At 43.0% G+C, this 72,089-nt stretch overlaps 1 protein-coding gene and 1 long non-coding RNA gene across 2 annotated transcripts in view; both read left to right on the forward strand.

Moving 5' to 3' along the window:
• The first annotated feature begins 19,304 nt into the window (after positions 1-19,304).
• On the forward strand, positions 19,305-50,154 carry TCF24 (transcription factor 24). Its single transcript, XM_040433337.1, has 3 exons — positions 19,305-19,463; positions 26,348-26,799; positions 49,930-50,154. Exons 2-3 carry the CDS (start codon positions 26,362-26,364, stop codon positions 50,041-50,043), a joined length of 552 nt encoding a protein of 183 aa, XP_040289271.1. The 5' UTR covers positions 19,305-19,463; positions 26,348-26,361; the 3' UTR covers positions 50,044-50,154.
• Positions 50,155-68,571: 18,417 nt separating this feature from the next.
• The window catches only part of LOC121001615, a 17,305-nt gene continuing 13,787 nt past the window's right edge, over positions 68,572-72,089 (forward strand). The window contains exon 1 of the long non-coding RNA XR_005779100.1: positions 68,572-68,700. This is a non-coding gene — a long non-coding RNA (uncharacterized LOC121001615). The remainder of the gene's footprint in view (positions 68,701-72,089) is intronic.

The following is a 72,089-nucleotide window of genomic DNA, read 5'->3' on the forward strand; positions in this document are numbered from 1 at the left end:
GTTATATTGGTTTCACTGGTAAAAATAAATAATTGAAATGGGTATATATTTGTTTTTTGTTAAGTTGCCTAATAATTATGCACAGTAATAGTCACCTGCACACACAGATATCACCCTAAAATAGCTAAAACTAAAAACAAACTAAAAACTACTTCCAAAAATATTCAGCTTTGATATTAATGAGTTTTTTGGGTTCATTGAGAACATGGTTGTTGTTCAATAATAAAATTAATCCTCAAAAATACAACTTGCCTAATAATTCTGCACTCCCTGTATACCCAAAATCCAGGTGACAGGTTCCCTTTAAAAGGAATTGTCAAGGATTATTATTATTATTATTTTTTAACCTTAGTCATTTTACTAGAAACTACAATTAATTTGGAATTGATCTTTATTATCATCTCACTTTATTATTTTTTCATCTTTCTGACTGGCCATGGCTGAATTTAAACATAGCATCAACACAGAGTCCGCTCATACAGTACAGACCAAAAGTTTGGACACACCTTCTCATTCAAAGAGTTTTCTTTATTTTCATGACTATGAAGGCATCAAAACTATGAATTAACACATGTGGAATTATATACATAACAAACAAGTGTGAAACAACTGAAAATATGTCATATCCTAGGTTCTTCAAAGTAGCCACCTTTTGCTTTGATTACTGCTTTGCACACTCTTGGCATTCTCTTGATGAGCTTCAAGAGGTAGTCCCCTGAAATGGTCTTCCAACAGTCTTGAAGGAGTTCCCAGAGATGCTTAGCACTTGTTGGCCCTTTTGCCTTCACTCTGCGGTCCAGCTCACCCCAAACCATCTCGATTGGGTTCAGGTCCGGTGACTGTGGAGGCCAGGTCATCTGGCGCAGCACCCCATCACTCTCCTTCATGGTCAAATAGCCCTTACTTTCAAAGTTTTCCCAATTTTTCGGCTGACTGACTGACCTTCATTTCTTAAAGTAATGATGGCCACTCGTTTTTCTTTACTTAGCTGCTTTTTTCTTGCCATAATACAAATTCTAACAGTCTATTCAGTAGGACTATCAGCTGTGTATCCACCTGACTTCTCCTCAACGCAACTGATGGTCCCAACCCCATTTATAAGGCAAGAAATCCCACTTATTAAACCTGACAGGGCACACCTGTAAAGTGAAAACCATTTCAGGGGACTACCTCTTGAAGCTCATCAAGAGAATGCCAAGAGTGTGCAAAGCAGTAATCAAAGCAAAAGGTGGCTACTTTGAAGAACCTAGAATATGACATATTTTCAGTTGTTTCACACTTGTTTGTTATGTATATAATTCCACATGTGTTAATTCATAGTTTTGATGCCTTCAGTGTGAATCTATCATTCTCATAGTCATGAAAATAAAGAAAACTCTTTGAATGAGAAGGTGTGTCCAAACTTTTGGTCTGTACTGTACATAGTTTACCCTCTTCAGATACATTATATAACAAGGTCACGTGGCTGATTCATCCATTATTTCTGGTGTTGTTGGATGAAGCATTAACCTGATCAAAAGAATATAGCATATTGGGGAAAGCCATGTTTACAAGTGGCTGTGGGCAATTGAGAGATGGCTTAGAATACATAATACAGTATATAAAGTAATATTTACTATATATATATATATATATATATATATATACACTCACCTAAAGAATTATTAGGAACACCATACTAATACGGTGTTGGACCCCGTTTTGCCTTCAGAACTGCCTTAATTCTACGTGGCATTGATTCAACAAGGTGCTGATAGCATTCTTTAGAAATGTTGGCCCATATTGATAGGATAGCATCTTGCAGTTGATGGAGATTTGAGGGATGCACATCCAGGGCACGAAGCTCCCGTTCCACCACATCCCAAAGATGCTCTATTGGGTGGAGATCTGGTGACTGTGGGGGCCATTTTAGTACAGTGAACTCATTGTCATGTTCAAGAAACCAATTTGAAATGATTCGAGCTTTGTGACATGGTGCATTATCCTGCTGGAAGTAGCCATCAGAGGATGGATACATGTTCTCATACTGTTTACGCCAAATTCGGACTCTACCATTTGAATGTCTCAACAGAAATCGAGACTCATCAGACCTGGCAACATTTTTCCAGTCTTCAACAGTTACATTTTGGTGAGCTCGTGCAAATTGTAGCCTCTTTTTCCTATTTGTAGTGGAGATGAGTGGTACCCGGTGGGGTCTTCTGCTGTTGTAGCCCATCCGCCTCAAGGTTGTGCGTGTTGTGGCTTCACAAATGCTTTGCTGCATACCTCGGTTGTAACGAGTGGTTATTTCAGTCAACGTTGCTCTTCTATCAGCTTGAATCAGTCGGCCCATTCTCCTCTGACCTCTAGCATCCACAAGGCATTTTTGCCCACAGGACTGCCGCATACTGGATGTTTTTCCCTTTTCACACCATTCTTTGTAAACCCTAGAAATGGTTGTGTGTGAAAATCCCAGTAACTGAGCAGATTGTGAAATACTCAGACCGGCCCGTCTGGCACCACCAACCATGCCACGCTCAAAATTGCTTAAATCACCTTTCTTTCCCATTCTGACATTCAGTTTGGAGTTCAGAAGATTGTCTTGACCAGGACCACCCCCCTAAATGCATTGAAGCAACTGTCATGTGATTGGTTGACTAGATAATTGCATTAATGAGAAATAGAACAGGTGTTCCTAATAATTCTTTAGGTGAGTGTATATATATAGATAGATATAAGGTGGCATAATTTATAATAAAGACCAATTACAATTTATTTTTATTTTTTTAATAAAGTGATTATTGCACTTTTAATAGCATGTGTACATGCTGTTTTTATGTTGTGTAAAAATGCAAAGGAGAACTGGGTATAGGCTGGCGTTACCCAGTCACAAATTTGCAGCAAAATCGTATCCCCTATTGGTATTTTTGGGAAGATCACAACAGTAAGGAAATAGATGAAATTGTATTACATCTCGGAGAATGTCATCTTTGGGTGCACATGATGTGGATTACATGTGGTATATAGTGCCATCAAAGTGTACGAGATTATACAAATCTCACGTACGCTTTTCTTTATTCTTAGGTGCGGAAATTGACATGCTGTGCAGATTTTGAAATCTGCAGCATGTCAATTGTCAATTTTATGTCACGACCCGGAGGCTCATATTGCATTCTCAATCTTTACTGAAATCCATAGCAGCAAAGAGAAAAAAACACAAAATGAACCAACAAAACCATCCCCACATGGGGTAACCCCTCCCATAGTCCAGTCCATAAATAGAACCTCCCACCGGAACTCTTCCTCTTTCTTTGCTGCTTTCCATGGCAGATAAGTATATTTTTATGGCTCAGACCTATTCACTACTTTATTGCTTTTGAGGTGTTTTTATTCCCAGTTTTTTCCTATATAGTTCTATTGTATATATATATATATATATATATATATATATACTTCTATTATTATAGGTATATTTTATTTTTTTCATATTTATATTGTTTTGACATTGTCTTTTATCTTATTTGATTGCCGTTCGGTACTTTCTGTTTTTTTCCCCTGTTCCTGTCCCCCCTGGGGCTTCTGTCCGCCGCTTTTGCCGTCTTTTCTGCCCGCCTTGTGCGGGTTACTTATCCGTTTCTCCCTCCTTCCTTGTTTGACTTACCTCAGTGTCTCCGGTGCCATTTCTTCTGTTTCCAGCTCTGTGCGCTTCTTCTTCCCGAAATCTCAGATTTCGGCTGCAGCCCTCCGTCCTCTCGGTGGCTCCGGGATTCTCGGGCGCCATCTTGATCCTCCCTTCTGCCGGCTTCATTTTGCTTGCCGAGTAGTGGGCAGTCTTGAAATTTAGCTCCGGTTCCCGCGATTGCCGGGGGCGGAGTTTTTACATCTGCGCCATTTTACAGCGATACTTGTACTGTGCGGTCAGTTTGTCTTTTTCTCCTGGAGTGACTAACTCCCACCATGTCTCTACCGGCGCAGACCCCCCCCCTCTGCATCCTCCTCTGCCTTGGTTCATACCTCTGCCCCAGCTGATGCCCTTACCAACCCCTCACCTTCCCTGCCCCAATCTTCTGCATTACAGCAGTCAATTGCAGACACTATTAGCAGTGCTATGGGCTCCATGTCCTCTGTTATATCTCAGTCTATAGCCCTGAAGTCTCAGGCCCCTGCCCCTTGTCCTCCTGCCACTAATGCCTCCAGAATTACTGAATCTGATAGCCTAGGTCTATCAAAAGATCGCGTGCTTGGTTCACGCAAAAGAGCCTGCCCGCGCCAGGCGGAAAAAGCGCGCCCCTGGAAATCCGCTCGGGCTCAGCCCGTCCCTAGTTCTGACTCAGAGTTGGAGTCCGAGGAGGAGGCTTTGAGTGACGGCCATAGTGCCTCTGATCTTGACCTTAATGAGGTCCTAGTGGAGGATGAGGATTTCGTTACTGAAATTCCTCTGTCACGCCCTTCGACTAGTACGGCCCCTGAGGCCAATGGGTCATCTCTTAATTCCCTTACGGACCCTTTGGGCGAACCCTTATTTGACCCGGACAGTTTGCATCATCCGCGATCTGCTGAGTGGTTACCCACCCCGCATGTGGCCCGATATTTAGAGGACAGGGTGAGAAAACCCCTATCTAAGGAAACTCGTAACAAATTGGAGGCGGAGTGCCCACGCCCCCTTGTCCCGAACAAGGTGTGTGAAACTCCCAACGTGGACCCTAAGATGGTCAAGTTTTTAGTGCCCACTTCCAGACCCGAGGCAACGGTCGAGGCCCCTTCAATCAGCGCCCAGAGACAACAGTCCTCATTCTTTCCGTCCAGGGGTTCCTCCGGCAGATCCAGATCCTTTAGAGGTTTCTCAGGATCAAGACGTCCTCTCGGTAAGTCACCTAAATCTACTGTCTTTTTCAACCCATTGTATATTTAAATGCTTGGTCCCGCATCACGTCCGACCCGTGGGTCCTCTCCACGGTCCAGGGGTTTCATATAGAGCTAATAGACTCTCCTTTATTCCTCCCAAGTCCACGCCCGAGGTTTCTGTCGAGACAGTCCCAGCATTGCTTAGATACGGAGCTCCAATCTCTCCGATTAAAGGGGGCAGTAGAGCGTGCCCCAGACCCTGATGGGGGAATCATCAGCGATATTTTCTTGGTCGAGAAGAAAGGAGGTCAGTTTCAACCCGTGATAAACCTGAAACACCTCAACCGTTTTGTACGTTACCGCCATTTCAAAATGGAGGGCATCCACCTGCTCAGGGACCTGCTTATCCCAGACGATTGGATGGTGAAGTTGGACTTGAAGGATGCGTACCTTACGGTCCCCATTGCTCCGCCTTCCAGGAATCTCCTTCAACTCCTGTGGGACGGGCAGGTTTGGAGATTCACTTGCCTCCCTTTTGGCCTTTCTTCAGCTCCTTGGTGTTTCACCAAACTGATGAGACCGGTGGTAGCGTGGCTCCGCCTCCAGGGTGTTCGTCTGATAATCTACCTAGACGATATCCTTATCTTGGCCCAGTCCCCCTCCACCCTCCTGGCTCAGCTGCGAATGTCGATTTCCCTGCACACAGACCTGGGGTTTATCAGCAACACCGAGAAATCATCTCTTCGACCTTCCAGATCCATGGAGTTCTTGGGTTTCGTGGTGGATTCTTCCACGCAGGACCGAAGGTCAGGTCCATCCGCAAGGAGTTACGACATACACTGAGGCTTCCCCGAGTCTCCCTGCGTCATTTGGCACGGGTTATCGGCCTATTGTCTTCCTACATCCAGGCGATCTTCCCGGCTCCGCTCCATTATCGGGCACTTCAGCGACTCAAGATCGCCCACCTTCAGACTGGAGCATCTTATGCAGACGTGGTGGTCCTGGATCAGGAAACGAGAGACGAGCTGACGTGGTGGATCTCCAACCTCAAAGCGTGGAACGGCAGGGCCATCATGGGTCCTCAACCGGACCTCATCATAGAGGCGGACGCCAGTCTTCTCGGCTGGGGCACCCATTGCAATGGGATTTCCACTGGAGGTCCGTGGTCGGCGAACGAGTCCCGCCTCCACATAAATGCTCTGGAACTCTTGGCTGGATCTTTCACCATTCGCAGTTTCACCAACGGCACGGTATCGGCATGCATCAAACTCAGGATGGACAACGTCCATACATCCCGGGCCTTCACAATACCTTCGCGGATTGGAGTTCACGTTACACCTCGGACTTCAGCGATTGGAGATTGGATCCGGAGATATTCGCCTCTATCGATTCCATTTGGGGCCCTTTTGCCGTAGACCTCTTCGCTGCACGTTGGAATTCCCAACTACCCAGGTTCTACAGCTGGAGACCGGACCCTCTTTTGGAGGCTGTGGACGCCCTTCTTCAGGACTGGTCGGGTCCGCTCTCATATGCCTTTCCTCCTTTCACGTTGATTCCTCGTGTTCTAAATATATTTAATCAAAGTCCCTTTTAGAGACCCTCGGGATATTTATATAATTGCAACATTGGTCTATTGAGACCTAAGATCCCTGTAGGGGTCCCTAACTAAAGTTAAAATTTTTGTCTTTATTGATTGCTTGACAAAACACACTACAAAGAAAAAACAATTCACTTTAAAATTATCAGTGTACCAGTGTATTGAGGGATTAGTAACGGAGTGGTGTGATAACATTCACAAGGTGTGATTACATTCACAGTAGTTTGATGGGATCCCTTAATAGGGTATACCTCATCCCACCAGTTGGTATAGGATGGTATTATCACTAGCAGTTATTAGGCGGATATACTGACAGTGGATCACATGTAGAGCACTGGTGAAGGTATCTCTCCTGCCAAAATTCTCTGCTAACTGGCTCCTATTTTCAAGGTTACCATGCAGCTAAACCATAACATTGTTGCTGTTTCTCTGTTTGTTGTAGCTATATATCTCAAACGCAGGGCTACCAATGAGTCACCAGTCTCCCTTTCCACTGTCACCCTCCTCTTTCACACTGCTGGGACTGCACTACGTCCTCTATTGCTGTCTCATAGAGGCATCTGTTGGTGCTGTAATCAGAATTCCTACACTCTCACACTCTCCTTATCTGCTCAGGCTGCTGACTGCAGCGTGCTAGTAGCGATTTCCCTAACACTGTGCACTGTTTAAAAAACGTTCCGCTTATACCACCCCTCCCGACATGTTTCGCCACAGGCTGTGGCTTCGTCAGGGGATGCGGGGTATATGAGCGGGCGCGCTTCATAAGACCTTCTTTAGTACTCTCACAGATCCCGCCCACCTGTCAAAGCCATCACCAGCGACCAATCATAGTCGCCCCCTCCATCCACTCCTCCACATGCCGGTCAGGCCATACCGCCGACGCACATCCTGTGCGCCTCCCTCTCCTTCCCTGCAATGCCAGGTAAACACGGCATATGATATGGATGGGAGGACACTTGCGATCTACCTGCATGGATACGATCGTCACGAAGCTCCACCCCCACTGTTTATAAACATTCCCCTATCCTCCTCAGTTGGATTTAAGACCCTATATAGCCTCCCAACTGTATAAATACGTCCATACCGTGTATTAGTATGTATTGTTTGTCTACACATAAAGGAACAATTCAGTCACAATCCCAATTAAGGAGAGATTGTAAAGCCTTATTAGATTAATTTATTATCTTTTGTAGCTTTTGTATCAAGATTGTCAAAGTGTGGTGCATCCACCAGGTTTTATACTGTCCCATATCAGGGACTTATTGTCCTAATGTAGGATTTATCAGGATGTGATGCATCCACCATACTTTATATTATACCATAAAATGGCATGTATCCCAGAAAAGTTGGAACTCAATCACTTAGTTTTATTCATATATTTTATTGTTGATACACATTGTTTATTATTTGTCAGAAGTACCAGGATATATTCCATCCACCACTACTTTGTACTTTTCACTGACAATGACACTACAATCGATTTCTTCTCCGTGGGATTGACAATTTGACAAAATTCCTTTATATATGGAGAGAGATGGGATAGGAGAGGGGGGGGGGGCAGGATAGTTCTATAATTATATGGATGGGGAGGAGAAGGATTGTCTTGGCTATCCTCTGGTTACACGGCGGTAACTTTCTGCAGTCAGACTGAGGTCTATATTGTCATTTCTTCTGGTTTATTGTTTTGGTATATAGTTTGTCTACCTTTAAGTTTCTAATACTTGTCACTATGGGGTTATGTTATGTTTAGATGAAGGCCGTATATGAGAAGCCCTCATTTAGGCCACCTGGACTCAGGGTCTGTAATTTGTATATCCATCTGCCCTTTTCCTGTAGGAGTTTGGTATCTAGATTGCCTCTCCTCGGTCCCAACGTTTTCTTCTCAAGTACCCAAAATTTGAGGACCTCCAAGTTTCCACCATGGGCATAAGTTATATGTCTGTATAATGACGTGTCTTTGCCCGTGTTTATGGCGCTAATGTGACCAGATATTCTGCGCCTCAATTCCTGTGTGGTTTTGCCCACATATAATTTGGGACAATTGCATGAGGCGATGTAGATAATACCACTACTCCGACAGTTAAAGAACTCTCTGATCACATAATCACGTCCATCCATGGGGTTTTTAATTTTTTTTTACTTTGGGTAGGTATTTGCAAAAAGTACAACTTCCGCAGGGGAATGATCCGGTAATGCTGGATTTTAACCAACTCGTATTTGTTATTTGTCTTTCAGGGAGGAAACTATGGACAAGCTTGTCCCTAAGATTTGGTCCTCTCCTATATGTGACGCTGGGATATGATGGCAGCACAGTTCTCAGTTGGTCATCACTGGTAAGTACCTTCCAATGCTTCTTTAGTATCCTCATCACCTGCTGGTTGCCACAGTCATAGGTCCCTATGCACCTAATCCTTTTATCTTTACCTTCTTGACTCAGATTGGCTTTGTAGTTCTGAGATATTAAATCATCCCTATTTGTGTCCTTGACACGGTTAAATGCCTTTTTAAGGCATTTACTTGGGTAACCCCTGCTCCTAAAACGATTATAGAGCTCATCCGCCTCTTTCTTGAAGGTCTCTTCCGTGGCGCAGTTCCTCCTGGCTCTCAAGTACTGCCCCACTGGTATTCCTTTTTTCAACGCCACTGGGTGCCAACTCGTCCAGTGGAGGAGGCTGTTGGTCGAGGTCGGTTTTCGAAATATTTGTGTTAGGATTTGCCCATCCATGTTCTTCTGGATCAAAAGGTCAAGAAAGCATATTTGATTGGCATGAATTTCGGAGGTGAAGTGCATGCCTATTTCGTTCTGATTTAGCCTATCAACAAAGGTGATGAACTCATCTTCCCCCCCTCCCAGAACAATAAAACATCGTCGATGAATCGACCCCAAAATAAAATGTGACTAGTGAACTGTGCCATGTTGTCCGTGAAAACAATAGTGTCTTCCCACCACCCTAAAAACAAATTAGCAAAAGTCGGTGCACACGGAGTCCCCATCGCGGTACCCTTCATCTGTTGATAGAAGGTGCCGTTGCAGAGGAAATAATTGTGAGTTAATATAAATCTAAGTAGTGATAAAATAAATAAACTGTGCTCGTGAAAATTGGTGCTCTTGGTGTCCAAAAAGTGCTTGATGGCCTGGATGCCCAGCTCATGATCTATATTGCTATAGAGAGCTTCCACATCCAAGCTGGCCAGGAATGTAGATAAAGATAAAGAGATTCCCCTAATTCTCGTTAGTACATCAGTTGTATCTTTAATATATGAGGGGAGAGAAGACACAAATGGCCTCAATATCTCATCCACATATTCACTGGCAGGTTGGCTTAGAGAGTCATTACCCGAAACAATCGGGCGCCCGGGTATCGGATGCTTCCTCTTATGCACTTTTGGCAGTGCATAAAAGGTAGGGATTGTGGGGCTTTTGTTGTATAGAAAATCCAATTCATCTTTGGATATAAGATTATTTCTTCTAGCTGTCCCCAAGATATCTTTGAGATCTTCCAGATATCTCTTAGTTGGATTTTCTTGTAAGATCTTATACACTTCTTTATCCCCAAGCAGTCTATTCACCATACCTTCATAGTCATCCCTATCCAGAATAACTATGTTACCCCCCTTGTCACTTGGTTTCACTATTATATCCTTGTTAGCTGCCAATTCATCCAAGGACACTAGTTCTTCCTTGGTTAGGTTCCCAGGGGTGACTTCCCTATTTATTCTGACTTTGTTAATGTCCTGGGATACCAGCTGCACAAAGGTGTCAATCTTTTGGAACTGTGAGAAGGGGGGAGTCCACTTGGACCTCGGTTTAAGACCTGTTAATGGAGGTGTGATTTCTACACTAAAGCCCTCACTTTCCAAATGTAGGCTCTCCAATATATCCATCGCTTGTTGCTCTTTTTGGATAAGTTTTCCAGTCTCTGTGTTTGTACTGGAAAATTGCTTGTGCAGTGCCAATTTTCGTGCAAAAAGGTTGATGTCTTTTATCCAGCTGAATTTATCAAAATTCGGTACTGGCGTGAATGTTAGTCCCTTTGTTAATAAGGTGACTTGTGTTTCTGTGAGAAGCTGTGATGAAAGATTTATAATTTGGGTAGACTCAATACTTCCACTCGGGACTATTTTGTATTGTACCCCCACTTGTCTCTGTCCCTCAATTGGACATTGCTCTGCCCTAAAAAAAGGGGGGCTATGGGTGGTGTACCAAACAAGTTTGGTTGCCCTGATACAGTAGTACCTTGATTTTGTAATGCCACCACATTTGTGCCACTCATGCTTGCATGTGTAGGTACTGATGTTGTTGTTTCCAGAGGGGTCATTGTGTTCTGTCTCAGATTCACGCGCAGTCAGCGGAATTGGTCCTGGTAGTTCCCTTCTGGCGGGCTCAGGTTTGGTTTCCTCAACTCCTGGAGCTCCTGATAGAGGATCCTCGTCTCCTCCCGTTTTCCCAGAGTCTCCTCCGGGGCCCGCTGGACCAACATCATCCTCTCCTGATGGACGGCTCCCTCCGTCTCCTGGTGTGCAGAGTGTCGGGGAGCAGTGGGAAGTCGCTGGAATATCGGGGATGGCTAGATTCCTCTTGGAGAGCGATTGGGCCCCCGGTACTAGACGGGCATATCGATCAGCTTGGGGCATCTGGTCTCGCTGGTGCGTTGGACGGAGTCTGGATCCCCTTTCGGCCCCTGTGACTGAGGTCCTTCAGTTTCTGTCCTCTCTGTTTGATGAAGGTAAGGCTTATAGGACGATGAATGTCTTCAGGTCGGCAATCTCCTCTCGCCACCAGGGTTTTGCTGGTTGTCCTGTCAGCCAGCATCCTTTGGTTTGTCGTCTCCTCAAGGGCTCTCGCCTTTCTCGCCCACCTAGGCCTCGGTTCTCCTCTTCTTGGGACGTCCGTTTGGTACTGGATTTCTTTTCTCGATGGTCCCCCAATTCAGACCTATCTCTGCTTCAATTATCAGCAAAATTGGTGTCCTTACTCTGTCTTATCTCTTGTAAGAGATTTTCAGATGTTAGGGCTCTGGACTTCGATGCTCTTTCCTTTTCCCCGGATGGGGTTTCCTTCAATATTTCCTGCCGTACCAAAACCAACATCAAGTCGGTTTCTTATCCGGAGTTTCCCAGTTCTACGGCTCTTTGCCCGTTGGGGTGTCTGAAGGAATACTTGTCTCGTACTTCCGCCCTACGTTCTGGCTCTTCCCCTCAGTTGTTTATTTCCTTTCGCAGGCCGTTCCGCCCGGTCACTAGTGTCACTCTGTCCCGTTGGGTGAAATGGATCCTTTCTTTGTCAGGTGTGGACACTTCGGTGTTCATGGCCCATTCGGTCAGAGGAGCCTCTGCTACTTCCATGGCGGTCGCGGGCGCTCGCTTGGAGGATATTATGAGGTTGGCAGACTGGTCCAGGACATCTACATTCAGAGAATTTTATTTTAGGCCTCCTCCGCATGCCTTCGCTTCGGTGATTTCTGCACTTTAAACTTGCAATATGAGCCTCCGGGTCGTGACATAAAATTGCATGATTTTCCTAGTTTATGACGTAAAGTCAAGATTTTATGAACGACACGGAGGCAAGTATTGCCCCACCCGATTATTTATTTATTTCATATTTAATAAAGTTTTTGTTACCCTCCCTGATTTGTTGTTGATGTGTTCTTTGTTCTCCAAGACCCGATTTTTCCGAACTTGCTGGTATTCTTGCTGTGCTTCATTATTTATTGACATCGGATTTTCTAATGTTCTGCTGTCATTCTTGATCTGGTTGATTACCATATACCTTTATTTTTCTTCCTTTTAGGCTGATACCCTGGACTTCTGTTTCCGAGTGCCTTCGAGTGGCTGTTTCTGTCCTTCTAGCTGTTTTTGGTTCTGGTGGAGTTCCTGATTGGTCCTTTTTGTTCTGGGCTACCTGATTGAGTTTCTCCCTGTTGGAGCTTGTTGGTGGGAGTCGTTCCAGTCCGATTATGAAGAATAAAAAGTTCATCATTACAAAGAAAGAGGAAGAGTTCCGGTGGGAGGTTCTATTTATGGACTGGACTATGGGAGGGGTTACCTCATGTGGGGATGGTTTTGTTGGTTCATTTTGTGTTTTTTTTCTCTTTGCTGCTATGGATTTCAGTAAAGATTGAGAATGCAATACTCGCCTCCGTGTCGTTCATAAAATCATGACTTTACGTCATAAACTAGGAAAATCATGCAATTTTTGTTGTGTTTTTCTTGTGCGGATATCACCCTTTTCAATGGAAGGGTGAGATCTGTGGAACATCTACATCAAATCCACACCAATAACCATATACAAAAACACAAAACAATACACCAAAAACTAGATAAATCGTGCGGATTCAAGTGTATTTTTTGTGCTGTTTTGTTGCAGATTTTATGTGTATTTTCTGCACATAAGTCTGGACTGTTTGCAGCCACCCTTGCCTGCTCGTGGCTGCCATAGACTTTGAATGGAGTGGCAGTGCTCATGCTAGACCGCCTCTCCATCTAACCAGGGGGTAGTGACCTCTGTTCTCTTGATCGTCGGGGTCCGTCCTAGTGGTCCAGTGAGCAGGTGATAAGTGTTGATTATGGGACAATAAAGTTGTCACAGCCAGCATGTAATCTGAGAGTGCCTTTAAAGGATAACTGTCACATTTTGACCCTAATTTCAATTTTCATATATGTAGTTACTAATAACATGATATTCCAGGATCAGTTACTATTAGACTGACTTACCCCATATTGAATAAGATTCAGCCTTTAGCAACCAGTCTGCATAAAACTGCAATCTCACTATTCAGTTAAGATGGCCGCCACTGCCCTCACCCTGAGGCTAATCCCGCCTGCCCTCACTAGCCAGTAACAATAGCCCCCCAAAAGTGTCAGTAACCAGAGCCCTTCCCCCTAAAGGGTTAATCTCCTGCAGCACAAAGGGGTCTTCTTACCACATGTTGCTTTCATTTATACACTGAGCAGATGGCAGATCTCCCTTCCCTGTTGTGCGCTGGTTCAACTCTGCATTCTCCAGCTCTGCTGAATGAGGGAGCGTCTGCCAAGCGCAGGGGCAGGGAGAAGTGCACACAGCCCAGGCACTGTTATCAGCTGCTGGGGAGGACCTGGCTTAATCATTTACTTAAAGTCCCTGGCTGTCAGTAATGTGAGCCTGCTTCTGCGTGCTCCGTCTATCGGACCATGCCTAGCGACCCTATTTTAAGCACAGGTAAAAGTAGGCAGTACAGGGAACAAAAATGTGGAATTAAGGGGTAATTGAATACACAGTGAAAAGTTGAAATAGGGCCACCAAGGTGATATTAACCACCACAATCCAATACTCCAAAAAACCAAAATACGACAGTTACCCTTTAAATACTTAAATTAAAACCCCATACATTCTTAATAAAGCACTGAGTGCACACAAAGATCTGATCCTCACTGTGCATGCTGGGCTTGCTCTGTCACTTGATAAATGGCTGGAGTTTGATAGTCCCTGGTGAGTGCATGTTTCTCAGCCTCTATATATATATTGACACAGGGAAGCTGTCAGTAGCAGGGAGAGTGACAGCTTGTAAGAGGCCAGGATAATATGGACAAAGGCTCTGCCCTTGTTATCCTCCCCAAGGGAAAGCTGGGAATTGTCCCTTGGAATATGCCATAGAAAGCCCTGAATGCAGCTGAAGTGGTAACATGATACAGTCAGCCCATGGGCTAATTTTCATTGTGACAACTAATGTATTTACTTTTCCTCACTTAATAGATGGTGGGTCAGCAGTCAGATCCAGTGCTCATTTCTAAAGTAGAAAAGCTGGAACACGTACACAAAGTGGATGAAGTATGAAGTACATGCTGACACATTCAGCCGGCTCCATTGTGTACCTATTCAAAATTATAAGTATAATCAATGGGGTCTGCAGCCATCATGCTGGGGGATTCAAAGGGTCACAAGCTCAGTAACCTGACCAGAATGTACATCGCATCCTCCCTGTTTTTTTCTATGCATCCGACTAGCAAAGTTTGGATCCCTCTACACGGGCCGTCGTGGGGCCATAATGACATCTATTTGACAATATAACAAAGTTGATAGGTGCTCTTTTTTAAATGGCCTTTTACAGGGGCGGATGCAAACTGTATAGGGGACGAACGATCGTTAGCATGATCATTTATCCCCCATACACAGGGGTGCCTTTCTGCTGCCTGAGGCGAAAACTGAAACAGCGCCCCCCCCTTTCCAATGCCTATTTCTTAACCGAAACCCCTTACCTTCAGCCCATGGCCCTTCGGCTGCCCCCCTCTTATTTATTTATTTTATGCACTTATATAGCACTAATATATTCTGCAGCGCTTTACAGACATTAGCATCCAGCTGTCCCCAATATGGCTCACAATCTAAGTAAGACTATGTAATAGCTTAAAGGGTTTCTCTGGGCATTTGGTCTAATTAGGGAATAGTGCTAACCCGTGGAGGGAAGCTTTTTTTCATAGGACTTACCCTCCCTTGCTCTCCCGATGACTCCGTCTAAGCTGCACTGTTGGGCACTAAGGGGATGTGGCTGTTTCTTTTCCTGTTCGGCTGCATTGACTATAAAGCAGCTGAAAAGGAAAAGAAGTGGCCACATCCACTGCATTTCGTTTCTTTTTTTTCTTGTCACAATGTAGCATGCTGTAGGTATGGCATCTTTTCAGGTGCTTTTACATAAATTTCTCTATTAGCATGAGCGGCATAGGCAATATTCGAATTCACAATATTTTGCTAATTTTTGGCTGAATATTCGCCATAAATTTGGAAATTCGAGAATTCGTGATCTCCAGTCATTGTTTACTTGTTTGCGAAAATCGGCAATGTAATATATTCGTGATAAATTCACAATTAGAATATTAAACACTATTCGCGAATACGAATATATTGCACTGTATTCTAAATATTCGTGAATTCTCGAAGTGGCGATATTCGTGATTAAAATTCACGATTCGAATATTCGTGCTCAACACTATTTTCTATAGAAAAAAAATGCTTAGTGGAAAATGCAGGGCAAAAATGTTGTGAGCAAAATAAATAAGCCCCCAAAAATAACTGTGTGAAGGAAGCCTTTCATCCCTATTTTGGCCTATATTATGGGGTTAATATTAATCTATGAGGCTATTCACATTGGTCTATAAAAGTCGTACATATTTTTAAAAACGCAGCATGCACTACTTTAACCGGTTCTGGAAGTGGAAAAGGCCCACTGAAGTCTATAGAGAGTACTTAAATTATGAACATGTATGTGATCTATATTGCATCACTAATATGGACCTGAAAAGACTTCATGTGCCACTGTACAGGCATTGCTGTGTGCATGAGCCCTAACAATTTGCTATCAGTTAAATATATTTAAAAAAATCAGTTTAAAAAAAGATTAAAAGTTCATCCAATGGCACTAAATTTACAGAAACCTATTTGAAAACAGTAAGAAAAATCATTATGATGATCTTCTTGTAAATTGTTTTAGAAATGGTTAATAAAAAAAAAAGCTGTTTACTTGTGAAGAAAAAAACAATCCACTGGCCAAGAATATGAGTAAAGCAGGTTCAATACCTAAAAAAATTAAATTCACAACGACTTTCGGATAATTAACCTTAATATTTGTCCCATAGGTGCCTGTGTTAGAAAAAAATCAAAAATGTACACTTTCTACATTACCTATAAATATTAGTAAATATATAAAAATATATGGTGCCTCTGCGTCTCCGTAATAAAGCGTGTGAAACAAGCCACGACTGCTTTTCACACAGATTTTTACAGAAAAAATAAACTCTGTCTCCTTCTAAACAGGGGGGGCATGCAGGTACAATATATAACCATAGTTTACTAATCTACACAATGCAGGGTATGATATGGCAGGGTATGTGAGACCACAGGTCTATCAGAATTTCTCACATTAGGACGACCCCCTAATTGTTCCTTTCTTGTATGAGTGTAGTATTTACACAACCTTTGTAGTGGTTTTGTCCCAATTTCCTGCTTTGATTTTCAGAATTGTGTAAAAATCAAGGCAAGTTTTACAAAAATGTACCTTTTTTTTTTTTAGTAACTATGAAAATGTGGCTAAAAACCATGAAGACCCCATTTAATGTAAATACACCCTACCGGAAAATTCTGCTGCAGATTTATTGCATTTTTTTGTTGTTGTAGATTTGCTGCGGATTTCACTCTATGCATTGCAAACGGTGAAATCCATGGTGGATATTTGCAGTGACATGCTGTGGATTTCCTATTCACAGTGCAAGTCAATTTACGCTGCATATTTTTTTTTTTGCACCGTGTGAATAAGATTTTTTGTTTATGCCACATGTGAACATAGACTGAGAGGAAAGAGGCAGATGCATTTTATTTTATTATTTTATTTTTATTATACTCACTGATATAGCGCTGATATATTCAGCCACGCTTTACAGACAATAGCATCACCAATGTCTGCCCAATCTAAGGTCCCTATCAGTACTGTTGAGTCAAGTATCAGCCGTAAATAAAGTGATAAATCTGGCCATAAAATATATAATTTGATGTGCGATCCGATGATTCATTCCATAGAAAATGATTCCCATGCTTGTTACCTTTCAGTGCAATTCTTTGCTGACTGCTGTATATAAACTAATTTAGTATTATAAATGAATACAGATGAAATGAAAGCATAAGGTCCGTCTGATAAATGTTCCAAATTTCCGTCAGAACTGATTATTTTGGTGCCAGAGACATAAAAATGATCACTATTGTTTATACTCCTATGTACAGAGAAACTTCTGGTAGACAATTTATCTGTACATGTGGAGCATTCCATATTTTTTCTGATGGATTTGTACAGAATCTGATAAAAAAAAAAAAATTCACACAGTAAGGCCTCATGCACACGGCCGTTGTTTTGGTCCGCATCCGAGCCGCAGTTTTGGCGGCTCGGATGCTGACCCATTCACTTCAAAGGGGCCGCAAAAGATGCGGACAGCACTCCGTGTGCTGTCTGCATCCGTCGCTCCATTCCGTGGCCCCGCAAAAAAATATAACATGTCCTATTCTTGTCCGCACTTTGCGGACAAGAATAGGCAGTTATATTAAAGGCTGTCCATGCCGTTCCCTCAAATTGCGGAACGCGCACAGACGCCATCCGTGTTTTGCGGATCCGCGGTTTGAGGACCGCAAAAAATGGAACGGTCGTGTGCATGTAGCCTAAAGGCCTTACGGCACTCCTATTACGGTTCTGTACAATACGGAGCTGCAATACAGTCGCGTGCTTGATCCCTTATGTCTGCAGACAGCCTTGAATCTGCTAAGCAGAGATGAGTGCATCAATTTTAAATGAATTAGATTCAACCCAAATTTTGACAAAATTAAAGTCGATGCAAATTTGAATTTTTGGTGGGAAATTTTGGAGAGAGAAACAGAGAAAATAATAAAATGAATTTTAAAAAAATTACAAAAAGTGAGAGACGCGATAGAAAAAAAAGAGGAGTCCTAGTTAGGCTTGAGCGAATCGAGCTTCGGATCATAGATCCGAAGTTAATTCGTTAAAAAACTATGTTGTTGATGCTGTGTCCGTACAGCATTAAAATGTATGTGCTCTGCATAGCCAAACTTCGTCTCGGCCGAAGTTGCATGAGACTTCGGTGAATGACTTCAGTATTCCTATCTGCGTATTTAAAAACATTTTAAAATACGAATCCGAAGTGGGCTTTGGTGCTGGCTGGTACCTTGGACTCCTATTGTAAAATGTTTTTAAATACACACATAGAAATACTGTAGTCATTCACTGAAATCTCGCGCAACATTGGCCGAGATGAAGTTTGGCTACCTGGAGCCAATACATTTTAATGCTGTATGGAATTTTCTTTTTAACGAATCGACTTTGGTCTGAAGCTTGATTCGTTCATGCATAGTCCTAGCCCTAGGATGTCATCCACAAATTTTCATGCCAATTGGAGCACTTTTTATTTGAGTAGAATCACTTCGGACCATTATTGAACCGGTTTGGCCGAATCGAACTCGCGTCTAATTTTGAGCATTTTGCTCATCTCTAGTCCATCGACTTTTTATCCCAAAACAGTTATTTTGCCATATATATCAATTTCAAGCATAAAAGCCAAAAACGTTAACCCTCTTAAAACGAAATGTTACAGAAAGAGCTCATGCACACGACCGTATGTATTTTGCAGTCCGCAAAAAACAGATCCGCAAAACATACGGATGACGTCCGTGTGCATTTGGTATTTTGCGGAACGGAACAGGTGGCCCCTAATAGAACAGTACTATCCTTGTCCGTAATGTAGACAATAATAGGACATGTTCTATTTTTTTGCGGAACGGAAATACGGAAACGGAATGCACACGGAAAAACTTTGGTTTTTTTTGCGGACCCATTGAAATGAATGGTTCCGCTTACAGTCCGCAAAAAAAAATAGAACGGACACGGAAAGAAAATACGTTCGTGTGCATGAGGCCAAACATTGAATAACTGATTCTGCCCATTCTACAGTGCAACATATCTAATTTGGATTGTTAATTTTTTTCAACATTTTTAATAATTTGTAGTTATTTTGAACACTGGTTATTTGTTCTTTTAGTCCAAAAATGTGCTGGATATACTATTTTTACTTTAATGTCATGTTTCTAATCATAAATATGATGTTTAAAGATATCTGTTCTGATATTAGAATATTTATCTGACCTGTGGACAAATATTTGTGTCTACCCCTACCCCATTCAGTGTCAGGGGCTCTGCAGTGACCCAAGTAGGATGCTGGGTTTGCACATGACTAAGGTCATTTGATATGTGGGTGGGGTGTGTATAAAGGAAAGGCAGCAGTCTGAAGGTTTCACATGAGCTCAGGCAGGACCACCTCCCTCTCTACTGGGGTTTTGGTGCAGATGAGAGTGGAAGTGGCAGACACCAGCCCCACAGACAGCTGCTGTGCTCAGTGATGACAGATCTGCTCTATCTCATGATCATCAGAACCAGAAGAAGACCACCATACTCATCCCTGCCTCCAGTCCTGCCCTCCACACTCTACTGACTGGGGGACCCTCATCTGGATCCAGGTACCTCATTCACACTGCTTATTATAGTTAGAACTTTATGTCTCTGCTTTCTACTATTTTACCTTACGTCTATCACATGTAATGAGTGAATTATATGAGGTATAATAACTCACAGGAGATATTATAGACTAAAGGAGAATATCCCTGTGTCATGAGAACCGCATGCCTTACCCCAGTCATATCCTATTAGAGTTTTATTTCCATCACATACAATGATCCCCAGACAGAATTCTGTAAGGAGACAACATTCAGCCCTGGAGAATACAGCAGACATCACCTATAAGCCCTGGGCAAACTAGGATTTGTCTTTTATGCTTTTTTTTTTTTTTTACAAATCTAAATGTAAATGAAATACTGTAAATCCGGTTTGGCTCCATAAGATACAAACTGATGTAAATTTCCATAATTATTATTAGTAATGGCTCAGGCGGGATCTGTGCATTTTTTATTTTACCGGAATCCACAAAACCTATGCTCTTTTTTTATGGACCTGAAAAAAAAAATACAGTATGAAAACTTATGTCTGTAAATATATATATATCTATAATATATATATATAATCTGTCTGTGCTACTTTTGAGGGTAATTTTTATTCCATCTCACATTTTTACAGTTTTAATATACCCTTTTGCATAAGTTTTAATGCTTTTTTTAGGTCCATAAAAAGGAGCACGGGTTTAATGGATTTTAATAAAATAAGAAAAATACTCAGATCCTGACTGAGCCAATACTAATGGTATATATTTACATCAGATTGTGTCCCATAGAAGTCAAAAGCAAAAAATGATCTATCTTTCATCTGTCTTGTAGATATCTATATGTCTGTCTGTGTATCTAATTATCTATTTGTATTATCTATCTATCTATATCCTTCTGTCTATATCTATCTATCTATCTATCTATCTAATATCTACTGTCTGTCTATCATCCATTCTACCATCTATATGTCTACCTCTCTCATCTATGTGTTTACATACAATTAGCCACGATATAAGGTGATATAAACTAGGTTTGTACAATGACGGTGATAAATGGCGGCTGTCTGTGGGGCTGAGATGCTGCTGCCCCGGGAGTTTCCGGCAGACCGGCCTGTGTGAGGTACCGGCCGCGGCGCTCCCGTCCCCGGACTGATTGGCGCCATCTCCTCACATACAAGCGGCGGCGCCCATCACCTCAGCACAGCGGACATATTCCATATTACATGTCCTAATCTGAGGAGAACCATATAAAATGTTCTAAAACCCACGTTCAGCGGGGAAATATTTGTAGACATTTATTATTATAATGTGTGTAATTAATGCTATTTCCTGAGGAAAATGTGCAGTAGCTGTATTAATACCCCGTTCCACGTTGTGCTATATAGTATACTGTGTATATGGTGTTCTCTCTCGTTATATATATATATTATATAATGCACAGTACAGGAACTGTACAATATAATACATATAGTTTTATCAGATGGGAAATAGATAAATATTAATCCTTCCCAGATTCCTCCTCTGTGTAACCTACTAATTCCCGAACTGCACTTAGGCTAGTGTAATAGCTCAGCCATGGAAGAACTACAGATCCCAGCAAGCAGTAAACAGCCAGGCTCAGAGGACTGCACCTCTGCCCCCTTACTTCTCATGTCTCCCTCACATCATTTCTGTCTGCCAGTTTTTCTGGGCTTGTAGGTTTTTTGTGGCATTTTTCAGGGATTTTTTTCCTATAGAGAAATCTATAGGAAAATGACTGGGGGAAAAAAAAAGCAATACCTAGAGCAGTGATGGCTAACCTCCATCACTCCAGCTGTGGTAAAACTACGACTCCCAGCATGCTCCGTTCATTTCTGTGGAGTTCTGAGAACAGCCAAGCAAGTGTGCATCTTGGGAGTTGTAGTTTTACCACAGCTGGAGGGCCGGAGAGTATATGGGGTTAAAAAAAAAGAAAACACACACAATGGGGCAGATTTATTTAAGGTGGTGTCAATACAAAGATTTCTGAGCCAGAAAGGTCAGCATTGGATCCAACAGAAAGGAGTCTCTTCTTTGGGGGTCCTTCACATGTGACAGATTTTGTTGCAGACATTTTCCGCACCTGTAAATCAGTTCCATTCAATTGAATATGGCTGTTTTGACGGGAAGCACATGGAGTTCTGCAGGTCCCATTCAGAGGAATGGAACTAATTCCTGGCTGGTGTCTGCCACTTCCACTCTCATCTGCCCCAAAACCCCAGTAGAGAGGGAGGTGGTCCTGCCTGAGCTCACGTGGAACCTTAGCATTAAATACACACACATTATACTAGTAAATGTCTAAAACCCAAACTAACCATAAACCATAAAAATCCTCAATAATGGAAAAAAAAAACCCTATACATGACACCAGCCTAAGATTAGTTTGATATGAAGCTTCAGTCTCATGATCCTCTCATTTTAACAGAAGCTAAATCACTTGTATATGGATGGGGTGCAGGGGGTGCAGGGCTTTTACCAAGTGTCTGGAGAAACGGGAGATCAAAGCTCCGAAGCAAATAAACCACACTAGGCCCCTTGTATTATTATATCATGAAAAGTCTAAGTTTGCAGTTATTAAACAAAAAGAATAAAAAAAAAACATTTAGCTAACTGCGTGCTCTAAATTCCATTCAAGCCTTTTTTAACAGTCTCTGAGGTAAAAAAAACACACACACAAAAAATACCATGTTTTTTTTAATCTTTTTTCAGTGTTTTTTGCAGCTTTTTTTTAAAAAAAATCTTGTATACATGAAATAGAAGTCTTTAACAGTAATTTTCAACTCCTAAACTGCCTAAAGGCTCATGCACACGAACATGTGCCACCCGTGCCCATAATGCGGCCCGCAAACAGCGAGTCCGCAATATACGGGCACCGGCCGTGTGCGTTCCGTATCATGGATGCGGACCCATTCATTCGAATGGGTCTGTAATCCGCAAGATATGGAGCGGAAGCCCACTGATGCACTACGGAGCGCTTCCGTGGGATTTCAGCTGGTGCCTCTGCACTGCAAAAAAAAATAGAACATTTTTGCGGTGCGGTCTGAATCGTGCAGATCACAGACCCAAGTGAACTAATCCGCATCTGCAAACGGCGGGCACGCGGCCGGTGCCCGTGCATTGCACTATTTGCGGCCCGCAGCACGGGGCACACACATTCGTATGCAAAAGCTCTAATGGATAAAGACTTGAAAAAAATACCATACCTAGTGCATTCTACATGTTATCAAAAGTAAGAAAAAAAATGCATAAAAAAAGGCAAAAACAATAAGAAATTAAAAAAGCTGTGTGAAATCAGCCTGGGCAGCCTCCGACAACAGAGCCCAGGCACAAATGCAACATCTTCCCCTCTGATTACAGGTTCAGAACAAAATGAGCCACATAAACACTGCCATTTGTAATCTGTGTATGGCAAATAATAATATGTCTATATCCGTTTATACATGTTACTCCTTCCTGTACACCAGTAGGCTTATTGATGTCAAATACAATTAAGGCCTATTGAACACAACCGTATGGATTTTTCAGTATTTTGCGGTCCACAAAAAACAGATCCGAAAAAAATACGGATGACGTCCGTGTGCATTCCCCGCAGAATACATACGGTCATGTGCATGAGCCCTTATGGTTAATTTTTCACTGATCCATTGCATAGAAAATTGATAAAAAGTTTGCAAAGCCCCCCCCCCCCCCCCCCCCCCCAAAAAAAAACAAAAAAAAAAACAGGTTGCTTAGTTTTGCGGACGGCTAATGGACATGGATGTGTACATAAGGCCTGGGGCAACCAATTCTTATTATCCTCCTTTTCTTCATCTGTGTAACAGTGTTTTAAAAAGAAACATCTGAGGATTTGTATCCATGATAATATCACATTAGAATAAACAGTTTATACAAGATAAATACAGATTTTTCGTCAGGTTGTCAGAAGGACCCTAAGTTTTCCTATTTGTTGTCATTTTAAATCCTTCTTTTGAAGTGTAAAAAATATAACCCAGCTAATCTGCCCGAAATGGAGCTGATGTGATGGTGAAAGAGGCTGGAATCCTCCTTTTGCTGCGTTTGAATATCACATAATACTGTACTTTAAGAGGATTTGACACTTTAGAGGGAGAGTGTAGCTGCAATTTACGGTACTTTCACACTAGCGTTTTTGTTTTCCTGTATTGAGTTCCGTCACAGGAGTTCAATACTGGAAAAAAACTGATCAGTTTTATCCTAATGCATTCTGAATGGAGAGCAATCCGTTCAGGATGCATCAGTTCAGTCCCTCTTACGTTTTTTGGACAGAGAAAATACCACAGCATGCTGCAGTTTTCTCTCTGGCCAAAAATACTGATCACTTGCCGGATCCGACATTAATTTACATTGAAGTGTATTAGTGCCGGATCCGGCATTAAGTGTTCCGCAAAACGGATCCGGCTTTCCGGTCTGCACATGCGCAGACCTTTAAAAATGCCCAAAAAATGAATACCGGATCGGTTTTTCCGGATGACACCGGAGAGACGGATCTGGTATTGCAATGCATTTGCCAGACGGATCCGCAAGTGTGAAAGTACCCTAAGGTCTCTTTCACATGGGCGTCATGGATTTGGGCCAGATAAGATGTGGGTGCGTCACGGGACGTTTTGCATGCACGTGAGAAAAATTGGCATGTTTGGTACCCAAACCCGAACTTCTTCACAGAAGTTCGGGTTTGGGTTAGGTGTTGTGTAGATTTTATTATTTTCCCTTATGACATGGTTATAAGGGAAAATAATAGCATTCTTAATACAGAATGGTAAGTAAAATAGGGCTGGAGGGGTTAAAAAATATAAAAAATACTTTAACTCACCTTAATCCACTTGTTCGCGCAGCCCGGCTTCTCTTTCTTCTTCTTTAAGGAAAAGGACCTGTGCTGATGTCACTGCGCTCATCACATGGTCCGTCACATCACCCATTACCATGGTGATGGATCATGTGATGGACCATGTGATGAGCGCAGTGACGTCACCACAGGTCCTATTCCTCCTGGACAGCAAAGAAGAAGACAGAAGAGAAGCCGGGCTGCGCGAACAAATGGATTAAGGTGAGTTAAAGTATTATTTATTTTTAACCCCTGCAGCCCTATTTTACTATTTTACTGTATTCAGAATGCTATTATTTTCCCTTATAACCATGTTATAAGGGAAAATAATAATGATCGGGTCCCCATCCCGATCGTCTCCTAGCAACCATGCATGAAAATCGCACCGCATCCGCACTTGCATGCGGATGCTTGCGATTTTCACGCAGCCCCATTCACATCTATGGGGCCTGCGTTGTGTGAAAAACGCTCAAAATAGAGCATCCTGCGATTTTCACGCAATGCACAAGTGATGCGTGAAAATCACCGCTCATGTGCACAGCCCAATGGGTCCGGATTCAGTGCGGGTGCAATGCGTTCACCTCACGCATTTCACCCGCGCGGAAAACTCGCCCGTGTGAAAGAGGCCTTACAGTTCTAAACATTGGTATAGATCAGTAGACCACCTGTTAATTCAAGCCACATCAACCATAAAATATTCAGGTAAAAAAAATTTTTGATCACATATAAAGCGAATATTGATGTATTACATCTAAACAGCATTTCACAAAGTGTACAAACAATGCAATTGTGAGAGAAAGTGAACATAAGTGCAACAACCATACAGCTGTCTTACGGCCGTTCTTTTCCTTTGGATTGTGACTGCTAACTGCAGCTTCATTACAACCACATGTCCCATTTGCACCGCCACACTAAGGATGCCCTCACACATGGTAACATTTTCCGCCAGAAAATCAGCAGGTGCAGATTTTTACAAAGTTGCTGATTTTCTGGTGTGAATTGTGGCGCGGCAGATTTCCTGTATGAGAATCTCTCCATTCAATGGGAAACCTTCTGCAGCGGAAAACGCTGCGGAAAAATCCGTAACAAAATCTGCACAGATTTTTTTGCAGCTTTTTCCACTGCAGAATGAATTTCAAATTGAATTGAATGGAGAGATTCCCATACAGGAAACCTGCAGCACGACATTATCTAAGCTGCAGAATGTGAATTACTCAGCAGAACCCAGTGCAGGGATAGACAATTTTCAGCTCCATAGGATGACATGGGTTCTTGAGCAGAGGCATTATAGCTCAGTTCAAGGAGAATGGATGGTTGTCCCACCTGGACACCGCTTCTATCTCATGCTGGCGTGAGTGGAGAGGTGGCCACACATGCGCGCATCTCTCCATTCACTTCTATGGGATTTCTGACAATAGCTGGGCGAATGCAGAGAGCCACTCATGCTTGGCCACCATTCCCTTCTCTGCAGGGTGGCATGAGGTCCCATTCTTGAGAAAGGAGTGGGTCCCAGAGGTGGGACCCGCACCCATGGCACATTTATAGCATATACAGAGGGTCCATGGGACAATCCCTTTGTAAAAGCTGCATCGCTTCACATTGTTGGAGAAACACTGAGGGAAAGCAAACCTGTGGTTAAAAATGTTTCCTATAGTAGCCAGTTTGATTCTAGCTTTTCTATGTTGTAAAGTCGTATCCTGGTCTAGCAAATAAAGTGTGAACACTGGCACAGAGATTTTATCAAATTCAAGAAGTAGTTAAAAAATGTTTGTGAATTTGGTGTGAAAATTGGCAAATTGGAGTCTTTGGACTTTTATAAACGCGCTGTTGTTTTCACTTCTGTTAGACGTTTCCCCTTTTTACAACTTTTACATTCAGAGTACTTTGTAGCCATTTCTGCTGCAACTGCCTTCAAGAATCTGGAGCAAAGATTATGTGCTAGTTTTGGTGCATTTTATGCCTTTCTTCTTGTATTCAATGTTTCTTGAATTCCCCTTCATATTCCTCAGGAGCTACTAAAACCTTTCCTGTATTTTTGGTCCCTGCAGTATTCAGTGTTGCTATGGTGGAGAAAGTCCAACGCCCTCTGGTGACCAGTCTTGTGCACAGCAGAGAAGAATCTCCAGAGGGCTCTGAAAAAGGCTCACATCTTTCCTTGGGCAAAGGAACATTAGAAGGAGCAAAGTCTGGAGTAAGTAACATGGGAGGGCGTCCAGCTGCTGCCAATGCTGCCCGTGAGAGAACCCGGGTACAAACTCTGCGACATGCTTTCCTGGAGCTACAGAGGACATTACCTTCTGTGCCTCCAGATACAAAACTTTCAAAGTTGGATGTTCTCATACTTGCCACCACCTACATTGCACACCTTACCCGCAGTCTCCAGGAAGAAGATGAAAACAGCCAAAGCCATCAGTCCACAACTCCCGGTAATTCTGGCAGTGTCAGTCCAGATCTTCTAGGAAGTCTGCACAGTGGGGATGGATACTTACATCCTGTCAAGGTATGGCAATATGTTCTTACGGTGTCATCAAACATATGAAATCCATGTTGCTCAATCCACACCATGAGTTTTCATAGCCTGGGCAGACAGGTGAGGCTAGAGAAAGTTTAAATGCAGTCTACATAACAATTGCATACATTGCATATTTCAGGAAACAGGTATTCAAGGGCATTTCAAAACGACCTGTCATCTCCCCTGACATCTTTGTTTTAGTTACTATTCCCTATGTAATAACAATTCTGGAGACTCTTTTCTGATCTTGTGCCTTTCTACTATTATTCCGACTAGAAATTTATGAATGAATTGCCAGCAGTCTGCAATAAAGGTCCAGATGGGTGTCACTAGTTGGGGAGAGTTGGGAGAGTGGGGAGGTGGTGTGTCCCTGCACAGTTTGACACTGGGAGCACTGACTGGATAGTGTCAGACTGTGCAGAAAGATGACCCGGCTGGTAACACCAAATTGAACCTTTATTGCAGACTGCTGGCAATTCATTGAAAAGGATGACAGGTCCTCTTTATAAAAGCAGAAGCTGCCTGTTCATATATGGCAGAAGTCACTGTCTTAAACATGGTACCCCTGCAGGAGCTGAGTGGACGCCATGACCAGTCAGTGACTGCTGTGTTATACAGCAGACACCTGTCGGCAGTGTCCGTGTTCGATGATTACACCAATCACAGACATTAATCCCCTCACATGCCATGGTCAATTACAACCACGGCATATAAGACATGCTCCCAGTCACTGTGATGAGAATGTGGGAGCCATTCGGTTGGTATGGCAGCTGGGAGCCTTGTCAAGGTTTGTCAGGCCAAACAGCAAAATTCCTATTGAGCCCTACCTCAGGGCTTAAAGGGGTTGTGTCATTTCAGCAAGTGGCATTTATCATGTATAGAAAGTTAATACAAGCCACTTACTAATGTATAGTTATTATCCATATTGCTTCCTTCCCTGTCTGGATTCATTTTTCCATCACATTATACACTGCTTGTTTCCATGGTCACGACCACCCTGCAATCCATCAGCCGTGGCCGTGCTTGCACACTATAGGAAAAAGTGCCGGCCTCACTGGAGGCCGAGACAGAGGGAGCACACATAAGCTGGTTGTCACGGACGTTCCCGCGACAGGTGGCAGGAGATTGGTGAGACTGGCAACACGTGGTTTGATCTGACATGTTTTCTGTTTGGATCAAATGACGTCTGTGTTGTTTCTGGTGCTTGTCACACCTTCTTTCCCCAGGTGTGGCTATTAGGGTCATTTAACCTTCTCTATTTATAGTTGCTTCTCCCACAATGCTGTGCGGTTTACAGCTTCTGTTTGGACCTTTGGATAGATTGTGGTTGTATTCCTGCTGAGTTCCTGGTGCTTCCATTGCTCCTTTGAAGTTAAGTCTTTCCTTTCCCTTTTTGTATTTTGTTTGGGTTCTGTGTGTTGCATTTCCCTTTTGTTTGTATTAGACCTGAAGGAGACTCCTGTTTGTCCTTCCTTTTGGAGGAACAGGTAGTATCGTCCCTGCCATTAGGACCAGGGTCCTATAGGGCTTGAGGTGTCCATTTTCCTTCCCTAGTTCTTAGACCCGATTCCCTGTTCCCCCCTTCCCTCCTATGCTCGGTGTGCTGTTTCCCTCCCACACCGAAGCGTGGTTTTTTCTTTAGTGGTCAAGCACGGCCACCGCTGATGGATTTCAGGGTGGTCGTAACCATGGAATTGAGCAGCGTATAATGTGATGGAAAAATGAATCCAGCTAGGGAAGAAAGCAATATGGACAATCACAATACATTAGTAAGTGCATTGCATTAACTTTCTGTACATGATAAATGCTATTTGTTGAAGTGACACAACCTCTTTAATAGGAACACAGCCATACCCCCATAGCTTGCAATGGTAAACCTCTGTAGTGTATAGTAAAAGGGCTCTAACAATCATAGATTGTAAGCTCTTGCGAGCAGGGCCCTGACTCCTAGTGTTTCAGTTGCATATTAGCCAGTTACTTTTGTTTTGCACATGAACCCTATGAATTTGTAAAGCGCTGCGGAATTTGGTGGCGCTATATAAGTACATTTTATTATTAATATTATATGTTTAAGTCCTCAAGGGGGATAAAGGAGAAAAAAGTATATTAAGAAACACAAAAGAATTAAAATATCAAGTCACCCTCCTTCGCCAAATAAAAATAAACAAAAAAAATTGTAAACATCATTGATATCCCTGCATGTGAAAAGCCTGAACTATCCTGAACTATAAAGGCCGGTACCTCTTCATAACTTCGGTCCACCGCCAGCTATTTGGACCAGCATCTAAAACGCCGGTCATAATAAATGACCCCCTAAGTATCGTGGTTGCTTCACCTCCCAAAAAATAGAATAAAAAAGTCATCAAAAAGTCATACATACCCCAAAATGGTATGTATAAAAATTATGCATAATTATGCACTTTTATATTCCTTAATTATTAATAATAATATTAATATTTATTAATTATTAAGTGCATCGTAGGAAAATGTATAGCCCATGCTTACTTGAGACATTCAACTAAAATTACATTACTAAAATCTAATTACATATGCACATATATGACACATATAAAAAAAAGTATTAACACCTAAATTGTTGGAAATGTGGAATGCCTCTAGGGATAACAAAATATTGCCAGATACATTACGCGAAGCATTGATAACATTAATATTGAAACCTGATAAAAATCCTAAATAATGGAAACACATCGTCCTATATCCTTGATAAATACAGATAATAAACTTCTAGCGAAGGTATTGGCAACTAGATTAAGAGGGGTCAGATCAACACTTATCCATGAGAGTTTTAGTGGGTTGGGATGGCTCATCCTCCAATTAACAAGGAATGGGTGCTCCCCCTAAAAAAGATAACCCCAATCTTTAGAGAAGAAATAAATTAGAAAAATAGGTAAGAGGGGCATGATTATATCTAATAAATAATTTAGTAACATCATTAGCTAGTGCTCTGTGTGATTTCCGGATGCAGGTGTGCCCCACTTACCTATTTTTCTAACTTATCCATGAGAACCAAACTGGGTTTATGCCTGGAAAATATACACCGGATAATATCAGGAGATTTTTAAAAAAAAAAATATGCAGGTGATATCAATAAATAGTGGCCAGCGACTAGTGGTATCAATAGACGCAGCGAAAGCTTTTGACACAATAGAATGGCCGTTTTTGGTTGCTACACTAAAGAAAATAGGGTTTGGGAATAATTATATTTCATGGATCAAATTTTTATATACGGATGTAAAAGTTAGAAGAATTGTAAATTGTGAGGTTTCAGATTCTTTTGAAATTCAGAGAGGAGTAAGCCAGGCTACCCTTTATCCCTTTTATTTGCTATTGCATTGGAACCCCTTGCCTCTCTAATAAGACAAGATAAGGAGATAATACTCTTTAATAAGACATACTGATAGGGACCTTAGATTGTGAGCCCCATTGGGGACAGTTGGATGCTAACGTCTGTAAAGCGCTGCGGAATATAGTATCGCTTTATAAGTGCATATAATAATAATAATAGGGTTTAAGATTGGGAATCATGAAGAAAAAATGTCATTGTATGCAGATGATTTTATGTTGTTTGTGGGGTCTCATGATTCTCTAACACGTGTATTTGAGGTGTTTGAGAGTTATGGGAAACTAGCAGGTTTAAATATAAACTGGAACAAGTCGGCTTGTATCCCCTTGGACCCACTAGGAGACTTTGTACCAGGGCTCCTGGAGATTAAAAAGGCGGTTGAATGTGTCAAGTATTTAGGGGTAAAGGTATCGTGTCGCCCTCAGGACTACATAAAACTAAATGTAATACCTTTAATAAATAAAATCAGAGATAAGATACGGGTATGGAAAATGGCAGGTAGAATATCCTTAATCAAATGTGTCTACTTCCTATGATAAATATGGAACTCACCGATAGAGATACCAAACAAGATTGTTAAAATTCTAAAGAGTTTATTTAGTGGATTGATTTGGAGGGGGCGGAGACCCAGAATAAGACTACAACTTTTACAGCTGCCAGAAGGGGAGGGTGGCTCGTCAGTTCCTGATTTAAATTTATATCTTTTGGCAGGCCAGTTAACCCTTTCAGGACCAAGCCATTTTTCACCTTTCTGCCCAGGCCATTTTTAGCAAATCTGACATGTGTCACTTCATGTGGTTATAACTTTAAAACCCTTTTACTTATCCTGGCCATTCTGAGATTGTTTTCTTGTCACATATTGTACTTCATGACAGTAGAAAAATTGAGTAGAATAAATTTCATTTTCATTTATAAAAAAATACTAAATTTACCAAAAATGTAGAAAAATTTCCAAATTTCCAAATTTCTATTTCTCTACTTTTATAATAGATAGTAATAACTCCAAAAATAGTTACTACTTTACATTCCCCATATGTCTACTTCATGTTTGGATCATTTTGTGAATGCTATTTTATTTTTTGGGGACGTTAGAAGGCTTAGAAGTTTAGAAGCAAATCTTGAAAAATTTTTGAGGACCAGTTCAGGTCTGAAGTCACTTTGTGAAGCTTACATAATAGAAACCACCCCCAAAAAAACACCCCTTTTTAGAAACTACACCCCTCAATGTGTTCAAAACTGATTTTACAATCTTTGTTAACCCTTTAGGTGCTCCACAAGAATTAATGGAAAATGGAGATGAAATTTCAGAATTTCACTTTTTGGGCAGATTTTCAATTTTAATCAATTTTTTTCCACTAACAAAGCAAGGGTTAACAGCCAAACAAAACTCAATATTTATTGCCCTGATTCTGAAACACCCCATATGTGGTCGTAAACTGCTGTACGGGCACACGGCATTGCACAGAAGGAAAGGAACGCCATATGGTTTTTGGAAAGCAGATTTCACTGGGATAATTTGAAGCTGCCATGTCACATTTGAAGACCCCCTGATGTACCCCTAGAGTAGAAAATCCAAAAAAGTGACCCAATTTTGGAAACTACGGGATAAGGTGGCAGTTTTGTTGGCACTATTTTAGGGTACATATGATTTTTGGTTGCTCTATAGTACACTTTTTGTGAGGCAAGATAACAAAAATAGCTTTTTTGGCACCGTTTTTATTTTTTGTTATTTACAATGTTCATCTGACAGGTTACATCATGTGGTAATTTTTTAGAGCAGGTTGTTACGGACGCGGCGACACCTAATATGTATACTTTTTTTATTTATTTATTTATGTTTTACACAATAACAGCATTTTTGAATTAAAAAAAATCATGTTTCAGTGTCTCCATATTTTGAGAGCCATAGTTTTTTCAGTTTTTGGGCGATTGTCTTAGGTTGGGTAGTGTTTTTGCAGTATGAGATGACGGTTTGATTGGCACTATTTTGGGGTGCATATGACTTTTTGATCACTTGCTATTACACTTTTTGTGATGTAAGGTGGCAAAAAAAATGGCTTTTTTTACACAGTTTTTTTTTTTTACGGTGTTCACCTGAGGGGTTAGTTTATGTGATATTTTTATAGAGCCAGTCGATACGGACACGGCGATACCTAATATGTCTACTTTTCTTTTTTTCCCTATTTATTTTTATTTATTTTTTACTTTATTTTGGGAAAAGGACGCTTTTTTTTTTTTTTTTTTACTTGAAACAAATTTTTTTTTTTTTTTACTTTCTTTTTTTTTTTTTTACTTTTTTTTTGTCCCACTCTGGGACTTCAGTTTTTGGGGGTCTGATCTCCTTTACAATGCATCACAATACTTCTGTATTGTAATGCATTGGCTGTAAGTGTATTACCACTGTGATACACTTTAGGCTGCTTGCCTGTGAGATCAAGGGGGCTGGATCTCACTGGCTCTCCCGGAAGGTAGCCATGATGTCTAAGGAGGGCATTGGGCTGCCTTCCTTGCCATCGCGTCCCCGTCACAGCAGCATGGGGACCCGATGGCTGCTTCCTCCCTGCACGGACATTGCACGTGCCGCGGGCAGCGCTGACCGCGGCCGCGCAGGGGTTAATGCGCCGGCATCAGTGATTTCACTGATGCCGGCGCATACAGCAGGGGTCCGGCTATCAGTGACTGCGGGACCCCTGCCGCAGATCGGGCGGCCGCAGCTCCTGCACCGCCCGATCAGTGCGTCGTTCATGTACGGCGCTGGGCGTTAAGTCACGTCCAGTTGCGCTGTACATGTACTGTGCTGGGCGTTAATGAGTTAAAGAACTGTCTCGAATGGGGTAAAACCCATGTTTATAGGTCAATTATAAGAACTACAGATAAAAATATATTAAATAGTGGGATATGTCAGGTATTGGAGGCAGGTATCCATCGACAAGAACAACTTAAGAGCTCTCCAACAATGAAGTTGATGTATAAAACATGGATGGCAGTCAAAAATCTTTGGGATGATATAGAGATACATGAAGATACCCTGTTATGGAATAATGCCTTCATAAAGGAATTAAGTGCAATAGATAAGACACCTTGGCTGAAACACGGAAAATACAGGTTTGGACAGATCTGGAAGAATGGTGAAGTAATAGGGTTTTAGAAACTTAAGGATAGATTTGGTTTTCTGGATAAAGATTTTTTTTTTATTATATTCAACTAAAGGCATGCAATTAGATTGTGTCAGTGAGATAGGAAGGGTATATCGGAATTTCCGAGTTGACAGAAGGGAAGAGAAGGATAGCTACAATCTACAATATCTTATTACAGCAAAGTAAAAAAAAAAGGTGTTACTGCAAATGGAAAAAAATGGGAAGGGATAGTGGAGTCTGTGGACCCTGCAGGCTGGGGAAAAATCTTTTTGGAAATAAAGAGAATCTCCTTAAATCCAGCCCATAAATTGACACCATTTTTTGTGGTCCACCGATTGTACTATTCTCCGGCTAAACAAATGAAATATTATAAAAACAAGGTTTTTAAATATCAAAAATGTGGAGAAGTAGGAGTCAGTGATGTGCATCTATTATGGAAATGTCAGTATATACAAAAATTTGGGAATGAGGTAATTATTTAAATAAGGAATTACCATCAGATTGATATTCTTAAAAGCCTTGAAGTGTGTATTCTAAGTAATATAGGGGATAGAGGCAACGTTAGGATGCAAGAGTTAGCTGCTAAATTACCAAGCGAGAAGATTAAGGCTAGGTCTACACCAACGACATTTGTCGCGCGACAGATCGGGCACAACTAGACTGCAACATTTGTCGCACGACATTCCTCCTCCCCATTTCTATTTTTTTTTCTCCCTTTTTGGGAAGGTGAGGGGGATGATGAGATTGTTTTTGGGTTAACATAACTATGGACTGTATGTTTATCCTTTAAAAATGTAATGGAAAAAAAGAAAAAGAATTATGGACTATTTAAATTTGGAAAATGATATCATATTTATTGTGTATGAATTGATAAATAATGTGTTTTATTGTCTATATAATTATTTAAAAAAAAGGAATTAAAACAAATTTTAAAAGAAATTACATATGCTTATTTTTATATAGAAGTTGACCAAACACATCAGTGTTTGGTCAGTGATTTTCATCAGTGATTGAGAGCCAAAACCAGGTGCAGCTCTAAACACAGAACAGGTGCAGATCTTTCCCTTATGCGATTTGTCTATGTAGCTCCAGTTCTGGCTCACAATTTCAGATGGAAATCACTGACCAAAACACTGACGTGTGAATAAAGCTTAACCACCTCAGCTCCCCTAGCTTAAAGGGAACCTGTTACCGGGATTTTGTGTATAGAGCTGAGGACATGGGTTGCTAGATCGCCGCTAGCACATCCGCAATACCCAGTCCCCATAGCTCGGTGTGCTTTTATTATGTAAAAAAAAAACGATTTTATACATATGTAAATTAACCTGAGATGAGTCCTGTCCCTGACTCATCTCATGTACAGGACTCATCTCAGGTTAATTTGCATATGGATCAAATAGTTATTTTTTACACAATAACAACACACAGAGCTATGGGGACTGGATATTGTGGATGTGCTAGCGGCCATCTAGCAACCCATGTCCTCAACTCTATACACAAAATTCCGGTGACAGGTTCCCTTTGAACCCCCTTAATGACCAGACCACTTTTTACAATTCTGCACTACACTACTTCCACGGTTTATTGCTCGGTCATACAACTTACCACCCAAATGAATTTTACCTCCTTTTCTTCTCACTAATAGAGCTTTCATTTGGTGGTATTTCATTGCTGCTGACATTTTTACTTTTTTTGTTATTAATCGAAATTGACCGAAATTTTTTGTAAAATTTTTCAAACAAAACTACATTTCTATATACATTTTTCTCAAAATTTATTGTTCTACATGTCTTTGATAAAAAAAAATGCAATAAGTGTATATTTATTGGTTTGCGCAAAAGTTATAGCGTTTACAAACTATGGTACAAAAATTTGAATTTCCGCATTTTGAAGCAGCTCTGACTTTCTGAGCACCTGTCATGTTTCCTGAGGTTCTACAATGCCCAGACAGTAGAAACACCTCACAAATGACCCCATTTCGGAAAGTAGACACCCTAAGGTATTCGCTGATGGGCATAGTGAGTTCATGGAAGTTTTTATTTTTTGTCACAAGTTAGCGGAAAATGTTTTTTTTTTTAATTTATTTATTTTTCTTACAAAGTCTCATATTCCACTAACTTGTGACAAAAAATAAAATTTTACATGAACTCACCATACCCCTCACGGAATACCTTGGGGTGTCTTCTTTCCAAAATGGAGTCACTTGTAGGGTATTTATACTGCTCTGGCATTTTAGGGGACCTAAAGCGTGAGAAGTAGTTTGGAATCCAAATGCGTAAAAAATGCCCTGTGAAATCGTAAAGATACTCTTTGGAATTTGGGCCCCTTTGCGCACCTAGGCTGCAAAAAAGTGTCACACATGTGGTATTGCCGTACTCAGGAGAAGTAGGGCAATGTGTTTTGGGGTGTCTTTTTACATATACCCATGCTGGGTGAGATAAATATCTCTGTAAAAGACAACTTTTCCCATTTTTTTTATACAAAGTTGTCATTTTACAGAGATATTTCTCTCACCCAGCATGGGTATATGTAAAAAGACAACCCAAAACACATTGCCCTACTTCTCCTGAGTATGGAGATACCACATGTGTGACACTTTTTTGCAGCCTAGGTGCGCAAAGGGGCCCAAATTCCAACGAGTACCTTTTAGGAGGGCATTTTTAGGCATTTGGATTCCAGACTTCTTCTCACGCTTTAGGGCCCCTAAAATGCCAGGGCAGTATAAATACCCCACAAGTGACCCCATTTCGGAAAGAAGACACGCCAAGGTATTCCGTGAGGGGCATGGCGAGTTCATAGAAGTTTTTTTTTTTTAGCACAAGTTAGTGGAAATTGATATTTTTTTGTTTTTTCTCACAAAGTCTCCCTTTCCGCTAACTTGTGACAAAAAGTTCAATCTTTCATGGACTCAATATGCCCCTCAATGAATACCTTGGGGTGTCTACTTTCCGAAATTGGGGTCATTTGTGGGGTGTGTTTACTGTTCTGGCATTTTGGGCGGGGCTAAATTGTGAGCAACCCTGTAAAGCCTAAAGGTACTCGTTGGACTTTCGGCCCCTTTACGCACATAGGCTGCAAAAAAGTGTCACACATGTGGTATCGCCGTACTCAGGAGAAGTAGGGCAATGTGTTTTGGGGTGTCTTCTTACATATACCCATGCTGGCTGATAGAAATATCTCTGTAAATTGACAACTTTGTATAAATTCTTTTAAAATGTTGTCATTTACAGAGATATTTCTCACACACAGTATGGGTATATGTAAAAAGACACCCCAAAACACATTGCCCTACTTCTCCTGAGTACGCCGATACCACATGTGTGACACTTTTTTGCAGCCTAGGTGCGCAAAGGGGCCCAAATTCCAATGAGAATCTTTACGTTTTCACAGGGCATTTTTTACGCATTTGGATTCCAAACTACTTCTCACGCTTTAGGTCCCCTAAAATGCCAGGGCAGTATAAATACCCCACAAGTGACCCCATTTTGGAAAGAAGACACCCCAAGGTATACCGTGAGGGCAATGGCGAGTTCCTAGAATATTTTTTTTTTGGCACAAGTTAGCGGAAAATGATTTTATTATTTTTTTCTCTTACAAAGTCTCATATTCCACTAACTTGTGACAAAAAATAAAATTTTACATGAACTCGCCATGCCCCTCACGAAATACCTTGGGGTGTCTTCTTTCCGAAATGGGGTCACATGTGGGGTATTTATACTGCCCTTGCATTATAGGGGCCCTAAAGCTTGAGAAGAAGTCTGGAATATAAATGTCTAAAAATTTTTACGCATTTGGATTCCGTGAGGGGTATGGTGAGTTCATGTGAGATTTTTTTTTTTGTCACAAGATAGTGGAATATGAGACTTTGTAAGAAAAAAATAAAAAATAAAAAATCAATTTCTGCTAACTTGTGCCCAAAAAATAAAATCTTCTATGAACTCGCCATGCCCCTCAAAAGTGATCTTTTCATAGCGCCGCTGCGATTTTACTGTGTTTTTGCAGTGATCAGAAAAAAAAAATTTCTGTCACTGCGGTGGGGCGGACTGAACACAAGTGTGCGCACAAGATCAGGCCTGATCGGGCGAACACAGCGTTTTTTGTAGAGCCTATAGAACATGTCCTATTCTTGTCCGCAATTGCGGACAAGAAAAGGCATTTTCTATATAGTTCTGGTAATGTGCGGATCCGCAAAATGCGGAAAGCACATTGCCGGTGTCCGTGTTTTGCGGATCCGCGGATCCGCAAAGCACATACGGACGTCTGAATGGAGCCTTACAGGGGGGTGATCAATGACAGGGGGGTGATCAGGGAGTCTATATGGGGTGATCACCCCCCTGTCATTGATCACCCCCCTGTAAGGCTCCATTCAGACGTCCGTATGTGTTTTGCGGATCCGCGGATCCGCAAAACACATACGGACGTCTGAATGGAGCCTTACAGGGGGGTGATCAATGACAGCGGGGTGATCAGGGAGTTTAATATGGGGTGATCAGGGGTTAATAAGGGGTTAATAAGTGACAGGGGGGGGGTGCAGTGTAGTGGTGTTTGGTGCTACTTACAGAGCTGCCTGTGTCCTCTGGTGGTCGATCCAAGCAAAAGGGACCACCAGAGGACCAGGTAGCAGGTATATTAGACGCTGTTAACAAAACAGCATCTAATATACCTTTTTGGGGTTAAAAAAAACGCATCTACAGCCTGCCAGCGAATGATCGCCGCTGGCAGGCTGTAGATGTAGTTGTTTACCTCCCGATCCTGTGAACGCGCGCTCCTGTGTGCGCGCGTTCACAGGAAATCTCGTGTCTCGCGAGAGGACGCATCGGCGCGTCCAGGAGGAATAAACCTGCCGCCGCCAGGACGCAATCCTGCGTTCGGCAGTCCTGAGCAGGTTAATAGAGCTGGGGCTGCAGGACATGAATGCATACTCACCAGACAAATGCCAAAAGGACACCCTTTTGGCATAAATATGGTCATTAAATATGGATTATCTGCAATGTGTTGCTGACAGGGGCGTAACTACCATAGCGGCAGACCATGCTACTGCTATGGGGCCCAGGGCAAGAGGAGGCCCAGTCTTTATTGGGATTCTCTCCTCTTCTACTGGAGGTTAAAACTTGGTCAGGACTCTACCCTCTTAAGGAACAACTTTTAGCAAATGAGGCAATGGAAAAATGGGCCAAGGGTCATTGAAAAAGGTTTAGGACTCATTCGGACCGCATTTGCGGATCTGCAATACACTGGCACCGTTCCGTGTGCATTCCGCATCACGGATACGGACCCATTCCGTTCAATGGGTCCGCAAATCCGGAGATGCGGAACGGAAGCACGGAAAGGAACACTACGAAAGCACTACGGAGTGCTTCCTGGGGTTCCGTTCCGTGCCTCCGCACCGCAAAAAAGATAGAACTTGCTCTATCTTTTTGCGGAACGGAAGGATCGCTGTCCACGGTCCCCATGCGGCTGGTCTACGGTCGGTGCCAGTGCATTGCGGACCACAATTTGCAGTCCACAACACGGGCATGGGCTTCACAGTCGTGTGAACGAGCCCTTAGGCAGAAACCCTTCTGTCCTGTGTGGGGGGCCTGGTTTGATCCTTGCTGTGGGGCCCTTACTTACTTCTCTATGTATAAATTGTATTAGAACAATTCACTGAACTCTACAAAATGTAGATCTCATTCTGAAATAGTAAATGGCAGATTAGGTCAGATTTGTTCCATACATCTGTATGAGGTTGTTTCTGTTAAAGGGAGATGTACGGCACTCCAAAATGCAGTGGTACACAAGTAGGATCTCACCTCATATAGTACAATGCACAGAAACTCTGCATTCTACCAATCTGTATCTGAAGAAGGTCCATGTGTTTGGACTGTTGGACTGAAATGTTATATATGTATTTATATTGGATGGCTGTTAAGTATTTCTTTTTTTAAGTGGCACGTTTCTATTCACTGAGGTTATTTCTGTGCTAGGTATTTTTCAAACCCCATTTAGATGTATTGATTGTATTTATGCTATGTATTATGTTACACAATAAAAAAACGTGTGTGTGTATATTCACACACACACCTAGTGTTGTTTTATTAGAGGGATTATAAAATCAGTCATTTTACTTTTTTCAGATGCAGCTGGTATTTTGGATTCTGTCTATTTAGGCCTCCTACACACGAACGTATTTTTTTGCGGTCCGCAAAAACGGGTCCCGTTTTCCCGTGATCCGTGACCATTTTTTCGTCCGTGGGTCTTCCTTGATTTTTGGAGGATCCACGGACATGAAAAAAAAGTCGTTTTGGTGTCCGCCTGGCCGTGCGGAGCCAAACGGATCCGTCCTGAATTAAAATGCAAGTCAATGGGGACGGATCCGTTTGACGTTGACACAATATGGTGCCATTTCAAACGGATCCGTCCCCATTGACTTTCAATGTAAAGTCTGGAGTCCCTTATACCATTGGATCGGAGTTTTCTCCAATCCGATGGTATATTTTAACTTGAAGCGTCCCCATCACCATGGGAATGCCTCTATGTTAGAATATACTGTCGGATATGAGTTAGATCGTGAAACCTCATTTCCGACAGTATATTCTAACACAGAGGCGTTCCCATGGTGATGGGGACGCTTCTAGTTAGAATATACTACAAACTGTGTACATGACTGCCCCCTGCTGCCTAGCAGCATCCGATCTCTTACAGGGGGCCGTGATCAGCACAATTAACCCCTCAGGTGCCGCACCTGAAGGGGTTAATTGTACTATCATATCCCCCTGTAAGAGATCAGGGCTGCCAGGCAGCAGGGGGCAGACCCCCTCCCCCTCCCCAGTTTGAATATCATTGGTGGCCAGTGCGGCCCCCCCCTTCCTCCCGCTATTGTAATAATTCGTTGGTGGCACAGTGTGCGCCCCCCGCCCCCCCTCCTCTATTGTAATAATTCGTTGGTGGCACAGTGTGCGGCCCCCCCCTTCCTCCCTCTATTGTAATAAATCGTTGGTGGCACAGTGTGCGCCCCCCATTGGCCCCCCTCCCTCTATAGCATTAACAACATTGGTGGCCAGTGTGCGGCCTCCCATCTACCCCTCCCCACCGATCATTGGTGGCAGCGGGTTACTCTGGGAGCTGCGATGTCTGTGTCCGGCCGGGAGCTCCTCCTACTGGTAAGTGACGGTTCATTTAGCAATGCGCCGCACAGACCTGTCACTTAACAGTAGGTGGAGCTCCCGGCCGGACACGAACATCGCAGCAGCCGGTAAGTATGAATCTTCTACTATTGTACTATTGCTAAGTAACCATGGCAACCAGGACTGTAGTAACGTCCTGGTTGCCATGGTTACCGATCGAAGCCCCAGCGATTAAACTGGGACTCCGATCGGAACTCCGCTGCCACCAATGATGGGGGGGGGGGGATGGGAGGCCGCACACTGGCCACCAATGTTGTTAATGCTATAGAGGGAGGGGGGGCCGATGGGGGGCGCACACTGTGCCACCAACGAATTATTACAATAGAGGGGGGGAGAGGGTGGCGCACACTGTGCCACCAACGAATTATTACAATAGAGGGAGGGAGGGGGGGGGTTGCGCACACTGTGCCACCAACGAATTATTACAATAGAGGGAGGGGGGGCCGCACTGGCCACCAACCTATTATTACAATAGAGGGGGGGGGGGCCGCACTGGCCACCAATGATATTCAAACTGGGGAGGGGGGGAGGGTCTGCCCCCTGCTGCCTGGCAGCCCTGATCTCTTATAGGGGGCCGTGATCAGCACAATTAACCCCTTCAGGTGCCGCACCTGAAGGGGTTAATTGTGCTGATCACGGCCCCCTGTAAGAGATCGGGTGCTGCCAGGCAGCAGGGGGCAGTCTTGTACACAGTTTGTAGTGTATTCTAACTAGAAGCGTCCCCATCACCATGGGAACGCTTCTGTGTTAGAATATACTGTCGGTTCTGAGTTTTCACGAAGTGAAAACTCAGCTTTGAAAAAGCTTTTATGCAGACGGATCTTCGGATCCGTCTGTATAAAAACTAACCTACGGCCACGGATCACGGACACGGATGCCAATCTTGTGTGCATCCGTGTTCTTTCACGGACCCATTGACTTGAATGGGTCCGTGAACCGTTGGCCGTGAAAAAAATAGGACAGGTCATATTTTTTTCACGGCCAGGAAACACGGATCTCGGATGCGGCTGCAAAACGGTGCATTTTCCGTTTTTTCCACGGACCCATTGAAAGTCAATGGGTCCGTGAAAAAAAAATGAAAACGGCACAACGGCCACGGGTGCACACAACGGTCGTGTGCAGGAGGCCTAAGAGATCTAAATTTACCACGATCTTCCCCAATTAACTTTTATAGCAGAATTCTTTAGAATGATTCATGCCACTTTATAGGACTGTGATCATTCCCCAATAAATATCTATCATCAACATTCATGTCCCAAGCACAACAGTTTTGCTAATGCTAGAAAGATGTGGGGAATTAATATGTGTATTTCATGGAATGCCTGTGTTGAATGTTGCATCATTTTCACAGTAGCAGAAATCTATGAGCTGTCCGTGTATTATGTGTTCTTGATAGATCTAACGTATTTTTTGGACTATAATACGCACTGGACTATAATACGCACCTAGGATTTGGAGGAGGAAAATAAGAAAAAATATATTTTTGATCAGACTTCAGATCAGACCTCCCAATTCTCATCAGACCCCTCAAATAAAACCCCCATTATTCATCAGAGCTCAGATCAAACCCCAAACTCAGATCCCCAAGCTCCATCAAACCTCAGATCAGACCCTCGTCAGACCCCCAATATCCATCAGCCTCACATCAGGTCCCCCCAGCCTCCATCAACCTCAGATCAGACCCCCCATCAGACTCAGATCAGACCCCCCCCAACCTCATCAGCCTCAGATCAGATCCCTATAAGACCCCCCAGTCTCCGATCAGATCCCATCAGCCTTAGATCAGACCCCCTAACCTCCATCAGCCTCAGATCAGACCTCAGATCAGATGTTAAAAAACAAACAAAAAAAACTCATCTCACTTGCTCCAGATGACGCTGCCACTCACTCACAGCTCCCTGCTCTTTTTCCGACCCACGCTGCACTGTGACCTGATGTCGCACAGCGCCAGGTCATAGTGCATGCCTACATGCACCACCTCCTGATGCTGTAAGCAGTCAGGACACAGTGCAGAGCGGGGCCCAGAAGAAGACCAGGGAGGGCGAGTATAGCCACACAGTGTTTCCCTCAACACTCCTCGCGCCTCCCGCATGCTGATAACCGCTTCCATAATGGAAGCTGTCATTAGCATTCGGACTCCAAGACCGTACTGCCACTTTTCTCTCACTTTTGGGGATAAAAAAAAGTGAGTCTTATAGTCTGAAAAATACGGTATTTAATTCTTGAAATTAGTGGCAGCACAAAATCCTGACTTCAACAATATGAAATGTATGAGTCTGCCTGATTAGGCCTCATGCACAAGGCAACACATATTATGGCGTTTGATGGATCATGCCATGATTCTAGCAGAAAAAAAATCCTATAACTCTGCAAGCGATCAGAGTCTTAGGCCGCATTCACACATACGTGGATTTTCACGGATCACGGTCCGAGAAAACCCGGCCTGCCGTCATGCTGAGTGCACGAGCGCACGGCGTCATTGGTTGCTATGACGCCGTGCGCTTCGTGCCGCCGCCGCTGTACAGTAGTACACTCGTATAGATCATGCACGTGCACTCAGCAGGAGGGGTTTTCACGGGCCGTGGTCTGTGAAAATCTACGTATGTGTAAATGCAGCCTTATAGAGGTACAGAAGGGCCCAACAGAAATGTATGGGTGCTATAGTATGAATATGTACCGAGATTATACAAACCTGTAATGCGCTCATATGCATGACCATGAAGATTTCACTGTGTAACCTGCCTGTAATAATTATTACTGGTTATAGAATAAGGTTATAGAGAATTATGTATTTTTATATCTTGAGGTAAAAAAGTTACCACACTGGCTGACAACAGCATAATACAATACCAGCAAAGTGAATTACAATCTTATTGTAATGATCACTGGGTTATCATTGCGCATAGAAATCCACACAAAAATCTGTGCAAAATTTCAGTTTGACAATCCGCACCGGGGATTTTTTTTTTTACTGTCCCAGTGAGCACTGTGCATACAGATCAGGATGCAGCAATGCTCCAGTCCTATCGATGATGTGATTGGTGAGGGCAAAGTGTCTGCATGACCATTTGGTTGAGGTTTCTATACTTCTCTATTGACTTCTATGAAATCTTCAGTCAAATCGGCTTCCAAGAAGTAACATGTCACTTTTCACGAGTTTTTTAAATCAGCTACTGAAAAATTATTTTACACTGTGTGCACAGGGCGGAGGTTTTAACATTAAAGTCAATGGAAAACTGTTGGTGAGTTTTGGGTGTGGATGTAGCAGCTAAAAACGCCTGTTTGCCGTGTGTAGGCCTCTTGCACACAAACGGTTTTTTTTTCCGTTTCCGTTCCGTTTTTTGCATTCCGTATACGGAACCATTCATTTCAATGGATCCGCAAAAAAACGGAAGGTACTCCGTATGCCTTCCGTTTCCGTTACATTCAAAGATAGAACATATCCTATTATTGTCTGCGTAACGGACAAGGATAGTACTGTTCTATTAGGGGCAAGATGTTTCGTTCCGCAAAAAGCGAAATGCACGCGGATGTCATCCGTATTTTTTGCGTACCGCAAAATACTAAAAAAGCCATACAGCCGTGTGCAGGAGGCCTAAGGCCTTATTCACACGTCAGTGATTCACAGACAGAACAAGTATCCATTAATTTTAATGAGTGTATTTACACATCAGTGTTTTAGCATGGTCTGTGGTTTTAGCACATAAGTATGCCCTATTTTGTCCTTGTTTATAGATCCATCACGCCCATTATAGTCTATGGGTCAGTGAAAAACACAGACTCAACAAAGACGCCATCTCTGTTTCATCCGTGTTCACGGACCATTAAGAGGAGATACTCTGAAAAAGTATGGACACACAGACAAAACACGAATTCTTCATGGAAATTTTCACAGATGAATCATTGACCATCTTATCATGACTTTCAACATGGACACGGACGTATGAATAAGGCCTCTTTCACACGGGCGAGTATTCCGCACGGATGCGATGCGTGAGTTGAACGCATTGCACCCGCACTAAATACCGACCCATTCATTTCTATGGGGCTGTTCACATGAGCGGTGATTTTCACGCATCCCTTGTGCGTTGCGTGAAAATCGCAGCATGCTCTATATTCTGCGTTTTTCACGCAACGCAGGCCCCATAGAAGTGAATGGGGTTGCGTGAAAATCGCAAGCATCCGCAAGCAAGTGCGGATGCGGTGCGATTTTCACGCACGGTTGCAAGGAGACGATCGGGATGGGGACCCGATCATTATTATTTTCCCTTATAACATGGTTATAAGGGAAAATAATAGCATTCTGAATACAGAATGCATAGTAAAATAGCGCTGGAGGGGTTAAAAAAAATAAAAAAAAAATTTAACTCACCTTAATCCACTTGCTCGCGCAGCCCGGCATCTCCTTCTGTCTCCTTTGCTGAACAGGACCTGTGGTGACGTCACACCGGTCATCACATGATCCATCACATGATCTTTTACCATGGTGATGGATCATGTGATGGATCATGTGATGACCGGAGTGACGTCACCACAGGTCCTGTTCAGCAAAGGAGACAGAAGGAGATGCCAGGCTGCGCGATCAAGTGGACTAAGGTGAGTTAAATTTTTTTTAATTTTTTTTTAACCCCTCCAGCACCATTTTACTATGCATTCTGTATTCAGAATGCTATTATTTTCTCTTATAACCATGTTATAAGGGAAAATAATACAATCTACAGAACACCGATCCCAAGCCCGAACTTCTGTAAAGAAGTTCGGGTTTGGGTACCAAACATGCGTGATTTTTCTCACGCGAGTGCAAAACGCATTACAATGTTTTGCACTCGCGCGGAAAAATCTCGGGTGTTCCCGTAACGCACCCGCACATTTTCCCGCAACGCCCGTCTGAAAGAGGCCTAAGGGCTCTTGCACACGAATGAGTGCTGGCCGTGCCTGTGCTGCGGCCCCCAAATTGCGGTCCGCAATGCACGGGCACTAACCTTGGGCCAGCCACATGCGGATTGTGACCCCATTCACTTGAATGGGGTCCGCGATCCGTCTGTTCCGCAAAAAGATAGGACAAGTTCTATCTTTTTGCGGAATGGAAGCACGGAACGGAACCCCACGAAAGCACTCCGTAGTGCTTCAGTTCCATGGTTCAGTTCCCGTTTCCGTACCGATTCTCCTAATTTCTTCTCAAAAATGCTGTACCATTCATTTGAATAGGGTGACAAGCAGGTGGATTTCTGCAAGCCCCATTCAGGTGAATGGAACTGATTTTCAGGCGTGGAAAATTCTGCAACAAAATCTGCCGTATGTGAAGGCACCCTTAAACTATGTCAGCTCCAGTTACAGGAGAAATCAGCAGTCAAAAAGATTTTTTTTTTTTATGGTAAATGCCCCCAAAGGTATTGTATGACCTAGCTGACAAAGTGTGAAATAAAAAAACGGAGGAAATTAAAACAAATAAATAAATAAAAACAGCCCTGCCCCCAGTGACCATATCCATATAACAGACTGTGTTTTTTTTTTTACATTTTCCCCAGGTATAAAAATTTTAAACAAAAAATACTAGAATAAAAAATTATATACAAAATAAAGCCCTATGTATCACGGAAAAGGCAAAAAAAAAATATTTACATAACAGAATGGAAAAGAAAAGATGCATGTACTAAAAAAAATTGGTATCCACATATAATACGGAATGTAAATCCATTAGTGGCATGAAAGGGTGCAGAATTTTGTTGCAGAAATTTTCGTGGCTGAAAATCAGATCTATTCAATTCAATGGGGGCAGCAAGCACATGGATTTCTGCAAGTCCCATTCAGAAGAATGGAACTGATTTTCAGTTGCTAAAAATTCTGCAACAAAATCTGCAGCGCGTGAAGATTTTTTTTTTCTTTCCATATAATGTGACAATATACTGTATTCCACCTTACCTGGGCTCGGCATGCATGTGGAACCTGCATTCCCTGAATGTAATGGAGGCCAGTATGGCACCAGTTAATGTGGTATTTAGTGTTAGGTTCCCGTCTTACTGAGATCGCCTTGACATTTGGCAGACGGGCCCAAATAATTTTGTACAGAATGATTTGCCAAGCATCTCAAATTTAATAGCGTAGCATTTGCACCAGAATACTTTATATATTTTGGCATTATTGTACTTTATTTGGTTTGCAGAGTGCTGTTGCATTGTATATTTTTTTTGTCTTTGTGCTTTCAGCCATGGCAACGCGCACCTGCGCACTGGATGTGCTGACTGACCCCCAATTTTTCTTTGCAATGTGACAATATACTGTATTGTCTGATTAATCTTAAAGGGTTTCTACCACCACATTTTGACCTAATTAGCTGTCTGACACTAGTGATCTGCTAGTGTCTGCTCTACCTAACCATGCTATTGTAATACCTTTCTCTGCAGCGGTTACCTCTAGGTGCTATTGGGGCGTCTTTTCAGCACCTAGAGGCTCTGTCTACTCACCATGTCTGCCACCCAGCTCGTCCCTCCAGCCCGCCCATCTCCTCTAGATTGACAGCCTCCATCGCGGCTGAATTCTCGTGCCTGCACCGTGTGCGTCTGTATTCGGCGCAGGCACAGTGACTGTCAGATCGCTAGTGTCAGACAGCTAATTAGGTCAAAATGTGGTGGTAGAAACCCTTTAAAGGGTTTGTCCAACTTTTTTTCAGACTTCAGAGAGTGGGTGCGGTGGTGATCATACTTACATGGTCCCTGCCACTTGGTTCTAGCTCCATTGCTCTGCCACTGCCTCCACAGGTCCTGAGTTCCCCGGGATCAACATCCTTTTGATGCAGGGGACGTGACTGCTGCAGCCAATCACTGGCCGCAGCAGTGACGTGCCGCACAGGTGACAGGTCACATTCCCTGTGTCAGCAGGAGACCCAGGACCTGGAACCCAGCAGCCGGGAACCAAATACGGCCTCCTGCACACGAACGTATGCGCCCTGTGGTCATGCTGCGGCCTGCAAATTGCTGGCCGCAATGCACGAACACCGTCCGTGGGGTAGCCACAGCGGATCGCAGACCCATTCACTTTAATGGGTCCGCAATCCGGCCGTTCCGCAAAAAGATAGGACATGTTCTATCTTTTTGCGGAACGGAAGTATGGGACGAAACCCCACGGAAGCACTCACCTCATGCGTTCACCTCACGTATTGCACCCACATGGAAAACTCGCCCGTGTGAAAGAGGCCTTAAACTGGAAACTTGCACCCTATGCTGATTTCTGCTCGTGCATCTGTTTATAACCCCAAATCACTGCTTCCCAAATGTAATCGATTTATTAGGACATGTAACAACGTGACGAGGACTTCTGATTTTTTTTTATTTTAAGGCTACATGCACACGAACGTTGTTTGTTTCCGTGTCCATTCCGTTTTTGTTTTTTTTCGGATAGGATGCAGACCCATTCATTTCAATGGGTCCGCAAAAAATGCGGACAGCAAACCATGTGCTGTCCGCATCAGTATGTCCGTTCCGTAGACCCGCAAAAAAAATAGAACATGTCCTATTCTTGTCTATTTTAGGCATTGTTACAATGGATGGATCAGCAAAAAAAAATGGATGGCATACGGATGTCATCTGTTTTTTTTTGCGGACCGCAAAAAACACATACGGTCGTGTGAAAGTAGCCTAAGAGAGTCGATGTCTTAGTAAATAAAGTAAGAATTATGGAGCAATATTTCTTAGGGTTGTCTCTGTTGCTTATCTTAGGGTGTTACCATTCCCCTTCAAAATGTCACACAGTGTGTCTGGCACTGTTAGGGTGCCTTCACACGTGGCAGATTTTGTGGCAGAAAATTCTATGACTGAAAATCAGCTGCATTCACCTAGGGCCTCATGCACACGGCCGTTGTTTTGGTCCGCATCCGAGCTGGCGTTTTGGCGGCTCGGATGCGGACCCATTCACTTCAATGGGGCCGCAAAAGATGTGGACAGCACTCCGTGTGCTGTCCGCATCCATTGCTCTGTTTTTTTTTTTTTTTTTAGCGGATGCACAATTTGCGGATGCAAAAAACAACTGTCGTGTGCATAAGGCCTAACTCCCATAGAAGTGAAAGGAGGACTTTGGGTGTTGTAGTTTCAGAACAGCTGGAGTGCCAGAGGATGCTGATCCCTGGTGTACGGATATACACCCAACTAGTAACATCCAGCTGCCAATTATAAGTACAAAAATTCTCTTTATTAAATAAACACAATCACATTGTCGTAAAAACAGCAGTAAACAGGTATGTTGTAGTGGGGAAAGACCCGAGGAGGACCGGGGGATCGACACACATGGGCTCACATAAGTTAGTGAAGAGCGTCGCAACAAAGCCAGAAAAAGAAACGAAAAAGTAACTCTGGATGGTTGAATCCAATGAGAATATACATAGGCAGTGTTGAAATAAAGACAAGCTCAGAAAAAGTACCCAGTATTGGTGCGCCGGTCCCTCAGTCTCCTTGTCCCAACGCTGTTTCGCCGTTTGGCTTTATTTAATAAAGATAATTTTTGTACTTATAATTGGAGCCGTAGTTCTACTGTTTGGGTATCGAATTTTGTAAAATGTGTTAGGGCTCCTTTCACTTTATTACTACCCGGTGTATTTAATTGGTGGGTGTTTTACTAAATAGTTTTATTCCCCTTGCAGCAATGATTCTGTATAATTTTCTCTTATAACTCAGTTTTTCTGTTCCTCAGTTATTATTACTACAATTTTATTAAACAATCTGCAATTGGGTGTTACCAGTGTGTGCATGGGGGTGTCCCTGCACAGTCTGACACTGCCTAATAAGTGCAGCCAGTGTGAAACTGTGCAGGTTCACACCCCACAATGGTGAGGGATCATGCACACGAGTGTAATGGCTCAGTACCTATATTGCATACTGTATATGGCTGGTCCGCAATATAGAGCACTGTTCGTGTGCACTTCGTGGTGCGGATGCAGACCCACTGACCTGAATGGGCCCACAATCCGCAAGATATGACTGAAGATAGGACTTCATCTATCTTTTGCGGAGCGGAGGCACAGATCAGAAGCCCACGGAAGCACTACAAAGCTCTTCTGTGGGTTTTCGGGTCTGTGCCTCCACACTGCGAAAAGATAGAACATGTTCTATCTTTAGCCGTGTGTTGCGGATCGCGGACCCATTCAAGTGCATCCACAGCATGGAGTGCACACGGCCGATGCCCATGCGCTGCGGACCACTATTTGTGGTCCACAGCACGGGAACTGAGCCATTACGGTCGTGTGCATGAGCCCTAACACTCAGTTGCAAATTAATTAACAAACTTCTGGTTGCAATAACTAAGGAACAGAACAACAGAGTTTTCTGAAAAGATGTGCTGGAATTTTTGTTGCTAATACTGACATGTCAGGGGAGGTGATGGGCCCTCTTCAGCATTGCCAGAGCTGTTGAGTCCTCAAAAGCATCAGAGGCTTTAACAGCGTCTCTTTTTTTTCTTCCAGAAATGGCCCATGAGGTCTAGACTATATATCGGGGCCACTGGGCAGTTCCTCCACCATTCTTCAGGATCAGAGGGCCTGGACCACGAGGAGACCATGCAAAGATCAGAATGCTAAGACTGGCGCTCTTCACTGTGCTGAAAAATTTGACTTTATTCTCCTGTCACTTTCTGTGTTTGGAAATTCCTGCATGAATCACCTTCTGCCTCAAAGGCTGTTTTAAACTGAAGAACGTAACATGCATGATGTCACAGAACCAAACTAATGAGGATAAAAAAAAAAGAATGGCTACATGAATGAATTAAAGGCATTAAGTGTTCCGGCAAAATGGATCCAGCTTTCTGGTCTGCGCATGCGCAGACCTTTAAAAATGCAAAAAAATAATAATACCGGATCCGTTTTTCCGGATGACACCGGAGAGACGGATCCGGTATTTCAATGCATTTGTCAGACGGATCCGCATCCCTCTGACAAATGCCATCAGTTTGCGTCCGTAACGGCCTGACGGAATCCTCTGCCGCAAGTGTGAAAGTATCCTAATGCTGTGTAATGCTGTCAGAGGAGTGGAGGTCAGAACGGGAGCTCACACTGACACACAATGCAAGTTTCTCGCATTGAATTCGCATGACGGGGGTATTGGTCATTCCCCGCTCGCTCCCCCTTTTTACCCACTTTACTATCTCAAGCCTCCCCCCGGCCCGTCCCCTAACCCGACCTCGGCCAACTCCCAATAAAACACGGACACCAAGTTTGGATTAAATTGGCCACAGCAGCCGTTTTATTACATAAATACATATAATAAATAACCTTTAATTCCCAAACTGTAACATATTCCTGAATCTTAACGGGGGAGGTCCTGGAAGCCCCAAACAGCAGAAGTTTATTACCAGGTTGAGCCGCCTTGCCACCAGCCGTTAAGCGCCAGCTCGGAGGCACCCCTGACGGCCCACCCCCCAAAATTATCCACAACCGACCACCAACCATGGGAGTCCAGCCCCAACCGTGGAGCCCTCCCATCCTCATCACCTTAGAATCTCTCCAACTTCAAGGACCTCCCACCGCCACAGCCGCCGTGACAATTGTAGCCCCCATCGTCACCCACCGCTCTCCTCCGACTCTTCAACTTCCAGCCCTGGCATCGGACGCTCTTGAAGAAAAGAACAGAAGGGCGGGTGGGCGTGAGTTCAGCTTGCACCCCAAAATGGCCTCCTCTTTTCCCCAGCCCCGGCTACTTAACCCCTCCGGCTACGCCTCTCCAAACTTAAATGGGCCAATCCCTATCCCCTGGGGGCTCGCTTAACCAAACCCCCGTCATGGTAGCCTCCCCTAAAGGCTAGGCCCCCCAGTCCGGCTATTACTTGTGTGTGTCTGGCCTTAAAGGGAAGCTGCCACCAGTTTTAAGCTGCTGTGCCAGCATAAACTGGCGACAGAGACGCTGATTGAAACATTGGGTCACTTTTTTGACCCAGTTGTTTAATTCCCTATTGAGCAGCTCCAGCGTAAGCCAAGCCCTGGATTCTGATGACTCTGAGTACAAGTGCATGAGCTCCTGGCTCTTTTCTCATGCCATTACTATAGGAAAAAAGCTCTCAATCATCCATGGGCAGCTGCAGCTCATGAACATCAGGACTCCAGTGCTTGGCGTGTGCTGGAGGTTCTTTCCTGGAATTTGAGAGAGCAGCAGAAAACTTCCCATCTTGTAAAGTGATGGTAAATTGCTAGGATATGCCATCCCTTTATGCTCACATGGGTCTAATTTTTGAGAACCTCACCATTCTTGAAAAAAAAAGGGACACCATTTTTTTTTTTTAAATGAGAACTATTCAGCCACAACTGATGATGTGAAAGGTACATCTTAGTAAACATTTGCTTACTTTTTTCATTGTAAAACTTGTGATGTAGCTCACAAAATGTGGTGTGAACCCAGCTTTTGAAAATGATTACATCCACAATAAATATTTTAGACCCACCCCCTGTATAGCCCGCCATGCAAAGTCTGACCTACCATCCTGTCATTTTCTTTTTTTATTAATTCTCATTTCATCCTGTCATTTTCAATGTGAAGACTAGGAAGCTTTGACTGTCTTAGCAATTCTTGCCGTATATCTAATGGCATTTTCACATTTCCAGGTTCGTGAACTATCGCGCCTCCACATGCTATGTACATAAAGAAAAAATGTAAAGAAATTTCCGCTTTGTAAAAAAAAAATTAATCTTTATTGTGTTGTAAAGTGACCTGTATGCTTCTTTCCCCCCAAATCTCTTGTGTAAAAGATGTGAAATAATAATAATAATAATGATCTATGTGTAAAGTTCGATATTGTGTGCATCCACATGTTTATACGTGCCATACCACCTGTCTGTGACACACTTCCCTTGGCTTCCACTGCTATGTTAACTCTTCTTGAGAAGCTTTTGGCATTATTTACATTATGCTTTTAAGGAATTTGGTATATTTAAGAGAATTGAATTGTCATGCCTGGCTGGAAGGCTATGCTCTTTCAGTGAAAACATTTGCACTAAATGCATGGGACAATAGGCAAACAGTTTGTCATGTTAAGTGGGCTGTCAGATCACAGACAATAGCCCTCATTTATTGAAAGTGATTCTCAGTCGCTGGGAGTTTCTCTTTTTTATTTGTGCTGGAAGCAAACATTATCGGAAATATGTGAAAAAATGTTCTATTGTTTCGAAGTTGTTAAACAAATCCTGTACCAGGACCCATTTTCCCACTAGGTATGCTGTTGACAAGTGGACTTAAAGGGAACTATGTTTAACTGTGTTTACCAAAGTTGAAAACTGAGTTAACTCTATCATTCCCATGGAGGACTGAGTTTTGGATTGGATTAATATAAATAAATCATAAGTGACTACTCAGGAAAGATTGTCGTATGATGAATTAAATGGGTTGCACCACCAGGGTTACCCCTGTTTATATGCCCTGTACGGGTACCATAAATTTGATTCTTCAAAAATGAAGTACCATATTTTTCGCCCTATAAGACAAAGTGGGGGGTAAATGTCAGTGTTTCCTATGGGGTGAATACTAATGAGCGCTTCCATTATGGTCTGATCTGAGGTCTAATGCAAAATATTTTCTTTCTTATTCTCCTCCTCTAAAACCTAGGTGCGTCTTATAGGGTGAAAAATACGGTAAATTTGTTATAGATCAGAATGCAAATAGTTAAGTACCTAATAAAACTCCATTAACAACTGATGGTAGGTTCACACCTCTGTTTAACCCCTTACGGACACATGACGTACCGGTACGGCATGTTTCCCGAGTCCTTAAGGACACATGACGTACCGGTACGTCATGTGTTGTTCCGATCACCGGCGGGCGGTGATCGGAACAAGGTGCCTGCTCAAATCATTGAGCAGGCACCTCGGCTAAATGCACGGGGGGGTCCCGTGACCCCCCGTGTCGGCGATCGCTGCAAACCGCAGGTCAATTCAGACCTGCGGTTTGCGGCTTTTTATGGTGCGGGCGGCGGCGGCAGCAGTGTCATCGGGTCCCCATGGGGCTGTGGGTGGGACCCGATGGCATGGAAGGCAGCGCAGATGCCTCAGGAAGAAGAGCCTGTGAGATCCCCTCTAGGGGTGCATCAGGGGGGCTTCAAATGGGACATGGTGTCAAAAAAAACAGTCCAGCAAAACCTGCCTTCCAAAAACCGTATGGCATTCCTTTCCTTCTGCGCCCTGCCGTGTGCCCGTACAGCGGTTTACGACCACATATGGGGTGTTTCCGTAAACTACAGAATCAGGGCCATAAATATTGAGTTTGGTTTGGCTGTTAACCCTTGCTTTGTAACCGGAAAAAAATATTAAAATGGAAAATCTGCCAAAAGAGTAAAATTTTGAAAATGTATCTCTATTTTCCATTAATTCTTGTGGAACACCTAAAGGGTTAACGACGTTTGTAAAATCAGTTTTCAATACCTTGAGGGGTGTAGTTTCTTAGATGGGGTCACTTTTATGGAGTTTCTACTCTAGGGGTGCATCAGGGGGCTTCAAATGGGACATGGTGTCAAAAAAACCAGTCCAGCAAAACCTGCGTTCCAAAAACCGTATGGCATTCCTTTCCTTCTGCGCCCTGCCGTGTGCCCGTACAGCGGTTTACGACCACATATGGGGTGTTTCTGTAAACTACAGAATCAGGGCCATAAATATTGATTTTGGTTTGGCTGTTAACCCTTGCTTTGTAACCGGAAAAAAATATTAAAATGGAAAATCTGCCAAAAAAGTGAAATTTTGAAAATGTATCTCTATTTTCCATTAATTCTTGTGGAACACCTAAAGGGTTAACAACGTTTGTAAAATCAGTTTTCAATACCTTGAGGGGTGTAGTTTCTTAGATGGGGTCACTTTTATGGAGTTTCTACTCTAGGGGTGCATCAGGGGGCTTCAAATGGGACATGGTGTCAAAAACAACAGTCCAGCAAAACCTGCCTTCCAAAAACCGTATGGCATTCCTTTCCTTCTGCGCCCTGCCGTGTGCCCGTACAGCGGTTTACGACCACATATGGGGTGTTTCTGTAAACTACTAAAACATGATTTTTTTTGCTTCAAAAATGAAATCATTGTGTAACACTTACATAAATAAATAAAAAGTATACATATTAGGTATTGCCGCATCCGTGACAACCTGGTCTATAAAAATATCACATGATCTAACCTGTCAGATGAATGTTGTAAATAACAAAAAATAAAAACTGTGCCAAAACAGCTATTTCTTGTTATCTTGCCTCACAAAAAGTGTAATATAGAGCAACCAAAAATCATATGTACCCTAAACTAGTACCAACAATACTGCCACCCTATCCTGTAGTTTCTAAAATGGGGCCACTTTTTTGGAGTTTCTACTCTAGGGGTGCATCAGGGGGGCTTCAAATGGGACATGGTGTAAAAAAAAACAGTCCAGCAAAATCTGCCTTCCAAAAACCGCATTCCTTTCCTTCTGCGCCCTGCCTGGCTGTTAACCCTTGCTTTGTAACCGGAAAAAAATTATTAAAATGGAAAATCTGCCAAAAAAGTGAAAATTTTAAATTGTATCTCTATTTTCCATTAATTCTTGTGGAACACCTAAAGGGTTAACAAAGTTTGTAAAATCAGTTTTGAATACCTTGAGGGGTGTAGTTTATAGAATGGGGTCATTTTTGGGTGGTTTCTATTATGTAAGCCTCATAAAGTGACTTCAGATCTGAACTGGTCCCTAAAAATTGGGTTTTTGAAAATTTCTGAAAAATTTCAAGATTTGCTTCTAAACTTCTAAGCCTTGTAACATCCCCAAAAAATAAAATATCATTCCCAAAATGATCCAAACATGAAGTAGACATATGGGGAATGTAAAGTAATAACTATTTTTGGAGGTATTACTATGTATTATAGAAGTAAAGAAATAGAAAATTTGAAATTTGAAATTTTTTACAAATTTTTGGTAAATTTGGTATTTTTTTTATAAATAAAAATGATTTTCTTTTACTTCATTTTACCAGTGTCATGAAGTACAATATGTGATGAAAAAAACAATCTCAGAATGGCCTGGATAAGTCAAAGCGTTTTAAAGTTATCAGCACTTAAAGTGACACTGGTCAGATTTGCAAAAAATGGCCTGGTCCTTAAGGTGAAATAGGGCTGAGTCCTTAAGGGGTTAACTGATCTGGCAGAGAATAACCTGCAGGAGTTCACCGGATCTAGCCTAGCCGGATACTGCAGTTCACCACCGGACCATCTTGACTATAATGGGATCCAGACGGTTTCTTGCATGAGTGCCGGGTTTCAGCTAGCCATAAACTGCTGCTTGCACATTTTTTTATCTGGCCAAATCCCAGCACTCATGACGGAATTCGTCCGGATCCCATTATAGTTAATAGAGTGTGGTGGTGAAAGGCTGTATCTGGTAAGTTCAGACAGGCTCTTCTCTGCTGGAACAGCCTGCTGGATCAGTTAAATGGTGGTGTGAACCTACCCTGAGTTAGAGGCTCTCACTGGAGTCTCCATTCACATATCTCCATATTTGATGGGAAATATAATGTTGTATACAGGGCTTTTGCTATGACTGTTGCTATGGGTTAACATTTGTGGTGGCAATATCACCTAGAACAACCAGAACAACCAGCTTTGCATTGTTATGTTTATGTATGCTGAAAGGATTTGGGCCTTTCTGGACCTCTACGACCACCTTGGTTTGATGTCACTGACGTCAGGAGAGATGTTTCTCAGTTGGCAATAACAGACGCACACAGGCAATCACTGAGAAACACTCTGATTTTATTATGCTATTGCTTGGCCTCATATAGGCAACAGAAAAGTTTGCACAACAACAGCGTTAAACCAATCATAAAATGATAAACATTGCTGCCCATACAGATACAATTGGAACATCCCTTTTATGGGTATGTAATACGTCACATATAAGAATGTACGTTGTTGTGCCGAATGACCCTGAGTGAATTAGAACATTTATTCTAGTTCTGGGAGATTCCCAGAATCTGTCCTGAGACAGATAAGTGAACCTAACTCACAGTGGGGGGGAGGATGTGAAGTGCGTAGGTGAGATATTATAACAATTCTGTACATCATAGAGAAGACAACATGGAGTCACATTTGCCTTCATATGCCATTTTATTTCCCAGAGTGTGTAATAGCGGCTGCTGTACACCGCTGTTCCCCCGCTTATCGCTGCGGTCCCGGGCGCCACACTCAGCGGTGACCTGAGGCCGGTGCTTCCCATTTCCCCCCTGCGGTCCTGGGCTCTGTTTCTGTAGGTGTTATTGTTTCTGAGGATTCCGATTCACAGCTTCCACTGAGCCCTGGACACAGCATGAGTTTGGCTGGTTTCGTGTTACACTGCTCTAAGGGTGGAGCGCATCACTCCCTGGGCTGTGTGGGTTAAGTCAGGTGACCTCGCTGACCAACTCTGGCTCTCCTGCATGTATTTTAGTGGCTCAGCCCCCTTCCCAGACGCCTCAGTGTCAAGGTCCTTGTGTTTGCTGGTTCCTGATACTCTTGTGTGCTCCTGATCTATACTTCATTCCTGGACTCTGCTTATCTTCTGGTCCCTGCCTGCCTGCTTGCTTTGTCTCTCCAGTTACCGACCCGGATTTTCTGACCTGTACCTGTGCTGCCTGCCCCAACCTATTGCCTGTCTGACTATGCCTCTGCCTTATCCTTCGGTCCTGCACTATTGCTCCTGGTAACGACCCTGCCTGACTACGGCTGTACTTCTGGTACCTACCCAGGTATCTCCTCGTCCGCCCGGACCAGCTGCCACTGACTCGGGGATTACTCTGGAGTAGCCCCTGGCAACTACCCTAACGTCTCAAGTCTATCCTCACCATCTGAGGCTCTAGTGAAAACCAGATAGTTGCTTAGACACGCCCCTCCAGGGTATAGTCAGTCAATGGCACAGTGGGTTCACACCCGCTGATCTGTGACAGTGTGTGCCGTGGAGCTCACCCATGAACCACATTATATATGTTAAGTATTGTGCCTTTAAGCCATTGTCAGACACTAGTGAGGGAATGATAAGTGTGCACACACTAAGGCCTCATGCACACGACCGTGGTGTGTTTTGCGTTTTGCAGAACGGCACAGACAGCCTTTAATATAAATGCCTATTCTTGTACGCAAAGCACGGACAAGAATAGGACATGTTATATTTTTTTTGCGGGGCCACGGAACGGAGCAACGGATGCGGACAGCCCACGGAGTGCTGTTCGCATCTTTTGCGGCCCCATTGAAGTGAATAGGTCCGCATCTAAACCGCCAAAACGTCGGCTCGGATGCGGACCAAAACAACGGCCGTGTGCATAAGGCCTAATGTGGGTGAAACACCCTGTAAATGTGGGTGAAACACCCTGTAAGTACCGAGACAATTGTGGGAATGTATAGTGATGATGTCATGGGTAGACTGACAGCGTACAGACACACTGGGAGACTCATATGACTTGGGCAGGATGTCCTAGATATTGCATAGGTCGCACTGGAGACAAGGGGAAATGCCCTGTGTGTATATATATATATATATATATATATATATATATATATATATATATATACACACACATATATATACACACACCACACTGAATTATACTATATATGTATTACAATGTAATTGTGTGCACTGTAAATGTGTTGGAGACAACACTGATGTTATACTGACATCTACTGACCAGTGGTGTTATCACTGCTGGATAATATCTGTGGATTTAGAAACGTATTTGGCCATATGTGTTCACATGAATAAGGTCCTTTAAAGGGGTTCTTTACCTTTTTCAGTAGCACAGTGGCCTTCTCACCACTTCCCACAGCCCAGTGATGTCACAACTATGTCACGTGGACTAGGCGCAGCTCAGCCCCATTTACTTCATTGGGGCTCAGCTGTGCCCGGCCACGTGACATAGTTGTGACGTCACTGGCCTGCAAGAAGTATTTTTATACAAAAATTTGTTTTGCAAACAGTCGGTTGCTGCTGTGCATAGGGTTCCCATCCCAGGTAATATTTTTACAAAGATCACAGCAGATAAATGAAATGTTCTTTGTGTTTTTCTTTTATTTTGTTTCAAAATTAAAGCATAGTGACATACGGCAATACGTGTAAACGTTTTCGGCTATGCAAAGCCTTCCTCAGACAGTAGGAGATTACAAAAAATGACAATCAAGCCCTATGTAGATACTATATTTGATTAACAGCATATAGTTCTAGAAAATAATACATAAATAATATACGAAAATAAAGTATGAAAATAATGCAAATAATAATAATATAAAATAAAATAAGATAGAGATGCTGACTATGCGATCTAGTAGAACATGCTTGTCCGGATCTCGAGGTCATCTATAGTCAGAAGTCACTTTTCTATGTAAGGTGGAAACTGCGTCGGCCTATTACATGTCGCAGAGACGTCATATCAACTTGAAAATGTATATTTAAGGAAGAAATGTCCAGTTTCAAATCCCAATATTTAGGTCTAATACATATTTTCTCCTAATGAGATGTCACTGCATTCAATAGGGTTACATGCTATCCTAATGACTCCTATATTCTATATATATTCTCACATCCAGACTACAATCTGACCCCATTTCCATACAATATATATTTTTCTTTCATAAGGACATAAGAGACATAAATGAATATTAGAGAACATAGAAGAGCAAGGCCTTCCATCCCTTACCTGTGCCGCAGAGTGATGTGGATATGGTGAAAAAATGGTGATAATTATACCAGTAGAAACGGAGCTATGCTCCAAATACACCAATATTGGGTGTAACATCCTATTTCCATATGGCTTCTATTTAAAGTGGGCGGAACCTATTCTAGACATGTGAAACGGCGTGCGTTCCACCCGCCGGTGGAACGCATCCGGACCGGAAGTTGCGTTCCAAAGGCCGGAAGTGCCCGGCCGTGGAATACAGAGTAACTGAGTAATTCTGGGCTCTCCTAAGGATAAAGTGAATCGGATATCTACATGGATAATATAGTATATAGTCTGATTTAAGTAGTAAATTGCTATATATAGTTATAATATAGAGTAGTATAGAGTTAAGAAGGGATTAATAATATCAACAACAGGGGAGAATAAATGAAAGGGATATTAATAAATAAAAATTATGAGGGAAAAGTAGGGTAAGAAATATAAAAGAAAAATAAGAAAAAGAAGAATAAAAGAAAAAGAAAAAGAAGAATAAATATAGAGATAAGGACAGTCAAGGTGTGATAAACAGTGAATTGTGGGGAAAATAAAGGATACTAGATGCGGCACTTGGATTCAGGAGGAGGTTTATAAGGCCTACGGAAGAAAAGTAAATATATGTTAGTATATATAAGAATATGCATAAAAATACAAATCTTTACATGGTGATAAATGGAATGGGATATCAATTCAGATACTATCTCTCACAAAAAACTCTGAATTTCATATTCTTTATTCATACCCTTTGGGCTAAGGGTCTGTAGTAAGTGGATCCAGTACGCTTCTCTAAGCTTCAGGATTTTACTTCTATTTCCTCCCCTGCGTGGTGGTGGAACGTGTGCAATCACTTGAAATCTGAGTTGTGAAATTGAGTGACCATGGCTGTGAAAATGTGCGGGAACCAGCAATAATAAGCTTTCTCGTCGTATAGTAGACTTGTGCTGACAGATTCTGTCGCATATTTTTTGTGATGTTTCTCCTACGTATGCCAGTTCGCACGGGCATTTAATAATGTAAATAACGTAATCGGAGTCACATGTGAAGAAACCCCTAATTTCAATTGCTTTGCCAGAGTGTGGATGTGAGATGGTGGGACCTTTTTGGATATGCGTGCACTGGGCACAGTGTAAACATGGGAACGTTCCTCTCTTGAGAGTGGATAGAAAGATTTGTTTTGGTATTTTCGTATCTGGTCCAATATCTGCCCTCACTAAATTATCCCGTATGTTTCTTGGTCTGCGGTTACATGGAAGGATAGAGTTATGGAATTCCTCCACTTGTGGAAAAGCTTTCCGTAAGAGTGGCCAGTGTCCCCAAATGACATTGAGGACGTTTTTTGTAGCAGGGTGATACGTGTGTACGAACTGGATTTTTTTGTTGTTAGTACCTGGTCGTCTAATCTTTCTACCTCTTGTTTTATGTAAGATGTGTTGTGGATACCCTCTGTTTTTAAATCGTTGTTCCATCTCCTTTTCTCTCATTTCTTTTAAAAGGGGATCCTGGACAATTGTTTCAATTCTTTTGAATTGGGAGATTGGAAGTGATTTTAGTGTTGCTGGCGGATGAAAGCTGGTAAAAAGAAGTAAATTGTTTCTATCGGTAGTTTTTCGAAAAAGGTCTGAAGAGAGTGTCCCTGTTGTGTTAATAGAAATACTAGTATCCAGGAAGTCTATTAAGGTATTGCTATGGTGAATGGTGAATTGTAATTCCGGCCAGATCGAATTCATGTATTGATGGAATGAAAGTAAGGATTCCTCTGGGCCTGTCCAGATGCAAAAAATGTCGTCTATATACCTTTTCCATGTTAACGTGTGTGTTATGTATAACTGGTTGGTATAAATGTACGTTTCCTCTAAGTGGGCCATAAAGCTATTTGCGTAGGGTGGGGCCACATTGGACCCCATTGCGGTACCCTGTTTCTGTAAGTAGAAGCTATCCTGAAACATGAAGAAGTTATTGAAGAGAACTAATTTGAGAAGGTCAATACAAAGAGATTTTACTTTTGTATGTAAGTCTGAGTTGATTAGTAGTCGTTCTATTGCTGTAATGCCTTTATCGTGTTGAATTGATGTATATAGGCTGGACACATCCCAGGTTACTAGGATACTTCCTACTGGTAGGGGTCCTAGTTTTCGGATAAGGGTCAAAAAGGATGTTGTGTCTAATAGAAAGGATTTGGTCTTTTTGATCAAGGGAGTAAAGATCTTTTCTAGAAAAACGGATAGGGGTGATAGAATGGACTCAGTTGATGCCACTGTAGGTCGGCCAGGTGGATTCTGTAGATTTTTATGTATCTTGGGTAAGATGTAGAACACTGGGACAATGGGATGTGATTTAGTAAGGTAATCCACTGTTGTACTATCTATTGTTCCCTGGTCGAGGTGGTAAAGAAGAGTATTTTTGATAGAGGTAGAGATTGTTTGTGACGGATTTCGATCAAATTTTTGATATATCGTTTCATCATTAAGTTGGCGTTTAACTTCTGTGGTATATTGGTTCTTATCCATTACTACTAGGGCTCCACCTTTGTCTGCTGGTTTGAAAATTAGGTTTTTTTAACGTCTTAAGGAGTTTAATGCCTGTCTTTCTGTATTTTGCATATTATTGGTATATTTAAAGTGACCCGCCTTCACCTTTTTTCGAAAGATCTCAAACCGCTGATTGGTGGGGGTCCCGGTTGTCAGACCCCCACCAATCAAATGCTGATGACCTATCCAAAAAACAGATCATTAGTAAGAAAAAAAATAAAAGTAAAGAACCCCTTTAAGGAGTATTGCAGTTTTTATTTTTTTATGTATTTGTTTATAGAATAAGAAATCATAAATTTTTCTAATATTCATATATTTAACATTTTGCTCACATACCTTTCTTCAGTGAAATAGATCCTGTCTGCACAGTAGCATGGTATAGCCCATGGATCAGTCTTGTATAAGGTATCCAGGGGTTAACCAAATAGGAATAAACATGGCCTCAGTCATGTGTCCCCTGGCATTCAGTAAGCAACAGGTTACACAACATACTATACATGTACTGGGTCAACACTCAGGGAACATCCATGGTATAATTATGTAAGGCTTCATTCACATCAGCGTTCAGCCTTTCCGTTCTCCTACTCCGTTATAGAGGCAGGAAAAACGGAAAGGACGGATTTGGCACATAACTGAGCCGAACGGAGCCTACGGACCCCATAGACTATAATGGGGTCCATTAGGTTTACGCTCAGAAGATGATTTTGGAGCGGAGACAAAAGTTGTGCATGCAGGATTTTTATCTCCGCTTCAAAAATCTTCCTCTGGACGGAAACCTAACGAACCCCATTATAGTCTATAGGGGTCTATAGGCTCCGTTCGGCTCAGTTATGTGCCGAATCCGTCCTTTCAGTTTTTCCTGCCCCTATAACGGAGTAGGAGAACGGAAAGGCTGAACGCTGATGTGAACGAAGCCTTAGGCTGGTTTCACACGGGCGTTGCGGGAAAAGGTGCGGGTGCGTTGCGGGAACATGCACGATTTTTCAGCGCGAGTGCAAAACATTGTAATGCATTTTGCACGCGCGTGAGAAAAATCGGCATGTTTGGTACCCAAACCCGAACTTCTTCACAGAAGTTCTGGTTTGGGTTAGGTGTTCTGTAGATTGCATTATTTTCCCTTATAACATGGTTATAAGGGAAAATAATAGCATTCTTAATACAGAATGCATAGTACAATAGGGCTGGAGGGGTTAAAAAAATAAATAAATTAACTGACCTTAATCCACTTGATCGCGCAGCCGGCATCTCTTCTGTCTTCTTCTTTGCTGTGCACAGTAATAGGACCTTTGATGACGTCACTGTGCTCATCACACGGTCCAAGCACATGGTTCATCACCATGGTGAGGGACCATGTGATTAGATCATGTGATGTGACGTCACCACAGGTCCTTAGCCGGCAGCTCAACATTACAGAAGAAGACAGAGATCCGCAACTACGCGATCAAGTGGACTCGGTGAGTTAATTCTTTTTATTTTTAACCCCTCCATCACTATTTTACTTAGCATTCTGTATTCAGAATGCTATTATTTTCCCTTATAACCATGTTATAAGGGAAAATAATACAGATCGGGTCCCCAGCCCGATCGTCACCTAGCAACCATGCGTGAAAATCGCACCGCATCTGCACTTGCTTGCGAATGCTTGCGATTTTCACGCGGCCCTATTCACTTTTATGGGGCCTGCGTTGCGTGAAAAAGGCAGAATATAGAGCTTGCTGCGATTTTCACGCAACGCACAAGTGATGCGTGAAAATCACCGCTCATGTGCACAGCCCCATAGAAATGAATGGGTCAGGATTCAGTGCGGGTGCAATGCGTTCAACTCACGCATCGTATCCGTGCGGAATACTGGCCCGTGTGAAAGGGGCCTTAGGCTAATGACGGAAACACTTATTTAGTTTTTGTGTGGTAATACAATCACTACCACAGGTGTTTATATTTACTTGTAAAACACAGCTGCTTATCTCTATGTGTTTCAAAACATGTCTGCCTGTCTCTAGGTGGTGTTCTAAATAAAGTTTGTCTTAAAGAATACACACACATATAATAAGTGCCATAAAAAAAAAATCCACATTATTTCACATTACACTCAAACGTAAATGTCTTTTATTGGGATTTTATGTGATAGACCAACACAAAGTAGCAAGTATGAAATGAAAAAAAAATAATACATGGTTTTCAAAATTTTGAATGCATAAAAATCTGAAGAGTGTGGCCTGTATTTGTATTCAGCCCCTGTACTCTTATACCTCGAAGTAAAATCCAGTGTGACCAATTGCCTTCAGAAGTCACCTAATTAGTAAATTAAGTCCACCTGTGTGTAATTTATTCTCAGTATAACTGCAGCTGTTCTGTGAACGTCTAAGAGGTTTAGTAAACATTAGTGATAAAATAGCATCATGAAAACCAAGGAACACACCAGACAGGTCAGGGATAAAGTTGTGGAGAAGTATATCGTCCTGCTTCTCAATAAAACTACTATACACCTGATACCTGGACAGCACAAATCAGAACCCGAATTCATGGCGTGGCCACAATCAATAACGAATCCGGGCTCAGATTAGTTATGTAATACATTTATGCATACGCTACTACTCACAGTAACGGCGCATGCGCAAGACTAATGATGTCTTGTGTTAACCTCAGCCATCTTGAAAGAGCCTCACCGGAGGCAATACATTTTAATGCTCATAGGGAGATAGGGATAATAAATATAAATTATGTGGATGAAAAAATTGGGTTTGTCCACATCAGGATGAACCAGATTTGCTCATCTTTACTATATATGCATTTCACAGGACTGAAACATGTACATAACAATGGGGCAAGATTTGAAATACATGTATATTGGAAAAGTACCATATTTACAACACACCAGCCCATAAGATGCACCTAGGTTTCAGAGGAGGAAAATAAGAAAAATTTTGTTTTTCATTAGACCTCAGATCAGTCCACCAATCAGACCCCCAATATTAATCAGACCTCAGCTCAGACCCCAAATGTTAATAAGACCCCCAATTAGGGCTGCAGCAAACAATTATTTTAGCAAACGAGTATTCTACCAATTATTTTTATGACTAATCGAGTACTCTAATAAGAAAAAATGAATTAATAGACTGTTTTCCCTTATAAAAACTCATCAGACCCCCTGCCATCAGTCCCCAACACCCTTCGTTCCCCACTGTGCGATCATCCCAAGTGCATCAGTCCCCCCCCCCCAGTGCCATCAGCTCCGTTCCCCCCCAGTGCCATCAGCTCCACTATCCCCCAGTGCCTTCAGCTCTCCCCTACCCCAGTGCCTTTAGCTCCACTCCCTCAGTGCCATCAGCCCCTCCATGCGCACCACACCTTCCGGCCGCTCCATACAATTGCGGGTGCATAATGCTGTACATGCACGGTATTATAGGGCGTCTGTGAGCAGATTTGTACCTATGACACTGGCTGACCTGTTACATGTGCGCTTGGCAAATGAAGGCATCTGTGTTGGTCCCATGTTCATATGTACCCACATTGCTGAGAAAATTATGTTTTATTATATGCAAATGAGCCTCTAGGAGCAATGGGTTTAGCTCTCTCTGCAATGGCGATGCCCCCATTGCTCTAAAGGCTCATTTGCATATATTTAAAAAAAAATCTTTGCAATGTGGACACGTGAACATGGGACCAACACAGATGCCTTCAGCTGCCAAGCGCACACGCAACAGGCCAGCCAGTTTCATAGGTACAAATCTGCTGACAGATGGCTTTTAGGGGGTTAAAAAACACATAGGCACCGAGCCCCTTTCCCTTAGGCCTCTTGCACACGGCCGTTGGCTAGCCCTTCCATACAATTTGCCGTCGCCAATGCACGGGCACTATCCGCGACGGACCCGGCCCTATTCAAGGTGATCTGTCCGCACCGCAAAAAAAAAAATAGAACAAGTTCTATTTTTTTGTGGTGCGGAGGCACGGAGAGGAACCCCACGAAAGCACTCCGAAGTGCTTCCATGGGGTTCCGTGCCTCCATTCTGCACCACACCTTCCGGAAGGCGGACCCATTCAAGTGAATGGGTCCGCATCTGTGATGCGGTGAGCATGCGGCCGGTGCCCGCATATTTCGGACCCGCTGTTTGCAGGCCGCAATAGGGGCCACGACCGTGTGCATGAGGCCTTACAGAGCATTGCATCTTAGTGCACCCATACCCCAGTCCTTTCAACATACCTCCCAAACATCCTGGTTACGACGGGACAGTCCAGGAATGTTTATACGCAGGAACCTAGAGCCGTATCTGATACTAAAGAGCCCTGGAAATAGTGTCAGGACGAAGCAGTCCTGTTCCTTCCCAGCTGAAGGAACAGTAGACTCCCTCAGGCCTAATACCAAAAGATAGGGGAATACAACAAACGAAAAAAAGGAAAAGCACTTAACTCCGAAGTACGCGGACGAGCAGGAACTCAGAGGAGAACCAGCACTTCCACAACCAAAAAGGAGCTATCAACTGCATAGCATGATAGGTGAGACCAGAATAAATAAAGGAGTTGGAATGACCACTTAAGCTACACCTGAGACAAGAGGTGTGGTCATACCCAGCAACAACACAGAAACAAGTGAAACTAAAGAGGCTGTCAAATCGCATTACGTGCAGCCAGTCTCCTAGATCTTCTGACCACTGTCACGGGAGAGACCGTGACAGATATGCATTGGGGGGAGTTAGAGGTGTAGCTTAGAGTTATAAAATAGGCCTTGGTGCGCTAAGCCCACTGCTGCTATTGTCCATCCTTGTGGGTTTCAAAAGTTTCAAAGTAAGTCTATGAGGAGCACTGTATCTAGTACACCCAGTGTCTCCAGTCTTTGCATCCAGGGTACCTATAGCTCAAGTCTCCACAGATCGGTGCCTCCAGTGCATACCTCCCAACCTTCCCAGATTTCAGTAGCTGTCCCAAAACGGCCGAGGTATGTCCCGCTGTCAGCTGATTGTAATGGTGAAGTAGGGAGCTCTGTGATTCACCATTCCTCTCAGCTGCCGACGCTCCCCAGCAGCACGATGAGGTGCTGGCTGTGTAGGAGGAGCCAGGGATCAGCCTGTGGGTGGTCTGCATTTGGCATAGCAACTGTGAAGGGGGCACATATCTGGCCATAACTACTGTGAAGTGGCACATGTAAGCATGACCATTGTGAAAGGGGCACAATGTGGGCATTACTACTGTGAACGGGGCACAGTGTGGGCATTTCTGTTATGTGCTGGCACAAAGGGGGAATAATTTTTGTGGGCATTAAGTAGGGTTGCCACCTTTCCCAACAAAAAATACTGGCCATGTTAAGCCACACCCCAAAGGGTGTGTGACTGTGGGGCGTGGTGTTAAGTCGCTATAATACTGTGGCTACCAATAATATTAATGCCCCTATTAGTGCCGCCCACAATTAATTATGCCCTCATTAGTGCCCCCAGTAATAGTAATGCTCCCATTAGCACCCCCCAGAATGAATACTGTCCACATTAGTGCTCTCCAGTAATACTAATGCCTCCATTAGTGCACCCCAGAATTGATGCCCCCCATTTGTGCCCCCACAAAGAATAATGCCCCCCATTAGTGCCGCTGCAAGAATAATGCCCCCAGTTAAAATATTGCCCCCGCCATTAGTGCCCCCAGTTAGAATAATGCCCCCATTAGTGCCCCCTTCTCAGTTTCTGCAAAAAAAATAAAAAATTGAGAAACGCTCACCTCCTCCATTTGCTTGCACCGTTGTGGACCCCCCTGCTGACTGGAAGCTCAGGACAGGACCTGCGCTCCAGCGCTGTCCTCCAGTCAGCAAATGGAGGAGGTGAGTGATTTTTTTTATTATTAACACAGGGGAAGGAGGGGCTGGGGGTGTAAAGGCTGCACTAATGAGCGCTCATTAGTAGCAGTCCTGTTAGGAAAATACCGGCAATTAACAATTCGGGTCCATTCACACATCCGTGTGTGTTTTGCAGATCCACGGATCCGCAAAACACGGACAGTGGCAATGTACGTTCCGTATTTTGCGGACCGCACATTGCAGGCACTAAGAGAATATGCCTATTCTTGTCCGCTATTGCGGACAAGAATAGGACATGTTCTATTTTTTTCGGGATCGGAAGTGCGGGTCCGCAATTTCGGATCCGGGGCGCACATCGTGCGTCCCCATAGAAATGAATGGGTCCGCGATTCCGTTCCGCAAAATGCGGAGCGGAATTGTGGATGTGTGAATGGGGCCTTAAAAAAATTACTGGAACCGGCAGGACCACTAAAATACCGGCAGGGTGGCAACCCTAGCATTAGGGGACTGCGTGTGTATTAGTTATGCTTTGGGCGGACTTAGAGGCGTTGCCCAATGCCTACTATTATTTATTATTAAAGAGCCATTCATTCCATGGTATGGGGGGGGGGGGGGGGGAGGAGAAGCACAGCATATGTCCCTCCTTAAAGTTTTATAAAGTCGGGTGGTATGCCAGTGTAGTCCCCGTCCTCTTTAGGACACGCCAGCATACAGTGTGTAGTATATCTCCAGCTGCTGCCTAAAACTACAGGCAGGCTAACAAAACTTCCTAACCTTCCTCCTCCCACAAAAGTCTGGTCACGCGGACGTGACGTCATTGGAGGTCCTTCCGCCCACTAGGAAACAGCATCTCGTTTCCCTTCGCACGTGTCTACCCGCTCTAGACCGCCTATTGCGCTTTTATTGGACGCACAGTTTAATGACGACTTGGCGTCCGCCATATTTGTTATTGGCAGCACTCCTCAACTGCGCAGCCGTGGTGCAACTCTGCAAAGAGCAGAGCAGGGTGGTGAGGGAGAACATTCCCATCATCTAATGAAGCCCTGCAGCGCACCACAGCTGATTTGCCCGCTTTGAAGATGGCCGCCGGTGAAATAGACGCTCATGCCTCCTTAGCAGCTCTATGGTAGCGGGTGATAAGAAGTGCTGCAGTGGCGCCGCCCCTCGCTCCTTTTGCGCTGAGCCGCGGCTCTGATGTGGCGGGAGGAGATGGCGCTCTGGTGGTGGCCTCTGTGCAGAGCAGATAGCGGCCGCGTGTCTCCACATGGTGAGGATTATCATAGGGGCAGCGCGCTCTCCATACACTGCAGCGTCTTCTCGGTGTATGTGCAGGCTGCTGCTCTCGTCACTAGTGCTGTGTGAGCGCCTTGTGTTAGAGAAGCTGTTGCTGTAATCATCTATAATGTTATGTCTGCACGCAGCTGTATGGCTTCTGTTTCTTGTGGGACCAGTTGTACTTTCTAATGGGACCACCTAATAATCCACAAAGTGTAGTGGGCAGCCGGGAAAAAGTTCTAAAGGGGGTGTAATAGGGGGATAACCTGTAGTTCCACCATTGTTTGATGGGTTTAGTTTTTATGGTTTTCCCTGTGTGGTAGTAATTAGGGACCGGCGGTTTTGCTGGATCTGTCATAATATAACCGTCTGCATCCGTTAGGAGCGGATCCGGTTGTGTTATCTGTAAAATGGCCACGACTGATCCGTCTCTAAGACTACTGTAAGCCAACTCGTGTCTGAGAAAACGGATCCGCCGCCATTGGCTTACATTGTGAGTCATGACGGATCCGTCTTGCTCCGCACCATATCACGGACAGAAAAACTCTGCTTGCAGGGTTTTTCTGTCTGCGATGGGGATGCAACCGAACGGAATGCATTCTGGCGCACGCTGTTCTGTTCAGTTTTGTCCTTATTGACAATGAATGGGGACAAAACTGAAGCGTTTTTCCCAGCGGTTGAAATCCTATGATGATCTCAATAGCGGAAAGGAAAAGCGCAGATGTGAAAGTAGCCAAACCGGAAACACAAGTTTGTTGAACTCTAGTAGTGTCATGTTAACTTCATTATGTGGGTCAGTATGAGCACTGCAATACTAAATTTATAGTTTTCCTTCGGTTTTTAAAACCTAAAGCTTTGCTATGTTCTGACATATAAAGCTGTGTAAGGGCACATCTTTTGTGGGGCAATCCAATAGTTACCATTTCTGGGTATGTATCTGTCCCATGAGGATATTCACCAGGATAATAAATAGGTCTTGTATGTTTGTACATGGTTATACCAATGATATTTTTTATTTGAAAAATGGGGTAAAGGGATGATTAGATTTAGAACTTATATTTTTTTACCTTTTTTATATTAGCTTCCTCATAGAACTATTGTGCAGTTGCTTATACCATAGCCTGCAATAGTTTGCCATTGCAGTCTATGGGAAAATTACTGTTCCTATAAAGCCCACAGGCAGGGCTTAATAGGAACTTTTACTATGGCAGGCCTCAGAGCCTTCAGAAGGCCCCATCAGTGGTTGTAACTGACCACATGTATAGTAGATGTGGGGAAGGGGTAAATTACACAGAACATGTCCTTTACCATGTCTTTCTCTGTGGATGGGCCAGAACTTATCACCTTGGCACATGCATAAAATCAGGTTTGCTTATGCACCAGGTAAGGGGGAATAGTTCTGGTCCCTGGAACAAGAGTTTGGAAATCCTTTTTACTTAGTTGGTACTGTTAGGGTACTTTCACACTAGCTTTACTCTTTTCAGTTATTGAAATCGAGTAAAGGTCCAATAGTCCAGCGGGCGGCCCGATGCGCACAGCATCATAGTAACCTATGATGCTATGCGCTCCCGTGCGCACGATGTATGCCGCTCTAGGACATATGGCCCGCTCACGGACCGTATGTCTCGGAGGGCATACGGTTGTGTGCATGAGCCCTAATATATAGTGACTTGTCCTCGGGATAGGTAATCATCACGTCGGTGGGGGTCTTGAGTGTAGGCATCCCCGCCAATCCGATTTTACAGGGAGCCGGCTGGTTATCTTTAGAGATACTTATATTTTTTATTTTTACATTTTACTGCTTTTCCAGCTTTTGTGCTTCATCAATCACCACTTCATAATAGTACGGCTGTGCTGTACATGTATGGCGCATGTCCGGAAGGGGTTAAAGGAACTTGTGAGCCTATTCATACTGTTATAACTGCATGCCCTGATTCCATTATACTACATGTACTCTAATGGTGGTATTGACTTGGATTGGGCAGTGTACATGTGTGCCAGGTTTAATGTGCAGTGTCAACCCCCTAGACCATTGGTGGCAAACCTATTGCACGGCTGCCAGAGGCGGCACTCGGAGCCCTCTCTGTGGGCACCCGCACCTTGGAAAAAGTCTATGGTGTACCAATATGCCTTAAACTTTTCCTGCCATTCATCAGCGTGGGGTGATGAACAGCACATTTATTGTATGCAGGCTATTATAGCTAAATGATAAAGTACATGGAAGATAGACTATATTGGACTGTAGTGTTCAGGGTGAATTGCTGTGTTGGCACTTTGTGATAACTAAGTGGGTTTTGGGTTGCAGTTTGGGCACTTGGTCTCTAAAAGGTTCACCATCACTGCCCTAGACTATGTAGTCTAAATTGACTGTCTAAAAAAAAAAGAGAGAAATCAAACCTTATTGGTTAATCTGGTCCCAAAAGTGTCAGCCATTTGTCTTAGTGGTACCTTTTTTGTTCCGTGAATTTTTGATTGGACGGGCATAGTGCCTCAAAGATGGACATTTGGGAGGCATTTTGCGTAGTGTTGTTTTCAAATATAAACCTAAAATTGTACAAACCTAAACCGTGGAGAGTAAAATGTGGTATGTAGAGTGCGGGATCAATACACTTGTGGTCGTTATAGCCGTAGTGAACTGTCTTACTCGTGGTATAGACCCATACGACACTGATCATTCATCTGTCAGGCAGTTGGTGTTCATCATGGAAAATTTTAAATCAATAACTTCAGCTTAGAAGCCACGACACCATTGACGTCTTCATAAATCATGCTTGACACTTGGAGTCTGGCGGATGATAAATTGGTCATCTTAAGGGTCAAGTGGTAAGATTTCCTCCTTTAATATGTAGGTGACCCTAACCTCATGTTTCTCTGCCAGTGCCGTCTGTGAATGTGTTAAATAGACCCCTCGGGATAGATGCTGTAGAACTAGGACCCTAAATCGATATCGAGCTTCTCAACCCTGTAAAGTCTCTGCACCTGGCACCATGTCGAGGTCACTTTGTAACCGTAGTCCATTCATCATGGCTGACACTTGGTCGATATGAGTATACAGGTGTATGCACTGTGCACATTTACTCCACGCACCATTATTCGCTTCTGATAATACCGCCATACTGGTATAGCAAAATCTTATGACCATTTTATTACGGAGCTGTCCTGCAGCATGTGGCTTCTGTACCACTCAGGGAGTTTGAGCAAAACATTTGCAAACATGCAGAATTTACCTTCCTGACCCTGCCTAATTTTGCAAATCTGACATGTCACTTTGTGCTTTTACTTATCGAAGCCATTCCTAGATTTTTCATCACATTGTACTTTATGCAAGTGCTAAATGTGAGTCGCTCCACCTTTTTATTAATAAAAAAAAAAAAATGATCC

Source organism: Bufo bufo, chromosome 5, assembly GCF_905171765.1.
Source record: "Bufo bufo chromosome 5, aBufBuf1.1, whole genome shotgun sequence".
NCBI lineage: Eukaryota > Metazoa > Chordata > Amphibia > Anura > Bufonidae > Bufo > Bufo bufo.

What these genes read in the sequence shown, in the direction of transcription:
- TCF24 (XM_040433337.1), top strand. Translation starts at nt 26,362, where the DNA reads ATGGTGGAGAAAGTCCAACGCCCTCTGGTGACCAGTCTTGTGCACAGC. An exon ending in GATACTTACATCCTGTCAAG is followed by an intron (nt 26,800 to 49,929) that starts GTATGGCAATAT and finishes TTTTTCTTCCAG; the next exon opens with AAATGGCCCATGAGGTCTAG.